This window comes from Leptinotarsa decemlineata, unplaced genomic scaffold (genome assembly GCF_025532065.1).
Source record: "Leptinotarsa decemlineata unplaced genomic scaffold, Ldec_3_MD MMD2_P_RNA_scaffold_9, whole genome shotgun sequence".
NCBI lineage: Eukaryota > Metazoa > Arthropoda > Insecta > Coleoptera > Chrysomelidae > Leptinotarsa > Leptinotarsa decemlineata.
This window is the reverse complement of record NW_027412536.1, coordinates 8,425,021-8,497,109: the sequence shown is the minus strand read 5'-3', so window position 1 is coordinate 8,497,109 and position 72,089 is coordinate 8,425,021. Positions and strand designations below refer to the sequence as shown.

The 72,089-nt window shown below is 35.8% G+C and overlaps 1 protein-coding gene across 1 annotated transcript; it reads left to right on the top strand.

Moving 5' to 3' along the window:
• Positions 1-26,165: 26,165 nt before the first annotated feature.
• LOC141480613 (uncharacterized) lies at positions 26,166-30,634 on the top strand. The gene is made up of 3 exons (XM_074170805.1): positions 26,166-29,334; positions 29,398-30,406; positions 30,626-30,634. The coding sequence occupies exons 2-3, from the start codon at positions 29,402-29,404 to the stop codon at positions 30,632-30,634; spliced, it is 1,014 nt and encodes a 337-aa protein (XP_074026906.1). The 5' UTR covers positions 26,166-29,334; positions 29,398-29,401.
• Positions 30,635-72,089: the final 41,455 nt, after the last annotated feature.

Below are 72,089 nucleotides of genomic sequence, written 5' to 3'. Positions count from 1 at the left end.
TTTGTGATTTTTTGTCCCCAGTGTCTTCACATAGTAAGTGGTATGTAATAGTTATATTAATTCTCTCACATCCATTTTAATATCCCGTAGCTAGGGACATTCAACGGTAACTGACGGCCGAACGTCGGCTCCAATGGACGATCTATCGGTTCTATTGCAGTATACAATTTCAGTGGACTGCTAGGCTTATCCTTCTTCACATAATTCTTCAATTACGGTTAATATGTCATTATCGTGTCGTGTATGTCCAATTATTTGTGAACTTCAAAGTTATCGAAGGCGATCAACTAATTCTCCCAGTTCATTTCAATGAACATAATGTATATGCTTATTTCTGATACAGTTTTTGAGTGGGTATTTTGATCATGCCGGCACCTCCTCTACTGGGGTTTTGCAGTAGATTTCTATTGGATCATAAATGTAAGATCTGGTCGAATTTATAGCAATATTTATAGTAATAATAATAACACTTCATCAATGAATAATAATATATGAATGTGAAGTATGTGGAGTACATTGTACTTTGATGAATGAACTTTCCCAAATGGGGATATTTCTTGGTGGTACTTTAATGAATATGAATTTATATAATTTTGAAGTGCCCTGATAGGTAACAATAGTTTTACCGTTCTTCTTTAACATAATTTTCTCATCGATGAACTCCACATCAGCCACACCCATTGGCACATTTTTTGTTTCAGTGTTGATGTGAACTCCAGAGATGGTATCATATGTAAAATTTTCTTTCATCCTGTGTGTTTAATGAGAGTCATTTCTTGCGGAGAAAAATCAGTTTTTCGTAGATCTTTTTTTTGGTATAAACTCAAATTCTAGCATTTCTGAAGACGGAGGCAGATTTCAGCCCACGAAACGTTGAAATGAGAATTGTATAATTGTTCAGCTGTTTTTTCTTCCGAAAGAATTATTAAATACGACAAGTTACTGATAAATAGAATATTTTTCTTTGTGAAAAATACTTTGAATTCATGCAGTAACTCAGAAGTTTGCTTTTTCAATACGTGTATAAAGCTTTCTTCACAATTTTCATATTTTGTATGTGGTTTTGCACCTCATCACTATACCAACTGCTTTAGGTGATTCTTAATCTGAAGTTATCATTGGAGAGGCTTGAAGATTCTTCGAAAAAGCTCATTCGACATAAATTTCTCTGTGATCATGATCAAGTTCTTTAAATTATGTTTCCAACTCACTTTCAATTATATCTTTCACGGTGAATGGTGTAGCAGTCTCTCGAGAGCTGTTCGATCACATAAGTGACTGACTACTCCCGATATAAATGAATTTCGTCCAAACTGCATCCGTCGTTTCAACTGACTTCATTCTGAAATTAATTTCATCATTGTTTTCTCCTTAAAATGTCGTGTATATTATCTAATACTCAAATAATTGAAACTTTTCAAGAGCAACAAGAATTCATGAAAGCATTTAATTCTTTGCGATAAAGACCACTTTGCACTTCTCTATCCTTATCAATTACTGAAAATCCATATTTACCGTCCCAACATTTCACACTCATGCCTCAAAATTGCTTGTTTGTCACATCTGGTGACACTTGGTAAGAAAACATATGGTAGAAATTCATATTATGTATTTTGTTTGAAGAGTACAATTGAATTATAATTGTCTCAGATTAACTGTTTCGGAACTCGAGAATATGTCTGGGATAGATTCAGCAATCCACAATTTTATGGCTACCCATTCTGACATACGATTGCATAACATCCTGTATCCCACACATAAAATCATCAAAAATCAACATCAAGTTATCACCTGATGTTTCTTACAATTTCATTTTATTATTGGCGACCTTTCTGCCAGACACCGAGCAGATCAAAATCTTCGAATCGATTCAAAGTAAAAGAGGCTTCCATCGGTGAAAAAGGGGCTGTTTGGCTGATGACAAACATAATGAAAGAAAATCGTTGATTTTGTATGAAGTGTGAAACATCACCCAAACCACATATACAGACGAAGAGGCGTGCTATTGAAAAAAAAATACTGAAAAAATATAGAAAGCCTCAAAGGTAGTAGCTTCTGGTTCTGGATTCATCAGACACAAGCGTGATATTCTACACAGAACGTAAAGAAGCGATTTTGATGTCAGAAATTTGAAAAGAGCAACTGAAATTGTACTCAAGGTAGCACGCAAATATACGTAAATATCACGATAGAAATGAATATATGGTCCTGCTGAGTCTAGCAATTGTCATATTCACTCATATTCTCCAACTGCATTCATATTCTATATAGCAAGTCATACAATTCGAAAAACTATACAATTGTCATTGATGTGAAGTTCTCGTGATTGCCGTAGAGGATGTTCTGCTATGAGACAGGCCAGACTGCACACAGGTAGAAATGAACGATTCAATCTGTTCTGTGTATTTGCAAAGATGTCGAAACGTTTTGATATGAAACAAATTTTTTGACTTTGACATTTGTTTCCTACCAGGCAATGAACAAGGAAGTAGAGATTGTCATTCTGTTATGCGAGCTCATACAAATATTAGAGGTATCACCGGAACGAAAGTATTACTTAATCTGATAGAGTCCGATTCAGGTGCATGCCCGTTCCAATGTTTCGAAACAATTTGATTCGATCTTATTAATCAGTGGGTTATGCTTGAAGACAAATCTGAAGAAATGAATTTTAAATGTTCAAGCCCGTCTCGGATATACCTACACAGTAGGTTGAATGGACTGAGGTCTATCAGAAAACAACTACTCGACTGGCTGATACCACGAACGGCGTTGGATTATATCCGTCAGGCGTCAATGCAGGAATCCTCACAGAAAATATCTAGCATATGCAATTGGCAATACAACTGAAAGAGTCGACCTTCAATTTTGGAACGGGCACACTTGCAGACCAGTTTCGGGCTCCTTAGTCACTCGTCAGTGCAAGATAGTGACCATCATCGACCTAATTTCAATGATATTCTATAATTGAAAATCGAAATTCTTTCAGAGTATTTCATTCCTCGTCTTAAGTTGGAGCGAACATAAAAAATGTCACTCCATCTAGTGGATGAGGTACTGACCAACTGCATTTCCGAAATTTGCTGGATTCCTCTGAAAAAGAAAGAAAAACTTTCTTATTAGTCAGTGAGCTATGCTTGAAGACAGGCAGTAAACAAATCTAAAGAAATTAAATTTAAATGTTCAAGCTGCTTTCGGATATACCTACACACTAGGTTGAATGGACTGACGCCTATCAGGAAACAACTACTCCACTGGCTAATACCACGAACGGCGTTGGAGTATATCCGACAGGCGTCAGTGCAGAAATCTTCACAGAAAATTTGCAATATGCAATTGCAATTAGCAATACAAATAAAAGTTGTACAACAGAAAATTTCCTGCATATGCAATTGGCGATACAATTGAGACAGGCTTGAACATTTGAAGTTCATTTCTTCAGATTCATTTGATTCGAAATGAAATTCAGATAGTAGACGTCAGAACTAGAGAACTATCAGTACACAGATCGAAAGATCGAGAAGATTTTAACCGAAACATTTTGATTTGTGTGCGGCCATGCCAGGTTCAGACCAGTATGCGGTGAAACGCTTGTATATATTGTTTACGATCCACCTACGATATGCATCGCAACATTGAGAACCAAAATGTTCCGACATGTGTGCGGCCAGTCTAAGTGAGACCATAATTTTGACTAAAAAAATCTGAGAAGTTCAGGAAGCCCAACTAATGAATAAAAAACTAACCGAACGAAAGCGACCGCTCAAGTCAACAAACAGTTTCTCTTGAATTCGAACCAACCGAAAGGAAACAGAGAATCGGTCAAGCTTTCACCCTGCCTCAAACATACTTCCCCGTACATTGTCCAGAAGCGATGAAAAGACGGCCAAGAGCCATCACGAAAGCAATAAAAGTTATATTTCATTGGTGGCTTCCAAGATGATTAGCAGAACATGAAACGATTTTTATCATCAGAACAACGGCCGAATAACATGTCAGATTCGGGAAATTACTTTTTTCGAGTAAACGAGTGGTCAACACGAGTGATTGATGATCTCCTTATGTATTTTGTAGATACTGGGTATTTTCAGTGAGGTTATTGAACTGATACAGGTTTTTTCAAAAGTATTCCAAAATGTCTCTATCATTGGAAACATTCAATTATTAAGGTGATGGAGTTGAAATTGTTTTTTTTTATGATTGAACAGAGTTGTTTTTCAATTCGAAACAGAGTGAGAGTACTCCTGAGTGAAAAGTAATCTTGAGCTGTTTTTATTCATGCGAAAAGAATGTATCACTATGAGCAAACTCACGGAATTTTCGAGATACCAGGCACTCTTTCGCTGTAGGTAATGCAAGGCTCTGCAGTGTAGAAACACGTTTTCCTCGCTTTTCGTGGGATCCTTCATGAACGATGAATTATTAATGGATTTGACCTAAACTGTTCTTTCTGTAACATCGAATCAAAAGCAAGAGAATCTCAGTTCTCTAATTCTGGATCTTTTTAACAAGCCCAGGAAGCTGTCTACTAAATGACATTATCGCAACAAGAACAAGATTACTGTCTGCTGACGCGCGTTTCCCTCACCAAGTTAGCATCATAAGGAGTTAACTAATGAGACGAAATATATGTTTTGGCAAAGAAAAAGTGTTCTTTCGATAGATTAATTTCACGCCAGGGGTTATAAATTCCATTTTTCATGCGAGGAGGCTAGGTGATGCAGCCAGGTAGCGACATATCGCCTCCTCATGAGCAGGATATTTCATGAATCTGCCTTGTACGAAATTTCTAGGTGTGAGTAACAATAAATGTAGAAAAAATAAAATAACTTCTGTCAAATTTCTACTAAGTCTATTATTTGGTACGGTCGGTTTCGGTGTATTAGACTAACTAGTTACCATTTTTCAGTCCCCTTTTTGTTTACAATATTTTCATTTCTTTTTCAAAACTTTCCTTTTGAGCTAATCTTTCCAGTAAGATCAATGAATATTTAGGATATTCTATGGATAATTTTCCTATTTTCTTACAATTGGGATCACGGCAATTGTATATAAGTCGCCTAGAGTGAACTAATACCCTTTTTATCTTATTCCAACTATTAAATATGTGAAAAGATTTTTTTTAACTGATAATATGAAATCTACATTACTTTTCCGGAAGATAGATGATCTGATTTTTCAAAAAGGGAAATGAAAACTCCAATTCATTTTCAATATAAATCATGGAATTATAAAACAACAAAAATTAATAATCGTTCCGGGGCGACTTCATTGATTCCAGTATGATAATAGTTGACTGCTAGATTGAAGTGTTCATCTATTTCGAACCTTCGTCAGAGATTGAGTATGTTTGAAGATCATCAGTGTTATTATTAGATTGACTGGTGCCTCAGCTATACTTGTTTTCTTATAACAGTCAGTTAGTTTGGCGTATGTTTGGCAATACAGTCGATCATCACCTGGTAAAATTTTCCATTTTCAGATGATTCAACAATAAGCTTTGCACGAACTGGTAGTTGAAAGTTCCAAAAATTCACATACGTTTTTGCTACCTCTTAAACATTTACTACAAAGTGAACAGGTGGGGATTTTACCAGCAAAAGATTTATAAATACAAGACGAGATAGACTGTACGGAATCATTAATTCCAGAGTGGTCAGGAGTATTGATTCTGCTATTTTTTGCTCACGAAGAGCATTCAACAAGAACCCCAAGAATTCGCAACAAGCCTCTTGTTGTTCTAATAAGTATCTATTGGACTGCAAAGACTCCAGGAAATCGGTTGCTGGGATAGATGATAGAAACTGCAGCTGCAGTTTCGTAAGAATAAATGGGAAACATTCTCATTCTCGTCCATCGTTAAGACCTCCTTCTTAAAATTCTTTATCATGAACAACACTTGTTCACTCTTCATGTAGCAAGTGTTTCCTAAATTAACTAATCCAATTTTCTTCTCACGATTTTCAGGATAACTCTCTACTAATTCGTAAGAAAGAACATGTTTCACAGATTCTGCATAAGTATTTCAGGACAGAGTTATTTTCCTTTAGATAATCGATAAGGTCCGTGAAACCACTTTTTGTTATTTTTTTGAATGCGAATGCAAAATATTTCTAGTAACTGAATATCCTGGATTATCCTCAGTATTTACATAATGCCAATCTTTGAATATTGTTCAATCTTCAATTTGAGAGATTCGATTAGCTACAAAAATGTGAAAATGATTGGTTTAAGAACTTATCCAACCAACTGCCCCTGTAATTGTGATTCACTGTTAGAAACAATGAATATCATTGGAGTTTTATCCCGACCCCAAACTGTTATTTTTTAACACTTCGAAACGTGTTCAATCACTAAGTGATCATCTTCAGGAGGAGAATTCAAGTATATATATATATATATATATATATATATATATATATATATATATATATATATATATATATATATATATATATATATATTCTCGATGAGTATTGTAGAGAATATCATGAGGAAGAAAAAGTTTAGGTTAGCAATGAAAGAAATCTCGACTTTTGGAAACGACGAAAATCAAGATGAATAAATCTCAGTTCCATACAACCAACACACTGAGATCTTTGAAAATGTTTTCAAGGAACTAGGTATGGAGGTGGTATTTTAAACAAGTCATACATTACAGAGCCTTTGAGGAAATCCAAAGGACAAAGGACAAAGTCAAGAAGTCGAAAAGGTCTGGAGTCTATGAAATTAAATGTAAGGACTGCTATGCAATTATTATGGACAGACTTGAAGATCTATCAAAATTAGATATAGGGAACACTTGGCGCACCTGAAATATGGAAGAAAAATTAGTAGTCGCCCATCATATTTTGCAACAAAACCATTCCATAGACTTAACTTCATTAAGATTAGTTAGACTAGTTAACAACAACAGGCATCTAGATGTCTATGAGAGTGTAAAAATAAGTGAACATAATAATAAATTATGAATAACGATGGTGGACCAATACCTAATAGTATAATATATAGCTTGTTGAAATAATATTGTATTCATCAGATTCACCTGATTATTAGATAAGGTGTTGAAAACACTGTAGATAAGTTTGATATTTTATTTTGACAGATTATGCACTTATTTTAAGATAATTCCATATTGATAATTTACTGTAAGTAAAGTTGAATAAAAGTTGCATTGAAAACGGTATTAACCAGGTTCATTAAACCAAAAAGTTTCAACATTGGTCCTTCGAGTTACACAAGAACACGATTTGGGAAAGTCAGGCACTGAATTCTCAAAAAAATGTGAAACTGAGCTTCACAAAAGTGCTAGGTCCAACAAAGGAGTTCCACCAATTAGATTTGCAGAGATGAATGATGCTGATGAGAGAGTTGAATATAGTTCCTATTGGTAATGCTGAAACCAGTAGATTGCAGAAGAGTTGTATAAAAGAACCGGACAAAGTATTTTCTGTTAACGATTTGTTCGAAAAGGAATGCAGAAAAGTTGAACTATGCCAAGAAAGAAATGCTCAGTCAGAGATAATTTGATTTCCATCATACAGTTTTTTTAAAGAAATAATATCAAAAAAAGGAGAGTCCGGGAAAGAGTTTCCGGAAATCAAGTATTTCGAAGCTGAACTTGAAACTAAAACTCATTCAACAGCAGAAAGATTTAGATGAGCAAGAAACACAAGAAAAATTGAAAGCTATTCAAAAAAAAAAGAAAAAATGTTCTTAAAGAAATTGAAATTCAGAAGAAAATAATCCCAAAAACGTACAATAGAGAGTGTAACCGAGTCTATACCATCTTAGGATTTGTACCAAGATCCAGTTTTCATGAATCATTGGTTAGAGGATGCCAGAAAATGTAGTAATGCTGCAAAATGTTTGAACGTTGATGAACAGTACAATAAAATTCACAATTAAGTGAAAAATGCAACCAGCGTTATTGTATTTGCGAACATCCATGTATGAAAAGACTGCAAATACGTAATAGTAATACGTATTAGTAATGAGACAAAGAGCAAAAGACCTTCTATATTTTTCAGGGGAGTTCACTGATTGGCCTATTTTCATTGCTGAGTTCAAAAGATCTACTGAGCAGTTTTGTTTCTCGGATGAGGAAAACCTTGTTCGTCGTGATAAGGCACTCAAAGGAAGAACTAGGGAAACTGTGAAAGCCTTAATGATTTCGCCGAGTAATGTTCCTGAAATCCTTAAAATACTTGACATGAATTTTGGCAGATCTGAGTGAATTGTACTTTCTTTGAAAGCAAAAGTCAAGAAAATTGGACAGGTGTGACAGGATAAATTTGAATCTTGCTTATATCTTTCGAACGCAGTCAATAATTTGGTGGTAACAATGAAAAATGTCAATTCTTCACTTTATTTGTTCAACCCGGAATTATAGATAAGTTTGATGAATAAGCTTTCCTGATTCAGAAATATAACTGAGGGAAATTCAAATATCAGAAAAATATACAGAGAATACCAAATTCACTTGAAGATTTCGCAAAATGGTATGAAGAAGAAGTAAATACCATGGCATCAACAAGTAATCCATTTCAAATGTACAAATGTGTTTCAAGAAAAGAAACGGTGATGTTTTCAAAAAAATATAACACTAAACGTAGATATACTTCGGGTTTTGTGTTTTGCAAAGATGATAGTCATGATATAAAAGAATGTGACGAATTCAAAAAAAGTCTGTACCAGAAAGAAAAGATTCGACACTGAATTTGAAATTATGTTTTCTATGTTTACAAATAGGTCACATGGCTAATAGATGCTTTTTGAAAACAAGATGTAGGGTCGATAATTGTGGAGGAAAATACAATAGTCTCCTTCATGTACAAAGAGATAGTTTATGCAACTCACCGTCAACTTTCCAAGATCAGCCAGCGTCCCTAAATGAATTTCACGGTGAAGCACATGATACAAAAAGGACCACTCTATTGAGAGTAGCATCAGTTATTTTTCGTGGACCAACAAGTGAAATAAAAATATTTGCTCTGTTTGATGAAAGATCAACATGCTCCATGATCGACGAAAAATTAGCTAGGACGATGAACCTTTCTGGACCAGTTGTTCCACTATGTTTTCACTGGGCTAACGATATTACTCATTTTGAAAACACTTCAAAAAAGTGTATGTAAATATTTCAGCGAATACTAAAAACCCTAGGTTTTTCATTATGAATAATCTCAGAACAGTAAGAAATTTGAATTTACCAAATCACAAAATTGATGTAGAAACTTTGACTCGAAAATTCACACATTTGGATCCTAAAGTTCTTAAATCTGTTGGAAATGCTAAACCTGAACTCCTTATCGGACAAGATAATTGTGGTTTGATTATTTCACGTCAGGTTATTCAACCGAAAATAAACCAATCTATCATGTCTACATCAAAATTAAGTTGGACTATTAGCAAGCCTATTAATGATTCACTTGATAACAATGAACATATTCACGTCAATCTTTGCTGTCGATATACCGACGATGATGAACTCCATCTAATGGTGAAGGATAGTTTCAAAATCAAAGATTTTGGTGTGAAGGTGAAAGATAGATCCATTTACTCTGTAGAAGACCGCAAACTTTGGGAATCATGAATAAAACAGTTCGAAAAATTGGTAACAGATGCGAAATAGGTCATCTTTGAAGAAATTCTGAGGCAACATTACCTGACATCAAACTGAATGCAATAAAACGTCTTCCTTGCATGGAAACGAAACTGACTAGCAACAACTAATTCGCCAAATAGTATTATACTAAGATTCAAATCTATATAAACAAAGGTTATGCACGAAAATTAGAGAATGAAGAAATAACAGAAAATGCGAAGAACTGGTTTTTGATGCTGCAGCCAAGTCATTTGGATATAAGTTTTTTGGCCCAATATTTGTTTCAATTGGTCGTCGAAAAGAAAAGACATACGGAGTACTATAAGGGCAACACTCAACACGAGTTCAACAATTCTTGCCATCAGACGATTCATTTCTCGCCGAGTGGACAACCTAAACAATTTATCACAGACAATGGAACAAATTTTGTTGGAGCGGAAAGAGAGCTCAAAGAAGCTGCCAGTACGTTGGATTTTACGAAATTGTCAAGTTACGTGCCAGAGAACTGTATGGAAATTCAACCCTCCAGCTGCTAGCCATATGAGTGGAATATGGGGACGTATGGTTCGTTCCGCAAAAACGGCTCTCAGGGTAACTTTGACAACAGCTTGCCCAGGAGAAGAAGTTTTTCAAACCTTGATGGCCGAAATTGAATATACACTGAAATCAAAACCTTCAACACATATCTCAATAGACCCTAATGACCCAGAAGCGTCCACTCCCAATCCTTTTCTGTTGCTGAGACCAGGTGGTGTTGAAATCTACAGTGAAAACAAAAATGATATACTCGGGAGAAAACAGTGGCGATTCAACATAAGGCAACATCGTAAAATCCATTCAAGATAATTGATACGCAGGTACCTAGTAGAGGTATTGACGTATTGTACGCAGATTTAGTTTAATCTTCTTATTGAAGATGATCACTTGGTGATTGAAACACGTATCGCTCCAAAAATAAACCTTCGCAAAACCAGTTTTCGAATATTGAATCACTTTATGTACCAGGTAGGTACATAATAATGCTCCAGAAAGTTATAACTATGGTGTTGTGATGATTTTTATTAGTGTAACCCTACCTTTTGCGCCTAATAAATTTACAGAAATGCTATTATCTTTCTTTATACTCCGTAAATGAATGCAACAACCATATGCGCGACAAAAAGCATCTGAAAAAGCATGTAGTTCAATGAATGTGTACTTTCTACAAATTGATTGCTTTTTTATTGTAAGAGAATTCAAATTAATCAAATTTGCCCGAAACTTCATCCATTATTGAGCAATATTCGAAGAAACTTAATCATCCCATGACAATTTTAACATCCAAAACTCTTGCGAAATGATTTTCAGATCATTATAAAAGGAATTTCTTTCTCCAATGAGTCAAAGATTTGCAAAATATCTGATAACATGGACTATTTTTTTTGATAGTCAAAATTTCCAGGTTTGGTCAATGAATACATTGAAATAATTCCGTTTTTTTTTCCAGTACATATCAAATTTGAATGTACCTAATACCCTTTCATTCTGAATATTCCTCAAAATGTTATCACTCTTAGATTGCCATTTGTTTAGATGAAACCCTCCTTACTTCAATACTTCAGAAAATTCGTTTGCTATAGTTTGCGACACAATGGAATATCTTTCCAGGTTTTCTAGAGATAATTGTTTTAAACATCGAATTTCTAGAAAAGGATTGAATGTTGAGCCAAAAAATACAGTATACAATTCGTGAATAGCTATATAATCGAAAGGATTCTTCCTTCAAATAATTTTTTGCAAAGCTCGTTTTTATCTGTTTATCCATACCTTATGAAACATTCCATGAAGGAGCTGACCCAGCAAAAACAATCCTCATCTAAATAGTTATAGTATGTTCGTTCATAACTTCATGATGAGCGAGCCAAATAATGGGATATACCTTGGCTATTTGCATCATCCATTCTCGTCATATGCCCCGATAGTCCATAGTCTACCATAAAGTCAATATATATCTTCCACAAATCTTTTTTTCCAATGGAAGAAACCTAAATGAAGCTCTTCCTTTTGTTATTTCTATGAAGATCAAATCGTAACGTGTAGTTAGTAAGATTAGGGCTCTTTGTTTTGATTCACCTAATTTTAAAACTGATTCTTGAAATGTAATTGAAACTACTAATCTACGATCACTAACTCAAATGGTATTTTCTACAAAGTACTTTTCACACTCTTTCTCTTCCTGTGTTTATAGTCCTGCAGGTTCCTTCAACCTCACAAAACTTATTGGTCTTGAATCATATAATTTCTTGAAATGAACCCCCAAAAAGTAGTTCTTCTTGTTCCAGGATATTCCATTTGCCCACATATCCAACCTAGCTTGGTATCATGCAAAACTGGCAAATCCAATCCCAACATGATCTTTCATGAATTTAACGAATTCCTAAAATGACCCTGCCCCTATTAATGAAGCCACTCCAATTGGAGTATATTTGATAATGATGGTGAACCTAATTCATCCCATGAGATAAATTTCGATATAAGTATTTTTGTTTTGCATATTTGGAAAATAAAAAACATCAACCTTTGGAATTCCAATTGGTTCAATAATTTGAATATGACTCTCACGACGACAAAAATTTTACGGAAATTAGGCGAGTAGAAACCAATATGACCTATAGAGTAAGAGACGTTTTTCCTGGAGCTACATCTGTTTCAAATAAAACAGTCAACAACAGATACTCCAACTGGAGTATAAAAAATTCACATTGGATAATGTTTACCTTTTCCTAACCTTAGTGAAGGTCTAGGCTAGAATTATAAATTCTCAAATTATCGAAACATATTATTCAGATAGATCATTGACTGTCGCATTTTCAGTTAGATTTCTTTCAAAGTTTATCGATTCCACGATTGGAAAATTTCCCTAGATTAAGTACAGTTTCAGGACAATACCTCAAGTACGCATTCACTTCATTATTTCATTTATAGTCAAGTTAATTTCTCTCTGAGAAATGAATGCAAACTTGAGAGAATCTCAGTCTTACTATCTTCATTCGGGTTAAAAGGCCATCGTATTTTGAACTGCATCCTAACGTTTCGCTAACACGAGTGGTTGGCTTCTTCAGAGGTTCATTCATCTTGATTACTAACCGATGACGATGGTTCATAGGTAAATTGAACCCAAGTAGTAGAATACAGCCGGTTCTGGGCCACCCCCCACCACTATGACGTATTAATTGCTTTTTTTGTTGTTGTTTAGTAACATCAAGGCGATGTGACCTTGACGGGTATGGTGCATGGATTTCGTGTGTATGTGTGTGTGTGTGTGTGTGTGTCATAGTGACGTAATTACATTTGATTGGTGTGTGTGTGAGAATGCACGGTACAGGGCTTCATTATGTGCTTGTCTATGTACAAACATACGTCTGCATACTTCGAAGATCCTTCAAGTAATGAATGTGCCATCGGTGTGAGCCCACCAAGTTACTAGTGGTGTGATGTCACAGCAGCAACCGTTCAACGGTAAGAGAGCAAGATGTTCACTCCACGACGTGTGGCTGAGTAATGCATATTCATCGATGTGCCCTCACCTCTCTCGATGCAGGGAAGGCTGTGACGTAACGCATCGCTCTAGCATCGCTATCGATGGTGACATGCAGGCGGCCGAGGACTGTGCTAACGTCTGCCCTCTCCGAGAGCGCAACGACCACTGCCTGTTCGTATCGACATCTGTTATCGCATCCAGTTGGGAGGTGGGCTTGGCTGTGACGTCAGGTATCTCTAGTGGGTAGCAAAGTAGGGTGAATTGAAGAGAGTTGACTAACGTGCATTTGTATAGATGATATTGTAGAATCTCGTGAAGTAATAATCTGAAAATCATCAACTTGAGCTGTGCCAAGGTATGGTTAGGGCGAATTGGATAAATATAACAATTGACAGAAATTCTTCCTCATTGAACTATTGAGGCCCGCGTCGGACAGCAAAGTTAAAGGTTATGAAATAATTAGAGATAAGTGATGAGAAAAGTTCATTGCATGTATTCAAATGATTCAACATGAAACAAACCAATGAAGCACAAGTGATAAGAAATGAGAGTTCAGAGAGTGAATTCTTGTTGCTTGTTACTATCCAATGGAATTTAAGATCTGAATCTTGTGCAATGTTAGCTCATTCATGATGACGAATAAAAGAACAGTTATCATTTAGGTCTATTTTATGTACGGAAAACACTGAGGGGAGTTAAATTGAATTGAAGAATACATATTCGGAAGAGAAATAAATATATTAGGATTTGAAAAAATCTTGAGGTTTGGTTAGAATTCAGAAATTGTCGAAAGAGACAACTGCTTTGATGAGCCGATTTTCTATTGATTGTGCCTGTATTTCTTGGTCCCGTATGACAAAAACTTGTCGATTTTGATATTGCACGTAGCTTTTGCATTCCGTTTCGACCTTCACAGCATATGACATCAGCGTAACTATAACTGAAAAGTAGAATGTGTCATCACTTTGATCGAAAATGAATTCATTCACCTGTCATTACCAGATTTACGCGTCAAGTTTGGTTTGACTTTGGAATAAATGCAAGGTTATTATCTGCCCCAAAACAGATGCATAGACTCAACACTTAACATTTAACAGGAGAACAGACTGACATTTCTCACGCATATCCATGTCCAACATGAACTAGGTACCACATATTTAATGATGATTCAAACTGCTACACTATATTTCTTCTTGAAATATAATAACATTACAATTTGAAACAACATAGTAGATGATATTGACGTAACTTCAACTGAAACGTGGGTATCGTCTCACTTTGGTGTCTTTTTTTTCCACACATTGGCAAAATCTGATAGTGAAGTTTTGTTTAACCTTGAAACTGAATACTAGGATTTTCTCGAGGGTCGAGTTTTCGTGTATGCCGATGACACAACATTGTGACGTCCCCAGATATAGATGAAATTGAAAATGAAACGAAACTAGTAATCAATGAATTCGAAAGTTGGTGAAGAAACAATAATTCAATAAATAATGAAAATAAAACAACTTTATCCAGTTTTCAAGTAAGTATCAGTGCCATCTCCAAATAAATCTAGGTTTCGAAACAACAGAATATACAAAATTCCTTGGAACACAACTTGACAATGAATTGTCTTTCAATAATCACATCGAATACCTGTGCACTTCTCTGAAAAACGTATTTTGCCTTCCTAACAATGAAATTGAAGTTTTTGAGACAATCTCTTGGATATATACTATGCTCTTATCCTAAGCTTTATATAAATATTACCATTTGGGGACACTCATCAGAATTAAATAGAAAATTTATAAGGCAAAAACGCTTCATTAGACTAATTTTTGCTCAAATACAAAGAATCTTGTAAGAAAACATTCCAAGACAAAAAACTTTTCACATTACCATGCATTTATCTTTACAAAATATTAAGCTACGTTCATGTACATTCCCATTTGCTAACAAGAAATGAGGAAATTCACTGTCATTAAACGAGACGGAGAAACGACTTTCATCAGGAAAAAATAAACCATAATGAGTACAAAGGTTAGCCACTTTATGCGGGGGCAAAATGTATTAACTTATTATCACACAGCATCAGACGTGAATTTTCTCAAATTCAAGAAAGAGTCAAAGAATTTTTGGTAACAAATTGTTTATAAGTGCTATAAGATAAAATATCTTTTGTAAAATGTGACGTGAATTATCTCACCACCCAGGACAATCCCGCTGATCTAGCAGTACCATCACCATGTTCCAGATGCTGACAAGACAGTTCTCACAGGAGCGCACATCTTCGAAGCTTCGCATCCAGAATCAGTCAGATTTCATTCCTCAAACCAACAACACGTATACTTTCATATATTTTGTATTTCTGTAATTTTTCATTTTCAAGTTTGTAACAATAAAAGTATTTTTTAAAAAGCAAGTTTAGTGCCGTCGATAGTTAATTGGCGCAGTCGACAGTAGGATAGTCAGAATTAGGCGTATCGTACGAGTGATTTTCGTTTCAACGATTAATTGGCAATCGAACCTTTGTGAACAGAACAAGTTGGTGTTGAAAGCAGAGCGGCTCCTAGAACTCCAGGAAACCCAGTCAATCGAAGACCTGCAGAAAACTCCGTACCGAAGCTGTTTTCGAGAAGAGGAACTTCATCGTCTCCTTCTGCAAGGAAAAAACACTTGGTGAAGACAAAATCGCTGAACCAGGGCAGACTCCTCATAGTGGTTAAGAAAACGATGGCCAAAATCTTGCTTTTATTGTAAGTACTCTGATTTTATGTCGCTTGAAAATATTTTTCAATCATTGTCTTTAGCTGACTCAGACAATTCTATTTCCAACCCAAATCCAAGAACCAATCGAGTTTTTGTAAACCCCTTCTCAAATCGAATTAATTTAATTTCTCAATCAATTCCAATCAATAGTAATAATACATCATATAACCAAAACCCAGAATTGAATATTTCAAACTCTTCAGAAATGGCAAATGTTCTCAAACCCGAATATTTAAATTGCGTTCCACAATTCGATGGGAGCTCAATCACTCATTTTTATGATGCCGAAAATCCAAACTCTTTCCAAAATACATATCTATTGAATAGTTTGATTAGTAAACTAACAGGAAATGCTAAATTAGTAGTGAATATTCATGTCACAACTTGAAATATTTTAAAAGACACACTGTATAGGAATTTTGCGGATCGACGCGATGAAGCCTGTTTGAATAGACACATGGTTATGATGAAACAATACCCGGCTGAAAAACCTCAACAATTTTTTGATCGTATTTTGCAAATTCTCAATCTGATTTGTTGCTATATTGATTCTCATGAAGCAGACGAAAATTCGAAAGTTTTAAAACGCAAATTATATAATTCATTAGCTTTAAAAAAGTTTTTATCTGGATTAAAAGAACCTTTAGGAACCACAATTCGTTGTATGAGACCTATTGATTTGAATGAAGCTTTGCAATTCATCATTCAAGAAAAAAATATCAATTATTATCAAAACCAATCAAACAGAGTTTCTGTAAGACAGAATGGTAGCCAAATAAGATCAAATTCTAATCAAAATTCAAATCAGTCTCATTTTCCAAGAACTTCTTTCAATACTGATACAAGAAACGATCAATTCCAAAATCTTCAATCGTTTAATCAGAATAGATCTTCAAATAATCAATTCCATCCACAAAACAATTTCTATAAATATTCAACCAAGAACTAATGTTCCACAACAAAAATTTTTTCGAAATTCCCAAGTTTTTAAACAACCTACTAATAACCAGAACGTTTTCAAACCCAATCCCAATCGAAATCTTCCCAGTCAAACTCCTATGAGTTTTTCAACAAGGCAAACGTTCAACAGAAATAAACCAGGTCCCTCATTTCCTAGTAGACCTCAACAAAGAAACTTTATGTCAGAAGAACTTTTCAATACAGAAACGAATGATGTTGAATATTATTCACAAGATTCTGAAGTTGAAAATCAGAGCCAGTATGAAAATATTGAATGTAATCCTGATGAAAATTTTCAATTGATAGACCAAGACATCAATCAAACGTAGAACCCTATATAATTCTATCTGAATATAATTTGAAATTTTTGGTCGATACAGGTTCGACTAAATCTTTTATTGATCCAAATCTAGCTTATAATCTATACCCCGATAGAATCCAAAATGACCCTTTCATAGTGTCAACCGTATTTCAAAAATCTTGTCACAAACATAGTGCTTTCATTCCCATTTCAAAAGTATTTAATGTTTCTGGAAATCTGAAATTTTATTTATTCAAATTTCACAATACATTTCATGGATTGATAGGTATTGATAACTTGAAACTACTTCAAGCAAATGTTAACTTGAGCAAAGGATTTTTGACAACACCTCATTCACAAATCAAATTGCATTATCATAAAATAAAAAATTATTTGAACCTCATTATCATTCTTCCCCAGAACAAACAAGTAATTAAGATAAAAACATCTGTACGCGACGGTGAAATTATAATTCCTTATCAAAAGATACACAACTGCGAAATTCCAGAGAGTTTGTCGATCGCGAGAAACGGAGAAGCGCTAACAACTATATTAAATAACAGTACGGATCAGATCACACTAGATTTCTCTGAACCTATTGTCGTTGAAAAATTTGATAGAACATGCATACAAGAATTTAACTTCAACAATATTGATGAGACGTACAAACGTAAACTGGATTATCTAATATTAGAACTGACCATTTGAATGTCGAAGAAAAATCAATGATAGAAAAATTATGTTTAGAATTTTCTGATATTTTTTACCATGAGGATGAACCACTCACTTTTACAAATAAAATTAAACATCGTATAAAGACAACTGACGAAATACCCGTTTATACAAAGACATACAGATATCCATTCATTCACAAAAAAGAAGTCTAAACACAAATTCAAAAAATGTTAGATCAAAAAATTATAAGGCCTAGTAATTCACCTTGGTCGTCCCCAATTTAGGTCATCCCTAAGAAAATGGATGCCTCCGGTAAACAAAAATGGCAAATTGTTGTAGATTACCGGAAGCTTAATGAGAAAACAATTGATGATAAGTATCCCTTGCCGAATATAACCGATTTACTAGATAAACTAGATAGATGCCAATATTTTTCGACTTTAGATCTTGCCAGCGGATTCCACCAAATTGAAATTTGTGAGAAAGACATCGAAAAAACAGCATTCAATTCCGAAAATGGGCATTATGAGTTCCTCAGGATGCCATTTGATCTCAAGAATGCTCCCGCGACCTTAGAACGAGTGATAGAGAATATCCTTAGAGGTATTCAAAACAAAAAATGCTTAGTTTATTTAGATGACATAATCATCTTTTCCACATCTCTCCAAGAGCATATCGAAAGGCTTAGAGCAGTTTTTCAAAGACTCAGAGAGTCAAACTTCAAAATCCAACTTGATAAGTCAGAATTTTTACGAAAAGAAGTGGCTTATCTTGGGCATATTGTTACGCCGAACGGTGTCAAACCAAATCCGGATAAAATTAAATCAATAAAGAACTTTCCTATTCCAAAAACAACTAAACAAATTAAAGGATTTTTACGACTGTTAGGATATTATAGACGATTCAATAATAACTTCGCAAAATTAACGAAACCACTTACCAAATGCTTGAAGAAGGGTGCACAGATCATCCACGACGAAGAATTTCTATCGTGTTTCGAAACTTGTGAAAATTTACTAATTAACGAACCAATCCTTCAGTATCCAGATTTTACTAAACCGTTCAATTTAACAACGGACGCCTCAAACGTAGCTTTGGGAGCGGTCTTGAGCCAAGGACCTATTGGAAAAGACCTTCCAGTAGGGTATGCTTCAAGGACTCTATACGACACCGAATCAAATTACAGCACAATAGAAAAAGAACTATTGGCTATTGTCTGGGCAACCAAATATTTTCGTCCCTACCTTTTTGGCAGGAAATTCAATATAGTCACGGATCATAAACCACTCCAATGGGTATTTTCAACGGAAGACCAGAGTTCTAAATTGCTAAGATGGCGAATTAAACTTGAAGAATATCAATATAATATAATTTACAAAAAAGGGTCATCCAATACGAATGTTGATGCACTTTCACGCATTGAACTACACACAAAAGAGTCAAAGACTTTTTGGGAAGAACTAGACGAGATAATCGAAGAGTCCAAACGTCTAGCGTTAGAACTGACCATTACTATTACTTTTGATAACCAAAATAGTATACACTCCAACTTAAATACCCCAGACTACCAACCATCTTCGGATATATTAGAAATAGGTAAACCTCTTCAAGATAATATTTCTATGATAGTTAATGCCGACACAGAATCTACTCAAACTCCTGAAAAACATGAACTAAACCCAATTGAAGAAATTGATGACGTTACCGTACACACTAATACCGAGGAAAATCCAATTGTTGAAATACCCATTTCAGAATCCCCAGTAAATTTTGGTCAAAACCAAATTATTTTCCAATCTGTTCTTCATTCAACATCTGAACCAAAAATAAAGATCTTATTTGAGAAGAAACAGAAAATGACTGTTCAGCTTTCTTCAAATAACTTTGAAAGAGACGTAATCAATTTTGTAAAAGAATATATCGCACCTAACATACCTTATTATCTTTACTTTGAAAATTCAGATAATTATGAACGATTTTGTGAAGTAATAAGACAAAATTTCAAATGGCCTTCATTAAAATTTAAAAGATGTAAATTCAAACTAATCGATGTCACAGATAAAAAAGAAGCTTTAAAACTGATACAAGCATATCACGAAGGTTAAAGTTATCATAGAGGCATTGACGAGACCGAACAAAAACTCAAAACCCTTTATTATTGGCCCAATATGACAGATTCTATCCAAACCTTCATTAGCGAGTGTAAAATCTGTCAAAGAAGTAAATACGAAAGACATCTTATCAAAACAAAAATGAATATAACCCCGACAGCCACCAAACCATTCGAAACGTTTATACTTTAGAAAAAAATAAATTCCTTACTATTATAGACAGTTTTTCGAAATACGCGCAAGCATATCATTTGCCCTTTTTATCGGCTACCGATATAGCTGACAAACTTTTGATATTTTTTTCACATCATGGCGTACCTATCCAAATTATAGTTGACAACGGATCTGAATTTAAAAATACAGTTATTGAAGAACTTCTCAAACTGCACAAAGTAAATGTACATTTCTGCTCACCCAATCATCCCCAATCAAACGGACAAATTGAAAAACCTCACTCTACTCTCATTGAACACATTAGACTTCCCAATACTAGAGGATTTCTTAAAACACCGCCTCAAACGAAAATGGTTTACGCTATACTTGCATACAATCACTCAATACATTCTGCAACAAAATTAAAACCCATCGATATAGTTAATGGACATATAACCAATGGAAATCCATTCGATATCGACATAGACAATATTCTTCTCAATGACTATACAAATGACCACCGAGAAAAAACTAAATTACATTACGCGGAAATAAACAGAAAAATAATGAATCGAAAAGAAAAGGTTATTTCAAAATCTAATGAAACGCGCGATAATCCAGAAATGTTCAAACCTAATTCTAAAAGGTACGTGAAAAAACATTTGAGACAAAAACACGCTAACAAATTTGAAAAACCGACCACTATCACAAAAGTAGACGAATCTATGAAGACAGTTTCCACAGAAAATCATGAAAAAGTGCACATGGACAATTTAAAAAGACCAAGAAAGAAGTGCTATGATTTTAATAAATAGTTCATTTAATTTTTTTTTCAGAATACCTTTTGTATTCGGACTTCAGGACAGGGTAACATTGAAAAACCTGGAAAACAATCCTGGTATGATACCTTTAAAATTGGGCAATGCCAAAATTCAACAATACTCACACACACTGATACACTACTATGACCTGAATCCATTCATAACTGAAATCCAAAAACTGAACGACCAATACGGACAAACTTTAGAAGCACTCAGAATAAACAAAAACAATATTTCCTCAGCTGAAACAGAAAATTACATCAAAATTCTGACTTTGACAAAAGACACGACTGAATCCAAATTGCAAGAAATAATCACAAATCCCAAACGAATCAAAAGAGGATTGATTAATGGTATTGGTTCGATATTTAAATCAATTACAGGAAACCTCGATGCAGAAGACGGGGAGCGGTACGAAAAACTTATTAGGGAACTTTAAAACAACCAAAAAGTATTGGATTCTAGTGTTGTTAAACAAAATTCAGTTTCAATCAATTTGATCAATAAAGTCAATCAAACTGTTCAACAAATAATTCAAAATGAAAAATTTCTTCAAGAAAACATAGTTCATATTGCTGTCATATTCCAAACAAAAAGTTATGAAGAAAATAGAGCATATGTTCACGATATACTCAACCAAATGATTGATATGTAGTCAACTCTGCCTTACAGGATATTGAAAATTTTATAGCATTCGCGAAACTCAACATTATGCATCCAAGCATAGTGAAACCCACTGACTTATACGCCGAACTTCTTAAATTACACGGAATTATTGCAAAGAATCAATTTCCTATTGATATTACTTTAGAAAACATCTTGAAATTAGAGAAAATCATAAACATCGAATGTTTTATTCTGAATAATAGAATAAACTTTCTTCTTCATGTTCCAATCACATATCAATACATTTTCGATTACTATCACTTATATTCAATCCCTACATAGTCAAAGTCAGTTCAAGGCACTTATACTCAAAAATTCATTTTTACTGAAGAACTCAGAATATTTCACATTTAAAAGCGACGATTGTGTCAAAGTAGAACCATAATTCTATGTCTGCAAGAAAATGCCGATTAGAGAAATTTCTGGAAATCTCTGTGAGCTGCAACTCCTGAAGATGGAAGACACTTCCACATGTAGACAAATCGATATTGGGATTACTAAGCCAATAGCTAACCAACTGGAGGACTCTACCCAATGGATAGCGATATTCCCAAATAAAACGACAATCCACCTACAATGTAATGAACAAGAGGAAGTTCAAAGAATAATTAGATCCTATTTAATTGACATTCCAGTAGGCTGCAGAATCAAAGCGAATCAAATCGAAATAATCAATGAAGAAAATGTAATCAATAGCAATCAAATAATATTGATATCCGAATTGAACCAAGATCGCAACCCTCCAAGAAGTGTAAATATGAGCTATCAATTGGACGATGTTGACCTGAAAGAACTCCAAAACCTGAAAAATCAGCTAATTGATAACAATCCTGAAATAACATTCAACCAAGGAGGACTTTACCAATCACCGAGTATATGGACTTTAGTGGTTTACTTAGCGATCATATCAATGATAGTTTACTTCTTGTACAGGAAAAATGTACTTCGATGTTGCACCAATAAGAAGTCAAGTCAAGAAGAGAACCAACTACAAGTAGTAAATGAAGTAACCGATCTATCCACTGTTCAACTACCCCGCTGCGCATGATAGTTGAATCTTCGGGGGAGGAATTATCTCACCACTCAGGACAATCCCGCTAATCTAGCAGTACCGCCACCCTGTTCCAGATGCTGACAAGACAGTTCTCACAGGAGCGCATATCTTCGAAGCTTCGCATCCAAAAATCAGTCAGATTTCATTCCTCAAACCAACAACACATATACTTTCATATATTTTGTATTTCTGTAATTTTCCATTTTTAAGTTGGTAACAATAAAAGTATTTTTTAAAAAGCAAGTTCAGTGCCGTCGATAGTTGATTCGTGTCAAATATACATTCATGTATCAAAAATGATTACTAAAATTTGACTTCGACTTCTCCGCCAATGTCATGCTATACGGAGATTTGTAGACATGTAGTGTCAACACTTGTCATTTTACAGATATTTCTCACACATATGCATGCTCTACATGAACTTTCGTATGCTTAAAAATGATGTAATGATTTAAAATGTCACACTACGTTTTTCTTTTCGAAACATAATTTATTAGAAATCTGAAGCCATATAGTAGATGTTATTGATATGATTTCAACTGAAAAGCAGGTTTTTCCTCAATTTGGTCTGTTTCTCCTTCAACATGTCAAGATCTGACAGAACAGTTTGATTTAAGCTTGAAACTGAACGTGAGTTTATTCACTGCACAGGTTATGCTAGACGGAGATTTGCGGAGTTTCCAAAAGAGATGCGTAGGGTCATGCCATTTTGCAGTAGAATAGATTGATACACATGCATATGCTTGCCTAACAAGAACTTTCACGTATTGCAATATAATCTAATCATTTGAAATGCAACACTATATTGCAATATCTGACTATGGAATGTGGTTTGACTGTGAAAATGAATACAAAGTTCATTATTTGCAAACATCATGTTAAACGGGGTTTGGAAGTTCTCCAAAACAATGCATACAGTCACAACACACCATTTTATAGCGAAAAAAAAATTTTCACACCTAAATATATTCTCGACATGAACTTTTACATGTCGCAGTTCACATGTTTCAATTTGAAATGTATTACTATCTTGTTCTTAAAACCCAATATTATCCAAGTTTCAAGCCAATATACCAAATGACGTAAGCGTGTATTCAACTGAAAAGGAGGTATTTCCACACTCCTACCTGAAAACTGATTACTCCCCTCCACCATTTCATGATCTGACCTTGAAGTTGAGTTTGATCTTCAACTTGACTACGTGGTCATTTTCTGTCGATGTCCTGCTATACTGGTTTGTGAGTCCCCAAATATTACATAATGCACACATTTTTCGTACATACACACGCATGCTTCACACCATGCATGCTTATGCTTATGTTGTAGTATTTTTCTCGAGAGAATTCATCTGGTTGAAGCTGCGATGATTCTGCAACCGTGTTGGGAATCACACGTTAAAAGGTAAGATCTCGTTAGTCCTTAGCTCGCACAAGTTTTTCAACTTCTGAGAGTTGTCGTTCGTATGGGGGCGACAGCTGATTAACGGAAAAACAGATTTTAAACAAAAACAGAACAGTATGATGTATCCATCAGAAGTGCGATACTAGGAGTTTGATACAAACTAGCATTCTATTCCAATACATGAGTTGGATTCGACCTAATATGGATACTTACGATCAGTGCAGGCTAAAGAAGGTGAAAACAAGTATCAACATTGGTATATGTCAACATTTTTACTGTTGTTTCTGTAAATATAGTGTTTATGACTAATATATCATCATAGAAATTCATTTTTCTGATATACTATGATTCCATAAGACATGTGTCTCAATAGAAGATTTCATTCATATTCATATTTGGTCACATTACCTCTAACGCAAAGTTTTCCCCGCTAGGTAGTGCTGTTTCTAATTTACTGTTCGATGAATATTTTTTGGCGCTCCATTTTGGTCAATCAGTTATTGTTGAACCTGCTTCTGCAATTTTGAAAAATGTTTGCTGTGTTACGTTTCAATTTAGCACTAGATCAAACTGCTCTTATGTGACCTTTCAAAACACTACCTTACCTTTTAAGATTTTTATTCAAAGGATATTAACAATGTAATTGAGTTACAAGTAGATTTTATTCATTTAAGTAGGGTGCTAATGCCGACTGAACGCCTCCCCCCACCCCTTTTAACCTTGAGACGTCACTTGACCTTGAATGACGTCACCTAACCTTGAACGTCGTACACGTAGTATGAGCTTGAATGCGGTGTTTGACCTTGAGTGTGGGGGTTGACCTTGACGTTCGACACTTCGACTACCTTGAGCTTGCTCCATGGCATTGAATGTTGACCTTGAATGAAATCGTGACGTGTACAGAATATACAGGGGGTTCGGCGTTGCGGTGTTTGACCTTGAGTGTGGGGTTTGACATTGACGTTCGTCACTTCGACTACCTTGAGCTTGCTCTGTGGCATTGAATGTTGACCTTGTAGCTCTCATTTGGGTTATGGTGGGGGGAGGAGGAGTTGGGCTTTTATAAGGAGTGTGGTGTGAACGTTTCACTCATTTCAAATTCTCCTTATCGTACGGTAGATATTTCTATATACAAGATGTATTCGTGCGTTGATTGTAAAAAAAGTTTCACTCGTAGTGACAACCTACGTCGTCATCAGCGGGATTCTTGCACACCCGCAAATGGTGATGGACCTCCAACATCGAAGAGGCAACGGTTGACACCCCCAGCACTTCCAACACTGCAAACATGCGTTTGCTGCAATTTGACTATTGCAAGCGATCAGATGAATGTACATCGGAGGACGTTGCAGCACAGAACAAATGCGTGTGTTCAATATGGGGAAGGTGTGAAAATTGTCAATACAGCTTTCAAGTGTCGAATTGTGAGCTACCGAGTGGACAGTGAAAACCACCACATGGATTACCCAACATTCTTCAATGAAATTAAGCAGAAAGTAGTGAAACTACTCGAAGAAGTGTTGGATATCCATAAATGCATGAAAGTGAACATGGAAGTGTTTGGGCGGTACAGTCTGCAAACTAAGGATCTTTCAGACATCAAATCATTTAATAGTCCCAATGAAGTAATTAATCAATCGAATGATTTGGATGTGGTTTATAGCAGTTTTGCAGATAGTTTAACTGTTAAAGCAGCGGAATTTCAAGATCGGGATTCAGGTATGTGATCTAGTCAAAATGTTGATGATGATGGACTTATAGAGAAAACCCATATTTCCAGGTTGGACCATTGAGAAAATTTTGTACTTGGAGGTGAATATCAACAAGTATAGCCCCTTCGGAGGGTCTTCTTACATCAAATTGCCAAGGTTCATCGAATTGAAGAAAAGTGTGGTGAATGTTCTTAATCAAGATCAGTGCTGCTTTGCGTGGGCTGTGACTTCAGCTTTATACCCTGCCAGTCAGAAACTTAATGAAATTTCATCATACCCCCACTTCTCAACCGTCTTGAATGTAGCAGGTATGGAATTTCCAGTTAAGTTGAAAGATATTCCTAAGTTTGAGGTTATGAACGATTGCTCTATCAATGTTTATGGGTTGGAAAATGTTTTTACAAATGGTAGAATTGAATATGAAGTTGTGGGTCCGTTACACTATTCTAAACGTAGATTAAATAGTCATGTTAATCTGTTGATTATTACAGATGATTCTGGTAATAGTCATTATTGTTGGATTAAGGATTTATCGAGACTAGTATCATCACAAATATCTGCCCGTGGTCATAAAAAGTATTTTTGTGATGGTTGTTTATTGTACTTTGATAATGAACGAACTTTATTGCGACATCAGTTGAATGATTGTAATCACATATCGACAACGACACCATCCACAAATTTCAGGGTTGATAAATTTGGTAAAAGGGTACCTGAGAATATTTTGAAATTTGAAAATATCGAGAAACAGTTGAGGGTTCCATTCGTTGTATATGCTGATTTCGAATCTATTCTGAAACCAGTGCATACTAATGAGCCAAATCCTGCTAACTCTTATACAAATCGAACATATCTTCATGAACCATATGCTTTTTCTTACCTCATAAAGTGCTCTTTTGATGATTCTATATCTAAATTTGTACTATATAGAGGTGCTGATGCAGCTAAAGTGTTTGTGTCAAACTTGGAGGCTGATGTCACCAATATTTATCACAAATATTTGAAGAAAGTCATTCCAATGAGTCCATTGACTGATGAGGAAGAGTATGATTTCAATATTGCCGCCACATGTGGTATATGTGGAGAACCATTTGGTGATGGTGATATTAAGGTGCGTGACCACTGCCATCTAACGGGGAAAAAAAGAAATGGAGCTGCACATAGTATTTGTAACCTCAATTTCAAATTGCCCAACTTTATACCCATAATTTTTCATAATCTCAGTGGGTATGACTGTCATTTGTTCATAAAAGAGTTATGCACAAACAAAACAAAAGTTGATGTCATTGCTCAAACTAAAGAAAAGTATGTTTCCTTCACGAAACATATAATTATGGAGAGAATAGTAGATCACAATGGAGTGATGAAAAATAAGTTTTTGAAATTAAGGTTCATCGATAGTTTTAAATTTATGGCTGCTTCCCTTCAAGAGTTAGGTGACAATTTAGATGAAAAACATTTTGTGGAAACAAGAAAATATTTTCCGGAACAGGATAAATTCAAACTTATGAGGCAGAAAGGTGTTTTTCCGTACAGTTTTATCGATTCTTCAGATAAATTAAATTATTCTAGTATACCATCAAAGGTGGACTTTTATGATAAATTAAATGAAAAACATGTTTCTGATGAGGATTATGATAGAGTAAAGCAGGTATGGAACACATTCAATTGTCAAGATTTGGGTGAATATTCTGACATATACCTAAAATCTGATGTTCTACTGTTGTGCGATATTTTTGAAAATTTTAGAAATATGAGTTTAGATACATATAAATTGGATCCTGCTCACTATTTCACTTCTCCAGGTCTTTCTTGGGATGCTATGTTGAAGTATACGGGTGTCAACTTGGAATTATTAACTGATATCGATATGGTGCATTTTCTCCAAAACGGTATACGTGGTGGTGTAAGCCAGTGTTCGGAGAGAAAGCATATTGCAAACAATCAGTTTCTTCCCAATTATAATCCCGAAGAACCTTCATCTTTCATAATGTATTTGGATGCAACAAATCTGTATGGTCATAGCATGTCTCAATCATTACCTTTTGGTGGGTTCACTTGGTTGACCGCCAGTGAAATATGTCAGTTGGATATCAATAGTATTCCAGATGATAGCCCCCAAGGATACATACTTGAAGTAGATGTGCATTACCCTGTCGAGTTACACGATCTACATTCGGATTTACCATTTTTGGTTGAAAGTATTATACCACCTGGTTCAAAGTCCAAAATACCCAAACTTATTCCTAATTTGAATGATAAAAAGAAATATATCGTTCATTATAGGAATTTGAAACAAGCGGTCCGTAATGGTTTGATGGTGATGAAAACTCATAGAATTCTCAGATTCAATCAGTCACCGTGGCTGAAAAAATATATCGATTTAAATACAAATTTGAGAAATAAGGCTACCAATAAGTTTGAGAAGGGTTACTTCAAATTGAATATAAATTCCATATTTGGCAAAACGATGGAAATTGTAAACAATAGAAGAGACATTCGAATTGTCACACATTGAGAATCCATAAGAAGAGGTATGGGTGCCAATGCTTTGATAGCTCGTCCCAATTTCAAAACATTATCCATATTTTCGGAAGACTTTGTCGTCATACATATGGATAAAGTTAAGGTTTGTTATAATAAACCATTGTATTTGGGGTTCAGTATATTGGATATGTCGAAAACAGTCATTTATGATTTTTTCTATGATGTCATCAAAAAACATTACGGACCACAAGCTTCTCTTCTCTATACCGATACGGATTCTTTGATACTGAAAATAATGACGGATAATTTTTATAATTTTATGATTGCAAATGTTGACAAATTTGACACTTCTCTATAGGTTGGGTAATAAATTCAATGTGCCAGTTAGCAAATCGGTGATTGGAAATATGAAGGATGAACTTCCGAGTGATCCCATCATCAGTTTCCATGGCACCGGTGCGAAAGCATATCATGTACAAAGTGTGTCTGATGAAATAAAGAAAGCAAAAGGTATTAAAAAATCCGTTATAAAAAATCAAATTTCAATTGAAGATTACATTAGGATTGTTGAAACAGGCGGTATAATATTTAGAAAGATGAATGTATTCAGGAGTGATTTACATGATATTTACACGTTGATGTGCAATAAAGTCGCGCTATCACATAATGATGATAGGCGATTCATCATTCCTAATACCACCAAGACATTACCTTGGGGCCACAACGATATTGAATTCTATCAGACAAGTTCCGAACAAAATTTAAGAATTCTTTTGAATTTACTGAAAGATGAAAACAGTATAAGTGACAAGAAATTAAATTTACTCATTGCCTTATTGGAAGAGCAATCGAGTAATTGAATTTTTTCACTCATTATCTGGTTTGTTCAACAAATTGTAAAATTCATACTTGTCGAATATTTCAAACGAATTATCCTACCTCACTTCCACCCCCACTCCCATTCCCACCCGAAGTGGTAGGGAGCATACGGCTATAAAACATAAGGAGGAGGCCACAGTTCATCATTCGATTGCAGTCTTCCTTCGAAAGAACCAGCCAACCTGAGATACCTGCCAGCCAACTTAGTTGAAGTTGAAAATTCCAAGCAGCTTGATGTAAGTACACACTTCCATACTTTTTATATTAAATTGTCTAATATTTTCATTTTCTCTTTCTAGAATCATGTCTTTTCTAAGGAATGCTCTGATGACCCCGATTACCACTCTCAGTGAGAGACAGTTGGAGGATGTAGAGCGGAGGAGGGTGGTTGTCCTACAGGACATCATGGTACAACCACCAGCTGCACCACCAGCTGCAGCTCCCATTCCACCACCGGGGATGACTTCCACTCAGGAAGTGGCGGCTCCCATTCCACCACCGGGGATGACTTCCACCCAGGAAGTGGCGGCTCCTGACTTGAAGTTCTTTTTCGAGGACTTCAAACCAACCCCCGAGGAGGAGATTGACCCCCCACCAACTTTGTCGACATTCAGTGGACCATCTTCTTCGTCAGCACCCCAAATCGAAGATTTACTGAATGTCTACAACCCGGACCTGGACGAGTCTCTGGCGGATTTATCGCATCTTCAAAGCTTCTTATCGCCCATCGAACTATTATCGCCCATCGATTCAGGGGATGAGTTCGAGAAACCGGTGAAGAGGGCCAAGAAGATGAAGAAGTCCGCACCTGTGAAGAAGTCCGCACCTGTGAAGAAGTCCGCACCTGTGAAGGCATCCAAAGCCAAAGGTGGGAGGGGTGGTAAGTTGAGTGCTTTTCGCAAAAAATGTGAAAAGAACTCACCTTACGTTGGTTGGCCTACAGCACCCCTTCCAGTGATGGAGATGCAGAACTTGGTGGAAGTCGTCGCCCAGGTCCATCGGGATGCGTCACCCCCTCCAGTCACCCCCCAGGTCCATCGGGATGCGTCGCCCCCTCCAGTCACCCCCCAGGTACGTGTTGAGCATTCCGAACAAGAGGTTGTCCCGGAAAATGTCCTTTCACAGACTGTGGTAGAGGGTAATAAACTCAAAGAGTCTATTACCTATGCACAGTCTGTGAAAAAGAGATATTTGAAGGAGAAGAAGGTTGTGGATGGTTCTGATTCCAGAAAAAGGGCCTTGATGTCGGAAATTTCCACCATCGAGGCCCAGAGACTGGAATTAGAGAAGCGACTCTCTTTGCTTAGGGCGAAACTTCAAGAAGAAGATTCGCAACAAGGAAAGAGTTTGGCTTACATCCAAAAATATGGACCTCTTGTTCAGGAATGGGATGCCATGTGCCAGGGGTTCCTCAATACCTAACCCCTTTTGTAAATATATTTTTGTTTAGTTTAAGTTAGATGTATATTCAGAATAAAAAAATTGTAATTTTAGGAATATAATAAAAACTTGCATGTTAATTTTAAGGTTATTTAATAAAGTCTATGTTATGTATGAAAAAATAAAATATGGAATATTGGAGTGCATATCTATTTTGGTTGTTGCACAAAAAATACTGCGTGGTTGGGGCAGTATTTATTCCTTCATTCTAGTCATTTTTCAGTCGCATGTAGTATATAGAATAAAATTAGTTAAATAGAATAATTGTATAGAATTTCCATCATTTGAAAGTGTGTGAATTGTAAAATAGTTATTTTTTCTAGAGAATAAATAAAAGTGATTCTAGTAATGCTCTGAGTATAATTCTAAAACCTTTTGACACTTCTCTCATCATTACTTCTCTCAACATTATTCAAACAAATTTCATTTATGTGAATATGTAAAAATAAAATCATGAATCTAATGAATATTATATTGGATTTATTCCCCAATTCTCACATCAATACTTGAATAAATAACCTAGTGGGTCTTTATTTTTCACATATTCCCCCTCCCTTACTCTACCCCACTTTCTTCAAATCATATAAATAAGATTGTACTCTCAATATTCTTCAACTTGTTCGTTCATCATGAATCAAGCAACACCAATTATTCGGGAAGCTGATTCCACCAGTGAACCTCATTTTGCCCCACCAGAGAATTGGTCCTATGGTGACATTCAAGTTGCTGTAGTTGATTCAACATCTCCCGATGATGAATTCGATGGGTATTCAGATACAACAATAGAGCCGAATGAAGAACAAGATGTAACCTCAGACGAAGATGAGTTTGAACATGATGAATTTGCCAGCCCAGAACTTGTGGATCAACTGTGGCTTGAAGATCATCAAATCGCTCCACCAAATATCATCGTGGTGGTTGATTCTCCCGAACCTGACATCATCATTATAGATGATGATGATGATGATCAGGTAGGTTAGGTTAGGTTTTTCTCGGAGTGCACATAGTACCTGGTTGGTGCACACGGAATGCTGCGTGGATGGGGCAGCATTCAACCTAACCACTCTATTTGGTAGTAGTGAAAAAAATAGGCCTATATCGGTACACCCTTGCGATGAAACGTTAGTTGTTTCGCTATAAAACGAACTAACTAGAAAATGGAAACAGTTAATCATTATCTTTGAATATCTTTGGAACATTATTTTAATAATGTTGATAAAAATTCGTATCATAAAAAAATTTCAAGCAATGTATATTCGGATAAGTAACGAAGGGAAAGGTTGTATAGGCGATCGCGAAGCGATCGCTTCGCGATCGTGAAGAGATCGCTCAGCAGGCCGCTTCGCGGCCTGGGGCGCTCAACATCCACCACTTGCATCCGGGGCGCGTTTTTTGCGACCCCCACCTCCCCCCCCACTCCGCCTCCAACTATACCCCCTCCTGTGCAAGAGTATAAATGTAGGAGTTCCTCAATGTAAACTTCAGTTGAGTAGCTATCGTCAGCATGTCAACATACCAGGAAGCCGATTCCACGACCGGACCCTAGGCGGAAGAACCTACAGCGCCACTCCCGGATCTTCAGTTGGAGGATTCCGATATGGAGAATCCAGATATGGAGGCCGATTCAACCACCACGCCTCATCACCCTTTCACATCTTCGGTCCAGGTACTGCATGTGACCACTACCGAAGACCACTCCGAAGACTCGAGCAGCTCGGATGATGATGACGATCTCTGGGACGACGACGCATTTGCGGAGGAAATGGCGTTTTCTGAGGGTTCGGTGATGTGGCAGTACTTCCCCCGACCCGATGACAGCGACGACGACGACGACTTGTAATCCTTTTCTTTTTTTTCCCTATTTTTTTCCCTATTTCACCCATCCTTTATCCTTCCTCGGAGTACACATTTTGTTTGGTTGGTGTACACGAGACACTGCGTGGTTGGAGCAGTGTCTACCTCCCTCTCTCCTTTCCACCTTTGAAATAAATATTCTGAATTACAATACCAATTACTCTTATTGACTACTCTGAATAAACACCCCTCGAATTTGAAATATTGTCTTATGAAAATTATATTTCCAAATCTTGACATGAATTCTGCAATTGTTCAGATAAAAGAGAGCTAGTATGTTATCAAACAGATTCAAATCCACTCGGACGCTTAAACAATCATTTTTCGATGTGATTTATTTTACAAAGATAAGATATTCAGAGAACTTACATATTCTATAACACATTTGTGAATACCTCATATGTATATAGATGTACATTTTAGAGGTATATACATATATTACAAACTACTCTTCTTATGATTATGTGACACTCAAAATATTCTATTTCTTTGACTGAGTGATCAATCTTATTATTAGATATCTACACTTTGTTTGTAGCTCTGAAAAGAGCTGTATTTTTGTTGACCCGAAAGTCCACGGTAACTGCTCCGCAGATGGGGTGTTGTTGCAATCTCATTATGAGATATCTGCTCTTTGTTTAAATAATGTAGCCCTGAAAAGGGCTGTTTTTTTTTGTTGACCCGAAGGTCCACGGTTACATCTCCAGAGGTGGGGTGTTGTTACATATGATACAGACGGCTATTCTCCTAAAGTTGGTCAAAGGCCTATCACATGCTTTACACCATGTTTGCCCCATCTCCATGAAGCGGGCGGTGTAATGAATGTCGACGTGCTCATAATACCCTCCATTGTTATTCCGCACAGAATAAAAGCGGAAGCAACACCAACACAACTTCTCTATTTCACCGTCAATCGTTTTGATCCTGACATGGCTATCCGTTACACAATACAAATCTAACGGATCATCCAATGTCTCAGTGATATTCAACCACTCAACATTGCCAATAACTACTCCGCTGTCGTCAGTCTCGTGAGTCGAATCTGTTGCGATACCTTCATCTTCTTCTTCAACAAGACCTTCTTCATCATCATCAATATCTAAATCCCCAACACCTTGCTCAATTGCCTCATCGTCTTCGATATTTAAGCCACCTTCTGCACCTTGCTCATTCACCTCATACTGCATATCTCCACCATCACTTTCTTCGTCAACACCCACTATCTGTCCAACGTCTTCAAACTCTTCCACCAGCTCATGGTTATTAATATCTCTCTGAGATAATAGTGCTAACACAGCAGCTCTCTGGGCAGACATATTAATCTATTCTTGTGGTGATACTTGAATACTGACTGAAGTTTACAATCACTCACCGATTTTTATATGATTTTTGACAGTGGTGGTGGTAGCTCCCTCCACTCTACCCCACTCTTCACGGTACCTGTTTATAAGAGGGAAACATGGGAGCGTGAGAGTGTAGTTGAATTCATCGATTGAATATTTGTACATCTATCAGTGAATATGTCTTTCCCTAAAGAGTGGGATACAAAACCGACAATACGCGGCTTTCCAATCAAAATTGGCAAACATATAGTGTGTTACAACTGCCATGGGTATTGGCCTGAAACATATATCAACCCATGTACCGGCCTGTGTCGTAGATGTGTTGTGGCAAGGAATCCAGACCCACTTCGGAAGAGGATAAATGGTTCAACTCTAGAAGTGAGTGACTACCGCCAGCAGTGCAGAGAATGTTCGAAAGAGATTATGTGTAATAATATGGGTATTTCAAGGAATATATGCATAAATTGTGTAGCGACTTGCGATACATTAGTCCAGCGATGTCTACAATGTGGTGAATATAGTGTGGATTGTTGGAACAATTTATGCAGTGCTTGTAGAAATGATTGGCAATTGTGTGAGAATGTCGGCCAATTTCACCCCAACAGAGATGTCCACTTTCGAGAGTGCTGGTGTCTAACCCATGAAGAGCGGATAGAGAGACGGAGGATTCATGGAAATCTTATGCTAACATACACATCTTGAAGTGATTTCAATATGTTGAATTTATGAAAAATAAAACCAATAGTTCACATATTACTTGCATCATTTCTAAGGTTATTATTCTATTTAGTTTTTAATAAATAAAACAATTTTAATACACAATTTTTTTATTTTTTATCTAATATTGAGTACAATCATGATAATGTCATTACACTAAAGAATTTTCATCGATCCATGAGTTGTGATCTTCAGAGAACCCCAGCCACTTTACATAGAGGCGATGTCTTTTTCTTTTTAAAACTCGCTCCACCAAATACGTATTGGGATCTTTCGTTTTATTCAACTCCAGCCCATAAAAATAGCCTTTGATTGGTTGCCCATTCACATCTTCTAATGCATAAGTTATAGGTTCTGTATTATTAACTTTCACATCTTTGAATATTTCAGCTGTAAAATTTGCTGTATAACCTTTATCGAATGCATTTTTATATTTGCTGATTCGAACACTATCCCCAATTTTAAACGTATTTTTTTTACGTTTCACATGTGGACTCTTAGATTCGGCATACATTGACAATTTAGTAGACTGTTTCACATCTGCAGGTTTCATACCAATCGTACGATGAACTTTGTTGTTATACTGACGAGTAATTCTAGGAAGAATGTTCAACCACTTGTAATGACCTTGAAGTGAAAACTCCTTATGAAGCCAACTCTTCAATGTTCTGATTACTCGTTCTGCAATTGCAGCTTTTTTTGTGCTGAATGTTGAGTAATGATTGATGTTGTGTTTCTTCATTAACGATGAGAATTTCGAATTATAGAACTCAGTACCATGATCAGATTGTAAATTTTTTGGAGTATATTTAGCATCTTTCAACACGCTTGCCATAGCTGCAGTAACTGAATCACCAGTTTTATTCTTCAACGGCCTTGACCATACAAACTTTGAATAACAGTTGATAACTATAAGGATGTACCTACATCCCTCATTTTCTTTAGAATATGGTTGCATTTCCATCAAATCCATCTGCCACAAGTCAGAAAAACCCTTTATTATTGTCTTCCGACGGGGGAAATTTCGACGCGCCGGCTTGTGTATTTCTTTCACAACCTGCCATTTTGCATTACTCATATTACTGCTCTAAGACTTCTTCAAGATGATAAAATTGAGGAATCACTTTTCTACTGTTCAGGTGCAAGTGTAACGATTGACTATTAAACTTCAATGACTCGCTCAGTAAAAGTATCAACCAACTTAGCTATTACGTCAGTTCGCTTTTCCACATTACTCAATTGATCAGCTAATGCAGAAGTGATGAGTGCATTTTTGTCAATGATTATTTGCACCTCATTATGTTTTGAATCAATATGTTTTCCGATGTTACGTAGCGTTGATGCAATGAATTCTTGGAAATACTTCAGAGTTGTCTCATTGACTTTTCTAATGTGATCGTCAACATATCCTTTAGTAACAGAATCTTTACTGTCTACAGGTTCACCAACATTTTGAAACCGCTTATTCTGAATATCATAATCACCATTTAGTGTGAGAATGAATCCAACACCAGATCTTCCAACTATTGGTTTACTAACACCACCTCTTCTACGACCAAATTTATCAATTGTGGTATGCATAGTTAGATCGTTTGTGATCGACTGAGCCAGTTTCACACATCATGTTCATGATATTGCGGTCAATAGACTAATCCTTCTTCACGTAATTCCTCAATTATGGCTAATATTTCATTATCATGTCCGGTATGTCCAGCCAGTCGTGAACTCCAAAGTAGTCGAAGGCGATCAATCAATTCTTCGAGTTCATTCCAATAAACATAATCTGTATGCTTATTTCTGAAATATTTTTTCTGGGTGGGTATTTTGATCATGCCAGCACCTTCTCTACTAGGGTTTCCATTGGATAATAATGGTAGGATTATTTCTCTATATTTCTTCCAATTATTCGATAGAACACCTTGTTTTCTCTCATTGTATTTATATGCAGCCTTTGTTAATTTGAGTATATCACCATATGTGGTCATATCGGAGGAGGGGATATTTCTCGATGGTACTTTCATAAATATCAAGTTATATAGTTTTGGAGTGCCCTGATAAGAGCCAATAGTTTTACCATTTTTCATAAACACAACTTTCTCATCGATAAATTCCACATCAGCTACTCCCATTTGTAAATGTCCCGTTTCAGTGTTCATGTGTACTCCAAAGACTGTATCGTAAGAGGGATTTCCTGATAGTAACTTTTTTATATGCTTTTGTACTTCATCACCATCATCGAATACATTAGGTGATTGTGAATCTAAAGTTGTCAATTGAGAGGTTTGAAGATCCTTCGAGGAAGCCCCTTCAAATTTCGGTTTCCACTCACTTTCAATTATAGTTTTGGCTGTTAATGGTGTAGCAGGCTTTGTTTTCTGCATCACTTGATTCATTTGAGATGCTCCTTCAGTATTGGCAGATATTACTTTCAAAGGTGTTATTATTGGCTCATAGATCCTCTCGAGTGCTGATTGATCACCTAGACGACTACTTTTGATATAATTGAATTTCTTCCGAACGGCATCCGTTGCTTCAATTAACTTTCTTTTTAAATATATTTCATCATCATTTTTTCCCTCCATAATTCACTCCAAGAATTTGTATAATGAAGTGTTATCTCCACTATCTAGCTCTCAAGTGATTCAATTCTTCAAGAACGTCAAGGATATATGAAAGCGTCGAATCCTTTTCGATAACGTCCATTTACCACTTCTTGATCCTTATCAATTACTAAAAATCCATATTTATCTTCCCAACATCTCGCACACATATCTTGAAATTGCTTATATGTTACATCTGGTGATACATGGTCGGAAAAAATATGATTGAGATTCATATCATCTTGTTTGAACATTACGATAAAATTTGCATTATCTCGTATCAATTGTTTCGGAACTCGTGAATATGTTTGGGCTAAATAGAAACAATCCACATTTTTATGACGACCCATACTGAAATATGATCGTATAACATCCTGTTTCTCGCACATAACATCATCAAAAATGAATATCGAATCAGGTTTGGCGTCTGAAGGCTCTACTATTTCACCTGCATTATTGGCAAAAGTGTAAAAACCCAACCCTTCGATTGGAGATAATACTTCACGTAAATACTCGTATTTAGGTTGATAAAGAGACTTTGAATAAAGATAAACATTTGCGAATCGTAATCCTAGAGGATGCGTTAGCAAAGAAATCATAACATTTGTCTTGCCACAGTTAGAAGGTCCAATAATCAGGCCGCGAATAGAAAGTGGAAGTAAAGATCCGTGACGTTGTTTGACACCGCTTCCCGATCCACCACCCACTTTTTCATCGAAATTATCGATGGAAAATTGCTGCTTCTGCTTCAATATGCGCATTGTATGACAGTTGGAGACTATATAAGCAGGGTTCCACATCGATTCCTTTATTTAAATAGGGGTTATGAGTCGATGCAGATCTACTGAATTGCATTCAAATAAAACTGGTAGAGGATTGATCAATTCCCTCATCAATAATCTACCATTTGAATTACACTTACCTGGCTATCAGTATTGCGGTCCGGGCACCAAATTGCAGAAAAGATTGTTGAGAGGTGATTCGGGTGTCAATCAGCTGGATTTTGCATGCAAAAAACACGATATTGCATATTCACAGAACCCCGATAATGTTGCAGCTAGACACATAGCGGATAAGGAGCTTGCAGAAAGTGCTTGGAATCGTGTCAAAGCAAAAGACGCTACTATTGGAGAAAAAGGAGCTGCTTGGCTAGTTACGAATATAATGAAAGGGAAACGCCGATTTGGTATGGGTTGTGACTCATCTCCCAAGCAGTCACACATTCCGAAGAAAAAGCGTTCTATTAAGAAAAAAAAGTTAAAAAAATATTGAAAGCTTCTAAGGTGATAGCTTTTGGTTCTGGGATCGTTCAGAAAGTGCGTGATGTTCTACACAAAGCGGGTGGAAGTGAATTTGTTGTCAAAAATTCTAAAAGAGCAGCTGAAATTGCACTCAAAGCAGCACGCAAATATATGAGGGCTGCAGGTGGGAAAAAGAAAATTCGCACACCGCGAATCATTCCGATTCCTAAAATTGGTGGAATACTACCACTCATTCCAATTTTTGCTGGTTTATCAGCACTAGGTAGTTTAGCTGGTGCTACTGCTGGTATAACGAAAGCAGTTCAAGCAGCAAAAGCGAGTAGGGAGCAGTTGAGTGAGACAAATCGCCATAATAAACACATGGAGGCAATTGCTATAGGTAAACAAGGAAGTGGTATCTACTTGAAGCCTTACCGCAAAGGATTAGGAGTCTATTTGAAACCTCAAAATTCAAAAAACTCATAAATTTGCTACCTAAAAGAGCTCTCTCCAATATCGACCTCAACTATTACGCTAAGAAAATGACGATTCCATATTTTCGGGGGTATATATGCGTGACGATTTACCAAAATCAGGACCACTCCGATATGAATCTGCCATAGTAAATTCGGATAGTCGACATGGTCAAGGGACACATTGGGTAGCATATAGAAAAAGGGGAACTTCGATAAAATATTTTGATAGTTTTGGCGATTTACCCCCTCCCAAAGAACTGATTCACTATTTTTATATGGGTTCGAATCCTATCAATACTATCACATATAACTATAAGCGTGAACAACGATTCAACACAGTGTGGTGTGGCCATTTGTGTTTGAAGTTTCTTCAGAACAAGACATGGAGTTAACACCAGTACAGGATAGGGAGAGTATCAAGAGGATGAGTCATTCATTGATCGCATATTCCAGAGTACGCACTTTACAAAAAATGAGTAAAGAACAACTCGCTGATATGCCGAAAGAGGTGTTGATTGGGTGTGCATCACATGAAATTGCATCTGTATGGAATAAGTTACCACAAAACCTACAAAATGATATTGATGTCTTGAAGTATCAGTACTGTCAAGAGCATTACAATGATTCCAGCGGTAGCAGTAGTAATTCCGATATGAATGATGGTCCACCTACAAGAAAAATTTTTTGTTGTTATTGTAAAGTGAATGATGTGAATGTAGTCACACATAATGATATGGATAGACCACCGAAAAAGCGACGATTGGTCCACAATTTCTGCTGTCAGCAATAAAAAGACATGAATCATCGAAAATTCGTCAGTCATGTCACGCACGTTTTCATTGTCGGGATACTCTAGCGAGTTGAGTGCCAACTTCTACCCACCCATCGAATTGGATACCAATAGTAATTATGGTCTGGGATTACATGGTTTCTACTCCTACAATTCCATATTCAATGTAGATGCTAAGAATAATGTTATCGGCTATTCGAAGACAATTATCTCACCCCCCACTATTATAAAAATTCCACCTGGGGCATATGAAATTGATGAAATTAATAAGGTGATTCAAAGATTCATGAAATCCAAAGAAGTGCAACTAGAAAATGAAATTGAAAAAAATATCGACGAAGTATTTCTCCTACGTGCAAACAACAACACTCTGAAATGTGAAATGCGATCGAAATATTACATTCATCTCAAACATGAAAACAGCATTGCTGAACTTCTAGGGTTCGATGACAATGTTTTCAATTGTGGTGAAATACATGAATCAACATTGCCCGTGAATATCAATAAGGTGAGGATTATTCGTGTGGATTGTAATGTCACAGCTGGAGCATATTCGAATGGCGATGAAATCCATAGCATTTTTGAATTTGATATTGATGTAGAGCCCGGTTACAAACTCACCAAGGAGCCACAAAATATTATTTATATGCCAATCCGACCTGGTGGTCGTCAGTACCTCGACAATATCACTCTTCGCATATTGGATGATAATGGTAATCTGATCAATTTCAATGGTGGAAAAATAATAGTCAAATTGGAATTGATAAAGCTATAATAATCATCATTTCTCATATATTTATTCACAACATCGACGACAGTCATTAGTAACAATCATCGTTTCTCATACGTTGATTCAGAACATCGATGACTGTCATTAGTGTATCATAAAGAAAATGAGTAAAGGAAGCATCGATAAGTTTGGTCGCAGAAGTAAGGCAGTTTCAAATACTGTTTTGCGTGGGCAGCCTGGAGTTGGTTTCAAATTAACAACCGATGGAAACTTTGATATGGAAAATAAACGTTTGAAAAATATAGCAGAGCCTGAAGAGAGTACGGATTGTGTTAATCGAGGATATGTCGGTTTTTACATCTCAAAGATGAGAGGAGAATTAGATACTGATATTGACAAAATTAATTTGAAATTAGATGGAGTAGAAAAATATTCCGTATCAGTGAGGGAAGATCTCATTACGCTTGGACTGAAATTAGTAGAATTTGTAAAAAAGTATGAGCATATAATGCAATAATGCTCTCGCCTTTCTCTTCGACGAAATTCGCTATGAAATGGGTGGTGAGCAAGTGGTTGTTCGAAAACCCGGCATAACTACCACAATGAAAACGATGATATCACTCGGAAAAACGCATGCAAATTCGCTACTACCGATAGGATGGGGACTCGATGTGAATAAACAAGATATATTCGATCCCGTTAGCAATGTATTTAGTGGTAAATTACCCTTGAAGTATCTCATGTGTTTTGCTGAAGATTACAATAAGGGGATAATGAATGTGAAGCAGGAGCTCATTTTGATTATAGCTCGCTCATTCAAAAATTCATTCATTGGGGAAGTCGATGCAGATTTGGAAATCAATAAAATAGAATGGAGAATCAGGCACATTGTGCCGGAAGATCGACAGAAACTGAAACTATTGAATCGCATAAATAAAAATGGTAATAATGCTAAAGTGAAGGTGGCTTATCGTATGTGGGACCTTTATGAATTACCCACACTTCGTGATACATCCTCGGATATATGGGCGGTGAAGACAACCAGCAGCCTCGAAAGACCACGATATATCATCATCGGCTTTCAAAACACCGACCAATCCGAAAATATGTCAAAAGATGTAACGAAATTCACACATGTGAATATTAATAATATTCGACTATCTCTGAACTCTGAAGTATACCCATATGAGCGTTGGAATCTGGATTTCGACAAGAAGTTAGACTCATCAGCTTACTATGCATATGAAAACTTCCAACGTAGCTACTATTATAAAACTATGAGTGAACCGATGATGGATATTGGTAGCTTTCGCAACAACCCACTATTCATTATCGACTGCTCCCATCAACCCGAAGCTATGAAGTCATCCACTGTCGACATCAAAATAGAATTCGAAACACGCAAGGTGAAGTTTCCAGCAAACACCAAAGTATATGCACTCATCCTCCACGATGCTGTTCTATCATATAATGCTCTTAATGGCTCTGTTCAAACTGGATTGTAATAAGATTGATATGTAATATGCTATGAAATATTCGATATTGATGAATAATAAAACACTCAATAATTATGTTATATCTTTTATTCACCAAACAATTAGATACAAACAAATATGGATTGAAACATTATTTTATTCACAAACATATACAACAGATTTCAAATATTTACAACACCATCATTTATCGCTTCTTCCAGTTGCGGGTTGGGACTCTGTGGTTCCAATTGATATTTCTCTATGATATTTTGCGGTAGGTAGGTGCATATATCTTGAAGAAAATGTTTCAAATCTGCTTCAATTATTAACTCACAGAACTCATCCAAATTTCTACTCCCATATGAATATTTATGACACAATGCCACACCGAGTTCATACTTCTCACTAAGCTCCAAAAGTTTTCGCACCTCTTCAGCATCGTAACATACACTCAAATCATAATTTGATGAATGTAGAGCATCAAAACTCAGATCAGCCATCTCCCAAGCCATTTTTCTTATGGCGGAATCCAAATCCACTGCTTCCGGCCACTCTTGGGCTGAATATTGCATCCACATATTTATAGAATGGTGAGTTCTGAAAATTCATAAATGGCATTCATTAGTTTGCAAATAATATAAAAAAAAATACTCACTTGAAATCTGACTATGTCTATGAAGTGACCAAGTTGATACATATTTTATATTAATCTACCATATTTTCACTATTTACAAAAAAAAATCATAATTTCAAAATGTTCAATCTAAAACATTGAATTTCATCAATGATCGGGTTTTAGCACCAGGATAATCCTGCGAACTTTGACCCATATAAGTAAGTGTGAATTTGGCTTTGGATGAATTCACTTCACGAATGAAGTCTTCTGGTAATTGCTCTGTGACACGTTTTGGAAGCCATGCTTTAAAAGGAGTATCACTTTCCTCATCCAATAAAACTACTTGAATTGATTTACCATATCGTGTGGAATACATTGACATTTTTTCAATTTTATATTCTTTATCAATAACCAGAGCGTTTATAGGTTTCTGCTCTAAAGCTTCACTTTGTTGAATTATAGAAAAATTAATTTTTTCAATGTCAAATTTCAAATTATCCATATTCATAAATATAGTGAAATTACGGTTAATTAAAATAAAATATATATTCACCTCACTGACGAAAACGCCCTCTCGGATGGGTTGATACTCGTTGTCTTCACTTTGGAATTCGACAAATACTTCTGTTTACCTATTTGGGTATTTTAGAGTGTCTAAACTGAATGTGGAAGCATGATATTCTGAACTTATATAGGAATTACCAACAAGGGAGGGGGCAACGCCGAACCCCACTGTTCAAGGTTATATTCTGTGCACGTCACGATTTCATTCAAGGTCAACATGCAATGCCACAGAGCAAGCTCAAGGTAGTCGAAGTGTCGAACGTCAAGGTCAAACCCCACACTCAAGGTCAAACACCGCATTCAATCTCATACTATGTGTACGACGTTCAAGGTTAGGTGACGTCATACGATATTATGAACTTATATAGGAATTACCAACAAGGGAGGGGACAACGCCGAACGCCCACTGTTCAAGGTTATATTCTGTACACGTCACGATTTCATTCAAGGTCAACATTCAATGCCATGGAGCAAGCTCAAGGTAGTCGAAGTGTCGAACGTCAAGGTCAACCCCCACACTCAAGGTCAAACACCGCATTCAAGCTCATACTACGTGTACGACGTTCAAGGTTAGGTGACGTCATTCAAGGTCGTGTGACGTCTCAAGGTCAAAAGGGGTGGGGCGAGGCGTTCAGTCGGCATTAGCACCCTACTCATTTAACATCATAGTAATGGGAATCTTCCGTTCCATAGAAAACCATACCTGAAATGTACAAGAATAAATGTATGCTCCCTGACTAGCTGCTTTGACCAGTACTTACGCATTCTCCTATTGCCAATCGACGTTGGAGATCCGAAATTCCTCGCTAGGTTGAAATAGTTGTTATTGTTTGTTTCTCAGTTTTCTTCATCTATCTTTTTTTCAGCCGTTGTCTGCCTTATTCCCTATACCTTTCCGAGAATATTTCTTGCATAGATTGTTATTCATCACTTCCAGAAGGTTTACTGACATATTAGAGCCATATCGCCTGAAAAACAATATTAGTTAGCTCTGGTTTCTGAATACTGTTTGATATTTTCGGTAAATATTCTGCATAAGATGAATGTTCAAATATTCGTACTGAATGGGAAAGATGTGACGACTTACCTTATATGTTTCTATTCCATCGCATAAATAAGGATTGGTAAATAGTTGAAAATAGGTTGGAGTGAATACTTTTGTAAACATTATAATATACAAGGTTAAGAGACAGCTGTTGGTTGACATCTGCCGAACTTTCGTAGTGTCGTTCCGTCGACTTACACCGAACTAGTTCTACAGTTGTTCACGGGTGAGGGATTGATCGGTTACTCAAGTTGTCAAGGGTTGTTTAAGGGTTGCATTGCTTTGAGAAGGAGTTTTGATGGGTCATGGACTTGTTGATATTGTCTCAAGTGGCTGTGGAGGAATTGATAGATGTAGGATGTTGTTCACAGCGCCCCCTTGGTGCTTGTAGTGTAGATTGGACGCACTGTGGCAACAACTGGTTAGCTGTCAGATGTGGCAGTCTCCTTAGTATTCGGAAGTTGGCTTTCGATGAGCTTGGTTCGGAGTCCAAAGCGTACCATCAGACTGATTGTAGGATATATATGGTTGTATTTGTGCCATCCTTCACTGGGATTATTTCTACAAGTCAGGATTGTATAGTGGAAGACTGATTGGTCATTTTGGTGTGGATATTTGCAGTCTGAAACTTAAGCTCTTTTGAGGATTTGTGGTGGTTACCGAACTCGTGCCAGGTGGAAGGATTTCCGAAATTAGGTATGTCTAAATCACTGTCGCATCTCTCATGTGGTCTTAGCTATGATATCACCTCTTCAATTCTACAACCTTCGTTTCTCGTCTCTAGATTCATAAGAAACAGAAGGCTCTCAGTCACTCATCAAGTCCCAGTAGGACTTCCGTGCAGAGCACCGCACACGAAGAAACGTATAGAAAACCCCTTGGCCAGGGTAAGAATTTTACCATTAAATGTGTTTTTGATGATTTTAGTAATTTCTGGTTCCATCGTTATATCTCAACTGAATATTAGTATTGAAGAGAGGTTTCAACACTCCTTCAATTGTCTTGATTTTTACGGGTCATATGGTTATACAGGGCACCCAAAAATATACTCTTGTTATCTTGCTACTTTGCTTAATGAAAATATACCAGGGGTATTGATTAGTCAAATAGTCCTATTGAATGGGGGTTGAATCTCACCTTGTTTTTATCTGATTCTGATTGAGAATTTTCTTCCGTAGGGTTTTTTTTCTTCTCCTTTCCTTTTTTTTTCTTCTCCTTTCCTTTTTTTTTTCTTCTCCTTTCCTTTTTTTTTCTTCTTCTTTAAGTTTTATTTATCTTTCTGGATCTTATTTGGTGATCCATTACTGGTCCAGCTTGTCGTGCCCTACAGGGTGATCTATCTTGGTGGTGCTACAGGGTGATCCATCTCCGCCGTACTACAGGGTGATCCATCTCAGCAGTACTACAGGGTGATCCACTTCCGTCGAACTACGGGGTAGCCTAACACCATATACCGGGTGGCCCAAAAGGAGCACGCAAGTTATAATTGATTTATTTGAAAATTTGTGCTATACTGAGATATTTGAATAATTTTTTGCCTTTATGTTTATTGATACCTGTTGATATAGTGTTGTTTATCGTTCATTGATTAAGTGTTTGTTATTTATACCTGATTGATATAGTGATGCATTTGTGAAACGGAAATTGAGGTATTTTCTTCCTTTCACGATTGCTGATTGACACCGATGCGCCTACGCCTGAGCTCACGCGACGCAAACGAGTTTGTCTTACCATCCGATACTAGTATTTACGATTTCACCTACTCAATTTTCGTGGTAGTTTTACTCGACGTATTGTAGTTTTTTTGAGCGTCGTTACTACCGTAATTTATGGCTGATTGAATTCGTGATATATACACCGCACTCTTGTATTGACATTTGAACATCGCGTAGTAGTGTGAATATTGCATTGTTGTCTTAGAAGCGTTGTTGGTTAATCCATGTAAGTTAGGATTACTGAATAAATCATATTGGGGATCTTTATCTTTTATTTCCAATATTAATTGGTAAGTTATTGATATTGTGAGTTACTTAGGGTACCTGGAGGATTAAATTTACCTGGCGCCCATTAAGATCTATTTGAAATTTGCTAAGTTGTTTAACCCACTCCCGTCTCCACTGTTTAGCTTAGCCGCGGATACCCATCTGTCTTATTTGTTACCGACAGATGATTTAGTCTCCTCTTGTGGTTTGTGAGGTGACAGCTGATGTGATGAAATATATCGCATATTTCTTGAGCCTCATCAAAGATGAATACAAGGAGAAAACAGTGAAGGATAGACTTGAAGAGTATTATAAGGCTTCTAAACGAATAAAAAAAGATCTAAAACACTACTACTATGGGTGGGAAACAAAATCTACTAGCATTCTTGGTCGATATTACAACACTACGTAATCAGATGAAATTTGAGATGAAGAAGGAGCAGGCCTGATTAGCCGGAAAGAGACAGCACCTAATAAAGTACATTGGGATGATTCATAATCGGCTTTCAATTCGCGTATTCGGACTGAAGTGATTAGTAATCTCAAGCATAAGAACTCTACCTCATTTTTGATCGACTGTAAGACCCTTCTTGTGAGACGAATTCAAAATGCATTGAAAAAGGTTGCATTTTCAAAGGTTAATATGACATTCTGCCTGAAAAAATGTTTCCTGACTGGCTGATATATCTACATCAAATGGACATTGGAACACCGTTGCAACATCTTCAGCAAACTGACCTATCTCGTCGGCAAACCATTTCATACAATTTTCACCACGAAATGATCGATAAAATGATAGTGTTTCATCATAAGGGCGTTTCACATAATTTCCAATAGATGCCGGAATGTGTCGTTGATATTTATTGCCATCTTGTGCAGATACCAATACACTTCTCATATATTACGAAAGGCGATGTAATTTTATTTTTGAAATTTTTGAACCTCAAAATATGTTTTCCCTCCATAGGTAATTTTGGTAGGCATTCTTCTGTCTTCGAGCAGTCTTCAAGGTGTTTATCTAACATAGCTTGCGTGGAAAAATAGTGAAAACACCTATGGCAAAAATATTTTTTTCCATCATGGTTGTCGAGTTGATTACTCAGCAAACTAGATAGATCTTTTATCCAAACAAAGTGTTTTCTAGTTGGTGACGTAACATCATAGACATTTATTGAATCCTCACATCTTTCATCGTAATGCATGTCTTGAATCATGAGTAGATTCACATGTTTGCTTTTATTTTTTGCTATGCTCAATCTAAGCGGTATTACAGTATACTTGGATTTAAAAAGTTTCAACGTGTAAACATTGACTGAGAGATCATTATGCTCTTCGAAACTATTTATCTGAATAATTGTCATCGGAAAGTGAATACCTTACAACTTCAGAACATTTGAATAGTCAGGATAAGATAGGATGTGATCTGAATGTTGTGCATGGGGAACTGGATACAACGCCGAAACAATGGCCCAAGCGAAGCAGGCATTATCATGATTTTTCGTTTGATTTGAGAAGGCAGTTCAATGTATGATGAACCACTCTGCGGCACAAATTTGTTTACATTAACTCCCAAATTCACTACTGCTTTCAACGTCTGAACTCTGTCACGTTCCCGAAACTCTTCCAACTTTATCATGATTGGCTCCATAACATGTTTCTCAAACCACATATTCATATTAGTGGATGGATGCGTTAGATATTGTGAAATAATTATATTCGTTGAAGATTCGATCGCCTTTGACAACCTCAAATTCTCCACCGAATGTCATATTAACCTTTAAAAATGCAACCTTTTTCAATGCATTTTGAATTCATTTCACAGAAAGGGTCTTACAGTCGATCAAAAATGAGGTACTAATCACTAATCACTTCAGTCCGGATACGCGAATTGAAAGCCGATTCTGAATCATCCCAATGCCCTCGATTAGAGGCTGTCTCTTTCCGGCTAATCAGGCCTGCTCCTTTCTTCATCTCAAATTCCATCTGATTACGTAGTGTTGTAATATCGACCAAGAATGCTAGTAGATTTTGTTTCCCACCCATAGTAGTAGTATTTTTCAGATCTTTTCTCATTCGTTTAGAAGCCTTATAACACTCTTCAAGTCCATCCTTCACTATTTTCTCCTTGTATTCATCTTTTATGAGGCTCAAGATAGATGCGATATATTTCATCACATCAGCAAACATTTTTCAAAATTGCAGAAGCAGGTTCAACAATAACTGATTGACCGAAATGGAGCGCCAGAAAATATTCCTCGAACAGTAAATTAGAAACAGCACTACCTAGCGGGAAAAACTTTGCGTTAGAAGTAATGTGACCAAGTATGATTATGAATAAAATCTTCTTTCGAGACACATGTCTTATGGAATCATAGTATATCAGAAAAATGAATTTCTATGATGATATATTAGTCATAAACACTATATTTACAGGAACAACAGTAAAATTATTGACAAAAATGTTTATCGCGCTATTACAGCACCCAATTCGATAGCGACAAGTTGCATTAATGTATCTTTGTCATGCAGCAAGTAAATGGTATACTGATTGAAAGAATAGAAAAACCAATATGCGGAAACTTCATATTGAATAAATCGAACTGAAAAATTCTTTGAGATACTTGTTTTCGCCTTTTTTAGCCTACACTGATCGTAAGTATCGATATTAGGTCGAACCCAACTCCTGTATTGAAATAGAATGCTAGGTTGTACCAAACTCCTAGTATTGCACTTCTGATGGATACAACATACTGTTCTGTTTCTGTTTAAAATCTGTTTTTCCGTTAATCAGCTGTCCTCCCCATACGAACGACAATTCTCAGAAGTTGAGAAACTTGTGCGATCTGAAGACTAACGAGATCTTACCTTTCAACGTGTGATTCCTAACACGGTTGCAGAATCATCGCGGCTCCAACCAGATAAATTCTCTCGAGAAAAATACTACAACATAAGCATAAGCAAGCATGGTGTGAAGCATGCGCGTGTATGTACGAAAAATGTGTGCATTATGTAATATTTGGGGACTCAACTTCAAGGTCAGATCATGAAATGGTGGAGGCGAGGAATCAGTTTTCAGATTGAAGTGTGGAAATACCTACTTTTTCAGTTGAATACACGCTTAAGTCATTTGGTATATTGGCTTGAATCTTGGGTAATATTGGGTTTTAAGAACAAGATACTAATACATTTCAAATTGAAACATGTGAACTGCGACATGTAAAAGTTCATGTCGAGAATATATTCAGGTGTGAAAAATTTTTATTTGTAAAATGGTGTGTTGTGACTGTATGCATTGTTTTGGAGAACTTTCAAACCCCGTTTAGCATGATGTTTCCAAAGAATGAACTTTGTATTCATTTTCACAGTCAAACCACACTCCACCGTCAGATATTGCAATATAGTGTTGCATTTCAAATGATTAGATTGTATTGCAATACGTGAAAGTTTTTGTTAGGCGAGAATATGCATGTGTGAGATATATCAATCTATTCTACTGCAAAATGGCATAATCCTACGCATCTCTTTTGGAAACTCCGCAAATCCCCGTCAAGCATAACCTGGGTAGTGAATAAACTCACTTTCAGTTTCAAGCTCAAACCAAACTGCTCTGTCAAATCTTGACATGGTGGGGGAGAAACAGACCTAAGTGAGAAGAAACCTGCTTTTCAGTTGAAATTTTATCAATATCATCTACTATATGGCTTCAGATTTCTAATAAATCATGTTTTGAAAAGAAAAACGTAGTGTGACATTTTAAATTATTACATCATTTTTAAGCATGCGGAAGTTCATGTAGAGCATGCATATGTGTGAGAAATATCAGTCTGTTCTCCTGTAAATTGACAAGTGTTGACACTACATGTCTACAAATCTCCGTCTAGCATGACATTGGCGGAGAAGTCAAAGTCAAATTTTAGTCATCATTTTTGATATATGAATGTATATATGACAAGTCACATTTTACAAAAGATATTTTATCTTGTAGCACTTATATCAATAACAGTAAATGTTACTCTGAAATATTATTTTCATACTCTATCAGGAAGTAAAAACAACTTATTACCAAAAAGTCTTCGACTTTTTTTTTATTTGAGAAAATTCACTTCTGATGCTGTGTGATAATGAGTTAATTCATTTTGCCCCGGCATAAAGTGGCGAACCTTTGTACTCATTATGGTTTCATTTTCATCATGATCTCATTTCTTGTTAGCAAATAGGAATGTACATGAACGTAGCTTAATATTTTGTAAAGATAAATGTATGGTAATGTGAAAAATTTTTTGTCTTGGAATGTTTTCTTGAAAGATTCTTTGTATTTGAGATCAAAAATTAGTCTATGGAAGCGTTTTTGCCTTATAAAGATACTATTTATTTCTGATAAGGGTCCCCAAATGGTAATATTTATATTAAGCTTAGAATACACTAGACCATAGTATATATCCAAGAGATTATGTCTCAAACAATTTAATTTCATTGTTAGGAAGGCAAAATACGTTTTTCAGAGAAGTGCACAAGTATTCGATGTGATTATTGAAAGACAATTCATTGTCAAGTTGTGTTCCGAAGTATTTTGTATATTCTGTTGTTTCGAAACCTAGATTCATTTACAGAGGGCACTGATACTTACTTGAAAACTCGATGAATGTTGTTTTATTTTCATTATTCAATAAATGATTGTTCCTACACCAACATTCGAATTCATTGATTACTAGTTTCGTTTTAATTTCAATTTCATTTAGATCTGGGGACGTCACAATTTTGTGTCATCGGCCTACACGAAAACTCGACCCTCGAGAAAATCCTAGGTTAAACCAAACTTCACCATCAAATTTTGCCAATGTGTTGAAAAAAAGAGACAAAAGTGAGGCGATATCCACGTTTCAGTTAAAGTTACATCAATATCATCTACTATGTTGCTTCAAATTGTAATGTTATTATATTTCAAGAAAAAATATAGTGCAGCATTTTGAATCATCACTAAATATGTGGTACCTAGTTCATGTTAGACATGCATATGCGTGAGAAATGTCAGTCTGTTCTCCTGTTAAATGTTATGTGTTGAGTCTATGCATCTGTTTTGGGGCAGATAATAACCTTGCATTTATTTCAAAGTCAAACCAAACTTTACGGGTAAATCTGGTAATGACAGGTGAATGAATTCATTTCTGATTGAAGTGATGGCACATCCTACTTTCCAATTATAGTTACGCTGATGTCATATGCTATGAAGGTCGAAACGGAATACAAAAGCTACGTGCAATATCAAAATCGACAAGTTTTTGTCTTTCGGGACCAAGCAATACAGGCACAAACTATAGAGAATCGGCTCATCAAAGCAGTTGTCTCTTTCGACAATTTCTAAATTCTAATCAAACCTCAAGATTTTTCCAAATCCTAATATATTCATTTCTTTTCCGAATATGTATTCTGTAATTCAATTTCACTCTCTTCACTGTTTTCCGTACATAAAATAGACCTAAATAATAACTATAAGATTCAGATCCTAAATTCCATTGGATAGTTACAAGCAACAAGAATTCCTCCTCTGAACTCTCATTTCTTATCACTTGTGCTTCATTGGTTTGTTTCATGTTGAATCATTTGAATACATGCAATGAACTTTTCTCATTACTAATCTCTTATTATTTTATAACCTTCAACTTTGCAGTCCGACGCGGGCCTCAATAGTTCAATGAGGTTTCAAAGCGAATATGTGAAGTCAGATTTTGCTATAATAGGGAGAATTTCTGTCAATTGTTATATTTATCCAATTCGCCCTAACCATACCTTGGCACAGCTCGAGTTGATAATTTTCAGATTGATACTTCACGAGATTCTACAATATTATCTATACAAATGCACGTTATTCAACTTTCTTCAGTTCACCTTACTTTGCTACCCACTAGAGATGCCTGACGTCACAGCCAAGCCCACCTCCCAACCGGATGCGATAACAGATGTCGATACGAATAGGCAGTGGTCGTTGCGTTCTCGGAGAGGGCAGAAGTTAGCACAGTCCTCGGCCTCGGCCCGGTGACGTCACACCACTACTAACTTGGAGGGCTCACACCGATGGAACATTCATTACATATAAAAAAAATTCTGAACGATTCATGCACCAGACCATTCAAGGTCACATCGCCTTGATGTTACTAAACAACAACAACTAAAAATTATTACGTCATAGTGGTGAGGGGAGGCCCAGAACCGGCTGTATTACTACTAACCCATAAATCAGAATTCACGTAAACTTTTCCTACGTAATCAACGAAATCACCACCTTTCAATCTTTTTCCAAAATTACGTTGTGATAAAGGGATCTAAGGAAGCTGAGTAATCGTTCCTATGTATGCCATGATATGAAAGTCTAATGCAGTTTTTTTTATCCGCTGTAAATGAAGTGTATATGTTACAGGGCTTGTTTTGCTTGCACAATGGTGTCTATTAACGAAAAATAGACGTTTATCTCACGTAAACAGAAACAGTTCACGAGATGGGTCCTATATATACCGAATCTTTCTAAACATTTACAACAGAAGATAAAATAGAAACATGTTTTTCGTACGTCATATCAATACGACACACCCATGTAACGCCAAAGTCCTTACAAAACTTAAAGATTCAGTAATATAATAGTGAAATTCATACAATGTACAGTATCAATGAGTTTTGAAGATTCGCTGAAAAAAAATTCAAATTTGCATCAAAACGACAGTAAATTTATCGAATAACTGTGTGAAAATAAAAATCAATTTCAATTTCGGAGTTATTTAAAATTTAATGATAATTGAATAGAATTGGTCGATATTCAATGAAAATACATATTAAAACTAACTAAAACACTTCATTGTATGAAGGGTTTTATAAAAGCCGCGACACGTATTTTGCTATACATCAGTGAAAATCATGCAATGAAGTGTATTAGTTGGTTTCGATTGAATTATATCTAAAATTGATTCATTATATTGGGATTAAACCATAAAGTGCCTGCAATTAGCCACATCTGTTGATGCAAGTGGATAGATAGCATCATACCAGAGGTGTCCGAAAAGTGTGTGAAAGGTGTACTGAACATATTTACCGATATGTCTCTGAAACTCCTGAAAAAGTAGAAAACAACATAGTAAGAACTGAAATCAGACCCCATTAAATTACATGCTCCTTGATAATATCTCCGAAATATATTTAGTCCAAGTATAATAATTGAAATATTCAACTCAATATTAGTGAATAGTTTGGATAATTTCCAAAAAATGTACAATAATGTAAAGAACACCACACAGCAAATTCCTAACGGAATTACAAAAAACAGAAACTACCCGAAATGCGCCATTCAAGCAAGTAAAAGAAAAGAACTTTCAGAGTTGAAAACACCTAGAAAGAAAGTATCACTTTTAGAAACAGAAAACAAAGAATTGGACAGTAAAATAGAATCACTTGCAAAATAGGCAAAAAAAAAAGGAAAGGTGAATCAGATGTAAGCGATTGGTTTGAAGGTGATTACCAATGTTTTATGATGAATTTCTCTAGTTCGGACTTTCATTGTCTACTATATAAAATGATTTGAAATCCCTGAAACAAATAAAAAACAAGAATTAGAAATGAATAGCTGAAAATAACAATTATATTAAGCAAAATAAACCTGAAATGAAATAATAGTGGAATAAAATGCAAGTAAAAATAGAACAATTGAACAAAAATAAATGAAAATAAAGAAATAAAAAAAGAAAATAAAAATAAAAAGTTGAGAGATTCCAAGTCACGTTAGTTTAAGACGTTTCGATTATTAGTATCTACAATCGTCTTCGGGTGATGACTGGACTGATTTCTCCAAGGGATAACTATTTATAGGTCGTTCGAGTACTTTCACTTATCCCTGCTTTCCATTTTCCGCTTCACTGGTTCCGTGGGAGATGACCGTTTGGCGGGAGTTGGCCATTTTTTACTTGATGATGGGTTTCCATATGTTGCGTATTTCTACGCTGGCTTATCTGGATACGTTGTTGGACAACATGTATGCGGCTTCCTTGAGTTTTCTCCTAAACCAATGTTCCTCTCTGTGAAAGGTCTCAGCTTGGGACCCTTCGATGTTGTGTTGATGGGTCCAAACATGGTCTGCTATTCCTGATTTGCTGGTTTCCCCTCGCTGTGTGTGTTTTTTGTGCTCGGCAATGCGAATATTCAATGGCCTCTTAGTTTCACCAATATAGGATTTTCCGCACTCAAAGGTATCCGGTTAATGCAATTCTTAGAATCGCAGTCCGCGTTTGGTGGTCTGGTTTTCGTGTACTGAAGTACTGAAGTTACCTGATGCTGTACTTGAAACCAATTCTTCTTATGTGTATAGGCTTTCTTACATAAACATATAAAACAAGTAAGTAAATTGTAAAAATATAAAAATATTAAGCAACACAGAGGTTACCTACGTACATATATAACCAAATAAATAGTCACCTATAATAATAGGGGTATTTACAAATCACCACAGTACAATCGATACCGGTGAGTATGTTTCATCTCGAGAAAACATGGCTGACGTGAACTGTCCTAAAATAATCGTGGTATTCTGATATTGAGTGAAAACATTGGCTGAGTTGCATTTCCTTGATGTCTCTTTTGAATTTGGTGATACTAAGCTCTTTGAAGTTATTTGGCAGAGAGTTGAGAATATTGTAATCAACAGAATTCATTTTTGATATGGTCAAACGATAACGGCATGTTCTTACCTTGTCCGCATTTCCCGTGAAGTGTTGGTGTATGTCAGACTGTTTCTCTAGCAAATGAGCATTTTTTTCTGATTTCTAGTAGCGTCTGATAAATATATAATGTTGGCAACGGCATTATACGTAATTTTTTGAATAATAGTCTACAGTGCTCCCGGAAACCTGCACTTGACAATATTCTCACAGTTTTTTTCTATAGTTTGAAAATTCTCATCGAACCAGGAGAGTTCCCCCAAAGAACAACACCGTAGCTGATGTGTGAATGGAATAATGCAAAGTACGTCATTTTTAGAATTCCACCGCTTGTGAAGTTTTGCAGTTGACGAAGGATGAATATTGCACAAGATAATTTATTTGCGAGATCTGTATGTTGGTGCCAAGATAAAGTACTGTCGAGAGTAATGCCAAGTAATTTTACACTTTTGTTAGCTGAACCTATAGTGTTGAACTCAAGATTTTGAGTTTTGTCACTATTCAACTCCAATTTATTTGCTAAAAACCAAGTGTTGGCTTGATTTTCAAATTCTTCTATTACGCGTGGAATGTTAGATGATGATTGATCGCTATATATCAAAGTTGTATTATCTGGCATAGAGAATGGCTTATAGGGAGACATGAAATTACATATGTCATTAATATAAATAACAAAGAACAGGGGCCCAAGAATTGAAGCTTGCAGAACACCGTGATCAATAGGTTCAAAATTTGATGTAATACCATTACACGAAACCGTCTGATACCTATTTGAAAGGTATGATTCTATAAGTGACAAAGATACCCCTCTAACTCCATGGTAATACAATTATTTAAGAAGTATACTGTGTAATACACAATCGAAAGCCTTAGACAAGTCAAAAAGCATTATGACAGTATACACACCCTTATCGAATCCTTCAACAATAGATCCCACAACATCGAAGACAGCTGGAGAAGTAGAACGATTTTTGTGCTCTCGAAGTAATCATACAGACGCTTTTTCATTATTATTTCAACGACTTTGGAGAAAATAGAGATGATAGATATGGGCCTGTAATTGTCCAGGGAACATGGGTCCCCTTTCTTGAAGGGATCCATTTGAAAGCGTCAGGAAAAATACCTGTCCTGTTGAAGGCGAAGTTAAAATATGTTGGGTTTTCCTAATGATACGAGCGTTCAAATTTTGGGCATCTGAACAGTTTGAAAGTTTCAAACAATCAATTGCGCCCATAATATTCTGTTCGGTGACGGGACCGAGATAAAAGAAGCTACAAGGTACTGGAAATTCTTCGAAATTAATTAAATCCTCCATGTCCATCTGAGGTAAAGATTTGATGATGGTATCCGCAATATTAACAAAAAGATTGTTGAAATCCTCGAGCAATATTTGAGGTGTTTTTGCAACAGCCTTTGTTTTGTAAGAAATAATAAATTCATCGTATGTCTGTTTTTCAGTAATATTCTTTTTTTAGTTTTTTGTACACATTTATATCGGAAGGGTCTTTACTGCTATCTGCGATAACTTTGATACTCCTCAATGACTCTCTGAAGGATTTGAGAGAATCATCAAACCAACACACGGGGGATGTGTTTTTATGAGCTGCAACTCTTCTCAGAGGAAATAACTTGCAAACTCGAGTAGCATAGACATCAGCTATGTAGGATGCTAATACAATAACCTCTTGCTTATGATGAAAGATTTTCCACTTTATTTCTGAGAGTGATTCTTTGAGTTTTCTCAAACCTATTTGTGTGATTCTCCTTATATATGTACAGTTTTGGCTGGCTTTGAAAATTTTATGTATTATAATATATTGAGCTTTATGGTCCGTTATTCAGCATTTAAAAACACCTGTGTCGATAGATTCGTCATCAAGGTTTGTTAAGATATTATCTATCTGACTAGAAGAAGCGGCTGTGATTCTTGAATCATCATTAATGGTGATTTTTAAACCAAAGGAAGATAATGAAGTTTGAAATTCACTCAGGATATTGGAGTTAATTTTGAAGTTGATATTAAAATCACCTATTATCATTATATTAGTTGAAGCTTTGACAATGGTAGTCAGTAGATTTTCAAAATTCACAAAAAATATGTCGACGTCGCCCTTGCCTGATCTATAGGCAACAATGATTGTTACTTTCGGTTCGAACAACTCGATACCACAGAATTTCGAATTAATTTCGCTGTTGAAAGAAGTTAAATCTATGTAATTGAAATCAAGGTATTTTTTCACAAATAATGCGGTGCCACCATGGACCCTGTTTTCTTTACAGAATTGACTAGCCAGAACATATCCATCCAGACATACTCTGCCCCCCTCAGCCAATGTTCTGAAATACCTATTACATCGAATTGGTGATCAAATGTAAAAAAATTCAATATACCAATTTTATTGAATATACTCTGAACGTTAACATGAAACACACTCACCGAATTCGGGTCGTTAACCAAATTTTTGAAATTGCTGAAAAAGGAATCTGTTTGCTTTTCTTCTATTGTCCCTCGATGCTGGGAGGAGTTTTGTGAAAATTTTCTTTGAATTTGAAGCGTCTCACAACAGATCCTTGTTGCCAAATAGCTGGATTGTAAGCGGCATCTAATTGGTCCAGTGGTAAAGACACTTTGTAGGTACAGATACGTTCGTTTTCATTCCATGTTTCACAAAAAAAATGTATATCCGGAGAAGTTGTCTTCAAGTAATCTCTCAAGTTTTCAGAAGTCATTCCAGTTTCGATGCGCGATACATGGACATGTCCCATGTGCGGTACAGTTTTGATAACTGTATTCTCGTTTCTTCCATAAATTGGTTTATATTTATTTTTATTTTGGTAGTTTTTGTTGGGGAGATTCCGTTGGGGAATTCTGTTTGTATTTGTGGTCCGGTTTTTGTCTACCTTAGATTCCGATAATGCGTTTGTGTTTGTTTTTATGTTTTCACTCGAGGTTTTTATTTGTTTCTGTTCCACTTTTTCACCAAATTGATGAATGGAAGTTGGAGTGTTTGTATCGTTCGTGACATATGGTGACTGAAGTGATGCATGAAGATTCTGGTTTACATTATGTTTCAATAGCATAATCATGTCCTCTTGCTCTTGAGTCCTTTTCTCGAGGTGATAGGTCAACTTTGACAAAGTATCAAGTTCCTTCTTCAAACTATTCTGGTAACTTGAGTCGACTTCACATCGTGCATTCAAGTCCTTATCCCATATTGTCTGTACTTCACTTGCACTAAGTTTTTTCACGTAATCATTCAATGGTCCATTGCTCACAGTTATTGGTAGCTTGAAGGTTTTTCTTCAATTTATTAAGCTCTGCAGTTAACGTAGCGTGTTCACTAGCCGCGGCGATTTTTCCTGAATCAATATATAGTAGACAATTGAAGTCCGAACTAGTGGAAGATGTAAGCGATATTTACCACTCTGGGCATTCAACAGAGTGTCCTTTGAAATTGTAATTAGTTACCCACACCAAGAAGGAGAGATATTCGAAAATCTTAAGAACTCAGAGGTACCAATATTCATTTTGTTCATGATTCAACAAATAAACAGAGAGAGGAAAATAAAATCATATATAAATATATGTATTAAACTAGAGAAACCGCATCAAACAATGCCTTCATTAGAGGAAATGAATTAGTTGTCAATAATACTGTCAACACAGTAGAAGAACGCGAACCAGAAGAAGAAGAAGAGGAAGCCGAAGAATCCAGGACAAACAGTGAACCACCCACACCACATTCTAGAACCGAAGGAAGTGCCTCTGTACTTTCGACACTCAAACAACGACCATTCAGAAACACTCTTGAACCATCCAATTCCACACAAGATAACTCAAAAAGACCCACACAAAAGACCCACAAGACAACAAAATCAGGCCACAACCAAGGAAGACAAAGATATTTCTCGACAAGAGAAGTAGTTAAGTAATCGCTGGTGGCATTGTCACTCTTGCGAAACTGCTTGATCTACAACATAATCTCCCGTGCTTCAGTTTCATGCTACTGTCGGTTTTTATGAAATTAATTTAAATTTGTCGATTTAAAGTTGTCGAACATTTTGTTCTTCACCATTTCATTTTCGATATGAAAATCAAACAAGAGTTGATAAACTGACATTCTGTATTATTCATTGTCACTTCAATTCAATTGTAAATGATCGGCATCCAAATATTTGACCAAGGCGTAATAAAGACCAAATTCAACGCCAGAACCACAGTGAACAATGACTGCATGAATATTATAATACTGGTCTGCTAGACCACTATTCATCTATTTCGAACCTTACAAAGAGTTTCTTGCTTCCGTCAGAGGTTGAGTCGTGTTTGAATATCATCATTAGATTGAGTGGTGCCTCAGATATACTTGTTTCCTCATAACAGTCAATTAGTTTGGCGCATGTTTGGCAATACAGTCGATCATCACCTGTTGAAAAATTCCATTTTCAGATAATTCAGTAGATGAATATTCAATCTAGAAGACAACTATTATAATATTCATGCAGTCATTGTTCACTGTGGTTCCGGCGTTAAATTTGGTCACGCCTTGGTCGAAGACGAAACGGACTGGTTTGAGTTTGACGATAGTCGTGTTACGAAGTGTAAGTGTTTTGGCGATATATTGAATCTATTCGAGCCTCTGGATACACCCTACATTTTGTTTTATGAGAGGACATTGGCAGATCAAGATCTTCAGATGATCTGGTGCTGCAGGTTCTTCCGAGTTTTTCTGCAGCTGAAAAAGCAAATGCGCCACTGGAATCAATGAAGTCGACCCGGAGTGGTTTAGACTTTCGCGGCTGAGGTTTTCAGTGTCACTGTTTTTCGAGTTTTGGAATTTCAAAAATCCACGGCTTTCAAACTCGGAAAACAGTGACACTGACATTCAAATTCATTATAAATTACACAGAGAAGATTTCCAAAACTAATCTATTCGAAAAACGACGCTTTCCAACATTCGACTATATGAGAAATGTTCTGTCATGGATCTCCGGCAGCTATATTATTTTTTTACAAATGTGAAATATCACTTTAGTAAAAATAAAGCAGTAGTTCGAAATCACAAGTATAACACTCAACATCGCAAAAAAGTCACTTACCCAGTTATCGTGAAAAATCAATTACAAAGAGCATACTCTTTCACTGCTGCAAAACTTTATAATACAATACCGGAAGCGATAAGATAATATTTCATGAGTCATTCTTCAGATAAGAATTAAAAAAAATCATATCAGAAAATAACATGAATTTCATGATAAATCTACTAAATTTAGGTTTATAAAACAGGTCCTACACAAATATTTACTCATCTTGGTTTTTACCTACTCATCTTCAATACTTGATCGTGTTATTTCTCCTGCAATATGTTAGTCTCAACTATTTAATTTCAACTTTTTTATCATATTATAGTTATATTATTTCAACCATTTCATTATATTTAAATCATCATTTATATTTTTCGTGATGCAGCATTATTGTCTTTCATTTTTTGTATTTTTTTTTTGTTTTTATCACATTATACTCATAAGTTGTTTGCAAAAACAAGTACAATAGCACTTATCGCCTAGACACTTCATTCAACTTGTTCTCACAGAAAATGTACGCTTACTCTCGTGAATTATCATCAGCATTATTATTATTATTCATTATTATCAATTACCGTAGTATGCGCTGGTCAAGCCCTATTCGCCGAAGCCCACTATCAACCAACGACCACTCCTCACACCGTGGCTCACGCAGTGAGGCAAGAATGACGGCCTTCTGCATCTGTGCGGCTATGATTTATGGCTTAGTGCGGAAAGCCGGTATGATTTTAAGATTCGAGAGAGGAGAGGACATCATTCCATCAAGGACTCCAATAGTCAGAACAACCATCTTGACAGAGTTGTCTGGATAGAGTCTGCGGAGTTCGAAGAGAAAATCTCGATATTTTCTCCGTTTTTCCTCCTCATTTCTGACGATATTCGTCTCGCCAGGAGCTGAAAACTCTATGACAAATATCGTTTTGATCTGATGGTCGAGAAGGACCACATCAGGCTTATTAGCTTGTATGAGTTTGAGGGTGGGGAACGAATATTATTATTATTATTATTGTTTTCGAACTCAATGAATATCAGCTGAAAACCTTTATTTCTCTAACGTTGTCACAATAAAATTGACGTTTCTAACTAGTCAACTGTTATTTTATATATGATATCTAACTAGAAATATGTAATAATCACCTTCTAAAAACAATAACATTCAAAAACCTGTGATGAGAGATATTTCGTCCTTGTAAAACTTTAAATTTTCAAGAGGCTTCGTGAATATATCTCCTAACTGATTTTTAGAAGAACAATATTGTGTACTTATCTATGTATGTATCTATGGTATTCATCAAGTTTCTGAAAAATTTTTCCAGATTGGAAACATCTTAAACAGCTTCTATGAATGAAAAATGTTGGTATGTCCTGTGGATCATTGTCACAGTATATCTTTGGTGTATAAGAGGTTTTTTTTTATTGAATTTGTCTAAAATGGACTCATCATTCCCCTTTTGTCGGAGTTCAATATTGCTATTTTTTTTTTCAAAATTTCAATTTCTAAGAATGAAATAACATCAGTCATTTCTAACGATTTCACTGAATATAAACAAGCACAAAATATGATTAATCTCTGATTATAGCTGAGGTTTTCGTAAATGTGGGATACAACTTCGAGTAACGGTTTTATCTGCAAAAGGAATGAAAATGATTTTCAATTCAAATAATCCATCACAAAAACTCAAAATTCGATACTATTTATTTTTTTTTTATGAAAATTTTTGTAGTTTTTCAAAACTATAGAGTATCAATGAAATAATACATCAATAACAATAATAATACTCCAAATACATACATAACTTCGGAATACAAATTTTATGAACTGAAAATTGAGCTGGAGATATGGGAACGATCAAAAGTCTTCTTGCATTTTAAGTCGAAGTCGAAGTATAAAATTAGCTGGTGTTTTCTGAAAGTATGAAACATATTTTTAATGAATTTCAGTGCTTGATTCAAGTCTATGTTTTTGATAGATACTCTGGTTGAATGTTACAAACTACCTAAAGCACAAAGTCATTTCGTTCAATTGAACACATCATCTTCTACAACTTCCATCTGTCTGGCTTCAATACAATAAACCCATTGTCTACTCAGTTCTTATCGCTGACATATTTGTTTGGATTTAGTAATTCTGTAATTAGATTCAGTAATATCTATGCTATAATTTCCACACTACAATGTATGAGGCTCAGTCATTTCCTAATTTGATTATAATCGCTGAATTGCTACAGAGATTAATGAAATCTTATTGAAATTATGATCATAGTGATCACTCATAGCGTTTGATTTTTTGGTCAATATAACGCAAATCACAAGTAAACATTTGGTGATAGAGTTAATGAATCTCAGATATATTATGAAACAAGTTTTTAAAACAAATTTTTGCACTTTGTGAATATGCAATTTTTCCATCCTAATAGTAGGGGAGGGAGCCTATCTAAAGATAATTTATTTTAGTTCGCACAAATTAGAAATGTAATTGAATTGAAATGTGCAATTTTTTCTTGAATTATACATACTTATTACTTGATTATACACTCTGAATTGAAATGTTCTTTTGAATTTTGCTATTTCAAGATCCTAGAATACGAAAGTCTTATAGTTTTTGAATTTCAACTCATTCAGAATCCAAATTTGTTTTCACTTCAATTCTGAAATTAGTTTTGGAACGTGTCGTGAGAACGTTGTGGGAAGAATATATAAAATTATTATTTGGTGTCCATCTTCACTATCTAATTACCCATTTGGAGTTGCTATGGGTTCAGTAGGCCTAACTCAAGTTGTTTACTCTCGTACTTGTGGAAGATCTCCATCGAAGATAGCTCACCAAAAAATGTGTATAGAAGGATGATATCTTGAGTTATAGTCATTGTCAATGAACGATTCTTACTAATCTTCGTCTGGTGTCGAAAACTTTTGAACCCCATACATGCAAACAAGATTTCGGAACTACAAAGAAGATGAATAATGGTAACTCAGGTGGAGCTGTTATAATAGGTTGTTCAAGAACAACTTTTTGTAATAGTGATTTACGAGACTGGTTGATCCCTTTTTGTTACCACTTCCTGTGTTTATCACTAAGCCTATTTTTGTCATTTCATGTGTGTTAAAAAAAAAGTATTTTTATGTAAATATTGGTAAGGAATATTATTTATTTTTTTGTGAGTAAACACATTTGTCTTTTTTACTGTATTGAAGTGGAATGCTACAAATTCAGGACCTTCTTCGCATTTATCTTTTAGAGATATATCTGTCGTGCTCGATCAAAGTATGTCGAGCAGAGACAACGAATTACTTTTGGTAGGAATGACTCGATTTGAGTTAGATTAGTAAGAACAAATTGCAGCTATTAACATATAAACATCACATATAAATTGGTCAAAATATAACCAATTGGCCAGTTGGAAGAATTACGTAAAAACCTTCTTGAGGAACTATATAAAATCAATTGTGATATCTGAAGAACACATTTTTATGGAAGATGTCTATATTTAAATTTTTTTCGATAACAGTCCTCTCACAAAAGCAAAGATATTTTCCTGTAGAGAAATTCATGTTGTTTATTCAAAATTCGATAGTTCATTTCATTATATAACAAAATTTCAATTATTTCATATTATTCTATTCATAAATTGCAGTTAATTTCTTTGGAATAAACATATCATGTTGTGTACATTCAATTAATCCTTATTTTATTCAGTCAACTACTTAAGACTCTCGAAAATCATGAAAATTCACACCCATTAATCAACAGATTGTATAATAATCTGATTGATCTCATCTTCTCTGTGATCAGGGTCAATTTGTTCTGAAAAATTTCGTCAGCTTAAATAAATTCACAGATTCAAAGATTACTCGTAGGTATGAGCAGTGGAAAAATTCATTCCGAAAAATTATTATCTGTTATAGTCTTTCTGTGTATCTGATGTAAACTTTTATTTCTCATATTGAACAACTTTGTTTCGCATTCGAGAAAATTTTAGTGGAGGGGCTATGGTTACTTGAAGATTCAAATAACAAAAATTTACTCATCTGGGGATATTTGATACTTATTTATCTAGAAGGGTAAATTATTCTTTTCGTTTTTGTTTTGACTTGGAATCATCTGAATAGTTCATATTCTGTGAATTTACGAAAAACGAAGCCAATTTGAAATATTGTTTTCTGTACTAGTTTGTACAGGCCATTTTTTGCCATACATCTACAACTAAAGACTTCGTGATGAGATTTCATTTGGTTACACATTTTCTCATTTTGTTGATTTTTGATGAAAAATAAGATGATAAAATTGAAAATTTTTGAGAAATAAAGAATATTTCCATATTCGAGCATTTATCTTTGTGAAAACGATATAATAAAGCAAGGTGGATAGGTACATAGTATAGTTTTTGAAGTTCAACTTCACAAGATCCCACAAATCAGGTCGATATTATTTTTTTTTCTGGATACTTTCGCATTTCTGGTTTCCAATTGCACAATTGGTTTTGTAACGGAACGGTAATAGGAACAGTAGGGACTGTATACCGTTATGATACTTAACAAAATGTTAAATTAAATCCCTCAAAGACGACTTACCTTGAGTGGATTGCGGCTGTCTCATCAGAGTCCTGAGATTGGTACCAGTTCTTGTGGTCGAAGCTAGTCCGTGTATCAAGAAGCACGATATTATGCGGTGTGATAAACATAAATATTATCAGCAAAAAAAAACGAATATTCACAGTTGAACTGGGCAGTCGAGAATGGCGGACAATCAACCACACAGAAAACCAATACAACAACACTGTTCGTCCCTTTTCATCGCTCCAACACACCACAGAGGGCGCAATCATAATGAAGTCGTTTTGAGGGTACAGGGTGAGGCAAAATTAAGAAAATAAAAATGAGTATGTTAGCCGTTCCGCAACATTTACTGGCCCGCAAAATGCAGAAGGCATTTTCTAATATATAACTGAATAAAATTAATAATAAATATTCAAAACATCAAATAAAACAAAAATGCTGAAAAGAAAAGTGAAAAGTCGTGTACTATTCAAGTGGAAGTGGACACAACTTGACCAGGGGGCGCTTCAAGGTACCATGCGTTGTTTTAATTGTTGCTACCCTCGCGACTTGATCATCACCAAAATGCAATTTGGAGATACGACCGAGCGACCACTTGCATGGGGGAAGGTTATCAGTTTTGATAAGTACAAGAGTACCGATGCGAGGGGAAGTACCGCCATTCAACCACCTACCTCTTTGCTGCAAAGTGTGCAAATATTCTTTATGCCACCTATGCCAGAAATCCCGATGTAGGCGTTGTAATAGTTGCCATCTCGTTAAACGATTTAGGGGTACATCAGAATAATCAGGTAGCGGTAGACTGGAGACAGGTTCCATAGTTAAAAAATGGCCGGGAGTGAGAGTGTTGAGATCATCAACATCGGCGCTCATGGGCGTTAAGGGTCGCGAATTCAAGATGGATTCAATTAATGTTAACACGGTATAAAATTCTTCGTAGGTGAGGATTTGTTGGCCGATAACACGAGCCAAATGTGATTTAACGCTCTTTACTCCGGCTTTGCATAACCCATTGAAATGAGGTGCACTTGCCAGAGTAGGATGAAAAACAATATTCTCGTGAGAAGCTGAAGATTCGAGCAAACGGAGTAATTGACGCTGGGCACCTAAGAAATTGGTGCCACAGTCGCTATAAATATGGGATACACGTCCACGACGTGCAATAAACCTTTGCAAAGCTGCTAAAAAACTGTCAGTAGAGAGATCGCTGGCAAGTTCAAGATGAACCGCCTTGGTAGCGAAACAAACAAAAATGCATAAATATGCTTTTATTGTTTTCACACCACGATGGCGACTGAGAGTTATCGAAAAGGGTCCCCCATAATCGACACCTGAGTGAGGAAATGGTTTAACTTGAGAAACTCGAGAAATAGGCAAATTCCCCATGAGGGGTTGCAAAGTCTTAGGATTTTGTTTCCAGCATGGAATACATTGAGAGAGAACTGAATTGATAGCTCTTTTTGGAGATAAAATCCAAAATTGTTGCGACAGAAGGAAATGAGTCGTGCGAAAACCTGCATGAAAAAACTTCTCATGAAAATATTTGATCAAAAGTATAGTCAAACGACTTGAACGTGGAAGCAACATAGGACATTTGGCAGAATGGGAGAGGGAGGCATGTTTCAGACGACCTCCAACACGTAAAATTCCCTCAGAATCCAAAAAAACTTGAAGTTTTCTCAAAGGTTTTGAAAAACGTTTACTTTCGATTTCTACAGAAAAATGGATACTTTGGACATGTCGAACAAGTCTAACAAGAGCGTTGTGGCGCTCGCATGGCACAATTGAGCCTAAGAATTTTTGAGAAGGTTTTTTCGAATTGTTGATGAAACGTAGCAAGTAAACTAGAACATTTTGTAGCGATCTGAAACAAGAATGCGTTTCTAATAAAATATCAATGACATGGTCATTACTAGAGGTTAAAAATACTGGAATTGATTTTTCCTCCTCCACTGGGGGGTGCAAGGGGCAGAGAAGGCGAATCAGGCCAGTCATCTTGTTTTTTAAGGAAAGGCGGACCGGTGAACCACATAGAATGTGATATCATCTGACGGGGTAACAAACCTCTGGAAGCAGCATCCGCCGGATTATTGGTGGTATCTACGTAATACCAATGTTCAGGAGCGACTTTCTCCCTGATGAATGTCACACGATTTGATACAAATGTCTTCCAACGGTGTGGATGACCCTTAATCCAATATAACACTATTTGGGAGTCGGACCAACAGTAAACACGTTTCAGATTTAATTGGGGTGTAATAAGATAAATGATTGATGAAATCAGCTTCGTTAATAAAACGGCTGCATATAACTCCAAACGCGGAATAGTAATTTTCTTAGTTGGTGCAACTTTGGACTTTCCACATACGAAGCTAACATGATTCAGTCCATTGGCATCAAAAGAACGCAGATAAATAACACAAGCATTTCCTTTCTCAGATGCATCGCTAAATCCGTGAATTTCATAAGCGATTGCTTGGGAGTTTGTGAACATCCGCGGAATTTTGAGACTGGATAAAACGGGTAGATCAGTTTGATACTGATTCCAGATACGAATAATTTCATTATTGGGAATATCATCCCAACCAATACCGGACAACCATAGTTGTTGAATGAGATGTTTGCAAAAAAATGTAACTGGAGAAATGAATCCTAAGGGATCATATATGCGAGCTAATTCGGATAAAATTGTTCGTTTAGTACAAGGACGATTTGGAATTGCAGAGACAATAAAAGAAAAACAATCAGCAGAAGGATTCCAACGCAATCCCAAAATTTTCAGACAAGAATCGATATGTTCAGAAAACGTGTGCGGTTCGTTGGACAAATAAGAGGGAGGCAAATCAGAGAGCAAAGAAAGGTCATTGCTAGACCACTTTCGAAGTTCGAAGCCTCCTCTTCGTAATAAGGTAATAATTTCAGTTTTGAGTTGGTGAGCCTTTTCAAAGGTAGGAATAGACATCACGAAGTCGTCAATATAGCAGGTGGAACTGAGTGCGAGTGAAGCGAGCGGAAAAGTACCACCTTCATCTTTAACTAATTGTTCAAGTGTTCTGAGCGCAAGAAAGGGCGAGCAGTTCATACCGTAAGTTACAGTACGAAGACGATAATCTTGTAGCGGTAATTTAGGATCAAATCTCCAAATGATTCTTTGAAAATCTCGATGAGAAGGATTAACAAGAATCATTCTATACATTTTTGTCACATCCATACACAATACGTAAGGATGAATGCGGAAATTGACGATAATATTGAAAAGATTTTGTTGCAATTTTCGACCAGTGTATAAATTATCATTGAGCGATATTTGATTCGAAGACTTTGCTGAGGCATTGAATACCACTCGCAATTTTGTAGTCGTGCTATCGGGTTTCAAAACACAATGGTGTGGAATGTAATAACATGTGGATGGAATGTCCACACTAGAGATCAGCTCCATATGATTAAGGTCTAAATATTCTTTCATAAACGCAGAATATTGCTGGTATAACTCCGAGTTTTTGATTAAGCGGCGTTCTAATGATAAAAACCTAGTGACAGCAAGGTCACGAATACCTTGGTATTGGACCGTTTCATACTTCAAGGGCAATGCAACTATATATCGACCGGTTTCATCTCGAGTTACGTTGTGGACAAAACTTTTTTCGCAAGCAATATCATCAGATGTATTGTGTGGAGTATCAGGAACAGACTCTACTTCCCAAAAAGATTTGAGAATTTTTTCTACATTGTTAGGCTCATAAGCCTCACAAAAAAATGAAGAAGTTATGGCAGGCGGGTGGTTATTGGTCTTTCCTATTAAAATATAACCTAAAACTGTATTCAGAGCATATGGTTCATCACACTTCCCAGATATTTTTCCATTCAATATGATCTGAGAGAAGACGTCTGCCCCGAGAAGAATATCAATATTCCCTGGACAATAAAATTTAGGATCAGCAAGTTGCAAATTCAAAATATGATTCCATGATTTGTATTCAATGCGGAAATTGGGAAGATTGTCACATATTTTATCAAGAATAATAGCATCAGTGTGGAATATCGGTTCATTTTTAAATGAGGGCTTGAACGAAAGAGAAACTTGTCCTTCAGAAGTCGAGGATTTCATCGAACCCAACGCTTTGACTTCAATAGAAAAGGCTTTTTTTGGCAATCCCAATTGCATTACAACTCGTTTCGTGATAAACGAACTCATACTTCCACTATCAATTAAACAGCGAAAGGTTTGATAGTTTCCTGAATTGTCGGAAATATCAATAAGAGCGGTTGCCAATAAAACATTATGAGATTTGGCAGTAACATTCGAAGTAGCGAGAATACTAGTAGCGGTAAGATGAGGAGAATTATTTTGATTGGCATTCATAATTTCCACAGAAGTAGTTGTGGATGAAGTAGCACCACTTCCCCCCACAGCAGGATTTTTATCGAAATGTAGAAGAGTATGATGACTACGCGAAGAACATTTTTTACAACAAGCAGTCGATCGGCATTTATTCAAATCATGTGATCTACTCAAACAATTGAAGCATAGATGTTTGTTTTTACAAAAGTTATAACGCTCAGAAGGTAGTTTATTCGCGAAAGCTGGGCATGTATAAAGTGAATGACTCTCCTGACAGAATAAACAATTTGATGCAGGAGATTTATTCGCAAATAAAGACGTTATTCGAGCTGGAGAATTGTATGTTCTAGTATTGGATATGCCAATAGCTTTTTTCGATTGAGTACGAGAAATTTTCAAAGTATCAAGAGTAACACAGCGGTCATTCAAAAATTCAACTAAAACTGAAAATGTTGGAACTTCGGATGAACAATGTTTCATTTCAAACATGGTGACTGTATTATCGTCTAAACGTTTAAAAAGCATCATAACCAACATAAAATCCCATTCATCTGTGGGAAAATTCATAGATTTGAGAGAAGCTATATTTTCTTCGAATGTATCTAATAATTTTCGGATTGAAGAAGAACAATCACCATTTACTCTTGAAGTTCCATCAATCTCATACCAAAGATCTTGGGCGCACAATCTCCGATTCGAATAACGTTTATTCAATGCATTGTATGCAATTTCATAATTTTCATCTGTTACTTTCAATGTCCTTACAATTCCTGAGGCCGGACCTTGCAAAGCAGAAATCAAATAATCGAATTTGTCCACATTCGATAAGGTATCATTATTGTGAATAACTGAGTTGAAATGATCGATAAAGGATGGAAAATTCTTATATTCACCGTAAAATTTTTTAAGTTCTATTTTTGGAAGCTTAACTTTAGAATAATTCGTACTCGTTTGAAGAAATGAAACAGGTGCCTGTGTGGTATTAACCACGTCATCAATGAATTCCATATAAACAGCCTTTACAGCGTAAAACTCTGCAAGAAACGCTTCTTTTACCGCGTCCTCTGGAGCGGCATCTTCATCTGGAAGTGTAAGCAATGTACTGATAATAAGTCGTTTTGAGGGTACAGGGTGAGGCAAAATTAAGAAAATAAAAATGAGTATGTTAGCCGTTCCGCAACAGGTTTTTCTTTGGCTTTTAAATTATGGTCAAAAAAGCTTATCAAGTCTGACCAACACACTTGCCAAGTCAAAACATAATAAATACGAAAAAGTGACTTCAAGTATAATTATGTTTCCGTTTGAATTTTTGATATTGAACGATGATTCGGCGTATTATCAAGTTTTACGACCTACAACTTTGCAGCTCAAAGCACATTTGACTGTTCAACCTTCCACAGAGGTTCCTAGTGACAATGGTACTATCTGACGGATAAATGTAAGCTGGCATAGAGCTCCTAACTGAGCATCTGAATTAGATCCAGTTTTCATTTCTAGGGAAGGGCAGAATTTATGACCACTTTATGACTTTGCCTCAATTCGGCACTCGTTTTTCCGTATATAATATTTGATTGAACAACTGACTTTTAAATTGGTTAAGGCTTTTAAGGCCGAGAATTTCATTGTTATAATCTTCATTCGGCTATTGGAGAAATTGTTACTTCATGCCAATAGCGCCATGTTCCACAAGAGAAACACAATGTATTTAACAAAAAAATCAAATTTCTTGGCATTTCAAGGACATCATTCGCTTGATTATATTATTGGGAAGATATTTTGAATCAAGAAACTATAATATCATCTCAAAATCTACCCCTTATTTAAAGAGAAAATAGACATATTGTTTGTTTGAATTCAAAACTGCATCTCTTCAAATAACTCAATTCGTTTATAACAAGAGTTTTGTGAATATTTATACAAAACTATATTATGATCGACTGAACATAACAGGAGTTTTGTATATAATGAACATGAACAGGATTTCTTTTGAAGGAGTATGTCATTCATTTCAGTTTGAAAAAAATTGTTTTATTAGAACATAGATATTATTGAAAAGAATTTATGTCTAGTATTATGAGAAACTAACAATGTAGAACAGTGTTCGCGTACCCGCCAGTATGGTTTGGAAAGTGACGTTGGTGTGTTGTGATTTTAAGGAGGAAGTGTTGTATGTGTCTCTAGGTAGTGTAATCCTTTTCCGATTATTATTTTGTATCTACCAACAGATTTTACACGACTGGGTCTTACACAGTTGGAAGATATTTCCATGGGTAAGTATTATAATTGAGGTGTTTGGGTTACTTGAGAAAGAAACTCCGCTATATCAGTAACTACTTCGTTGTATAACTAGTACCGAAGAGAAAGTGGTAAACTTTGACTGCAACTCTTAATTTCGCCCTCATTTTGCGAAAATTATATCAATGCTTCACACATGCATTATTACATTTGCCGAGCTCTACAAGTGTGTATTAATTAGAACTGAAAAATCCTCCACGTTGATTCAAATTTGCCAATCTCTTGTTTTGAACATATCTTTTATCTTGTTTTAAATAAGTGCATTATCTCTAAATGAAATTTGATTTTCTCTCAGACCGAATTCATTTTTTATTGAACAAGAGAGGTACTTATAGTTTTGAACAATGAATTATTATATAGAAAATACCAAAATAGGCACCAGTAGGTATAAAAAGCACGTACATATGACAGCCACTTTCTGATTTCAATATGTAAATGTTTGTTGAACAAAATGTCTTCACTTTCTGAAATTAATTCAGGAAAGTTTTCATTCATTGGGAACAAATTGAATATACCCTCCTCAGTTTGAAATTATTTAATATATTTCCTTTAGGAATCTAAGAAATATAAAGAGATATTACCAAACTCGCTAGAGGAGAAATCAGAATTTCGAAAAACTTGAAAACAGTGGAAGTTGTTATTTAAATAGCGAATCACATACCTTTGAGTATGTTTATATGATCATGAGTTAAATTTTTTAAATGAAACATTTTATATTTTCCATTGATTCTCTAATAATACTCACACACCACTTTTAATTCCTATAACGGTTCCAAAATGATTATTTTGAAAAGCAATTTGTCTGTAAAGACTTGTGTCCACTTCGAAGGGATATGAGGTACGTCTGTTGAATTGATTATTTATTTCTGATGAAGGAATGTTCAAGCACCTTTTTTAACTTGATAGGAATCTTAAACAATAAGACCTCAGACAAATTTAAAATTTTGAGGGTTGTCGATCTACCTTTCTAGATATTTGAAATAGTGACTGACAATGATGTGCTGATCTCTTCTTTCGTTTCAGAATCCAAGTGATGTTCCGGCAATTGTGAATAAACAAAAGCAGAATGCAGAACTTGATAGACTATAGTGATTTTTTTAATGTTATTTACTAGAATGGCAACTAATTTTAAAAACTTCATTT

What these genes read in the sequence shown, in the direction of transcription:
- LOC141480613 (XM_074170805.1), top strand. Translation starts at nt 29,402, where the DNA reads ATGTCTTTTCTAAGGAATGCTCTGATGACCCCGATTACCACTCTCAGT.